General features: G+C 35.0%; 1 pseudogene; it reads right to left on the bottom strand.

The window, feature by feature from the left end:
• Positions 1 to 37,093: 37,093 nt before the first annotated feature.
• LOC132027473 (serine/threonine-protein kinase 35-like) lies at positions 37,094 to 38,688 on the bottom strand (annotated as a pseudogene).
• Positions 38,689 to 72,089: the final 33,401 nt, after the last annotated feature.

Here is a 72,089-nt window from a genome sequence, read left to right as displayed (position 1 = left end):
GCAGTAGAAAACATTATTTCTGAAGTCATCAGAAGACAAAATTGCTGAAGGACCAAGAGATTCAAAGCTCCTGGAGCTTTTGAATTTGGAAGCAACACCTAGGGTTGTTTGAACTCAGAAGTTAAGAGATTCTCCCACTGGAAAGAATTGTTCACAAATAGTCACAATAATGAAGTCCAAAGGGGGCCTTGTAATCCTGCAAAGGATGTAGAAAATTATGATAAATAGGCAAAAGAATGGTATTGTGGGTGATGCATACCATGAACTTGGCTTAGCGAGTGTATCATTACAAATACAGAACATGTAGTTTGCAAAGGTGAGAGGACAGGTTCCTAAGGCAGCCCAGTCTTAATTCAACCTTGGGCATCTAGAAAGGCAATGGTATAAATAGAACACTAAGTTTTACTTATATGTATTCAAGAGAGTGTTGTTGTTTTTGGTGTTTCTGGTGGTGGTGGTGTTGTTATAACTAAGCTGCAGGATTTTGACTTCCAGCTCTTTCATCTTTAGAAGGGTGCCTTGGGAAAGTTAATGTCTTAATGTCTCAGTGCATTCATACATATAATATGGGGTAAAATAGTATTGAACTCATAAGGTTATCTGGAAAATTAATTTAGTTAATATCTACAATATACTTAGAACACTGGTGAGTGTTCAGCAAATGCCACCACTTCTATAACCCAAGAAACATAAGGAGGCCAAAATGGGTGAATACTTGCTAGCCTGAGGGTTTCCACAATTAGGCACTGTCATTGAGAAAAATTTCCCCAGCTAGAGAGGAGAGGATATTTTCCCCAGTCTTTCATAGCATCTAGAAGGGGCTGTGTGAGTACAAATGAAGTATATCTCTTGATACCAAGACGGGTAAAAAATGAGTTCTCCCTCTACATCATTGTATTTCCTTTTTGCTTATGACCCTGTGGTCTCAAGCTATAAGAAATAAGGAAGGAATTTTGATCCCCAAATCACTTGTGCAGAAAAATCATCTGTGAATTGGAAGACATCGTGCTGGACTATCACCTAATGAGAAACAACCCCTATGACATTAAGTCACTAAAATTTTAGGTTGGTTACAACTAGAATCATCCTAATTAATTGAGGAAAAGCTTTCTTATTTATTTTATAAAGGACTCTTGTCTAAGGAATTTTAAAAACATAAATCAAGGCGGGGGTGGGAAGAAAAACAGATTGACCTTCCTCTTCACAAAGTTGGAACAAGTGCCTTACTCTTGCTCCTTTTGTTAAAGTTATTCTGTTTCTATTAGTCCATTTCCTTTCTTTGAATAATATTGTTTATAAGCTCTAGTAAAAGTCAAACAAAAGCAATGTGGGTTTATAACATGTGTAACATTTCAGGGTTACAACTTTTATCTTTAGAAATGATATTGATTAAGGGCATTTTTGCCTTGGTTTTAAGACATTATGGTGGTTCTGGAGTTTGTTTGTTCTTGCTAAATATTATGACTATAAGGCTTGTCTGTGGAATTTTTTTTATCCTTCCAACAGGCCAATAATTTGGGGAGAAAATATGACACATGAGAGATTCGAGTTGGATTATGTGAGACTTCAAAGGAATGAATGAAATTCATCAGGTCCAGGGCAGAATTAGAAATGGAAGAATAGATGTTTTTGTTTGTTGTATTCTTTTCTTTTTGTAACTGTAATATGTCTGAAACCAAGGGGAGTTTTCATTCTTTTTGTTTTGTTTTATTTTAGGAAAAAAAAATATTTTCATTATAAAAATTTTTAATTTCCTCCTGAGATGATATTTTCCCTCAAGGAATGAAATCTTGAAGAAAAGAGGGGTCCCGTATTGCTGATACCTCACAGTTTGGAGGATTTTCTATATCTAGAATTGCATTTTTCTCACTAAACTCTTCTCTATTTCTGACTACAGATATAGCTGGACATCAGAGGTAAGCCAAACTTTTGGATGCCATCCATTGGATGGCAGAATGGGATTGGGAAGGGGAGTTGTTTCATTGTCTATTGTTTTTAATAAATTACTCTGGAACATAGCAGCTTAAAAAACAAACATATATTATGTCACATAATCATTACGGGGTCAGGAATTCTGGAGTGACTCATTTGGAAGTTGTGGTTTTGGACTCTCCTCTGACCTGTCTCCAAAGTGACACAGAGCATCAGGCAAGGGTGTGAATCCCAGAAGTTGGGATGACTGGAGGCCCGCGTGAAGGCTGGCTGCTGTTATCCTCCACCTGACCCCAAATGCTTTATTTTCTTCCCACACACAAAGCACTCACCCATTTGTAAAATGCTCAGAAGTTTCATGTCTCATGATCACAGGAGCTCAAAATCTAGAATCTCAGCATCTAAATCAAATCTGAGTGTGAGGCAAGTTTCCTTTATAATCCTACCTGAAGTGTAACTTCTCAAATATAGCGTCTTTTGATCTGTGGGTAAATATAGAGAAAAGAAGGTAAATATGTAGAAAATAAAGTAAGCAGAGGGATACATGCGTATGTCGCAGTCGGTTAAGGCTGAGGTTATAATCTACTTAGGCTCAGACCATGATCCGAGGGTCCTGGGATCGAGCCCCATATCTGGCTCCCTGATCAGCGGGGACTTTGCTCCTCCCTTTCTGTCCCTCAACTCCTCAAGCTCCTCTTCTCTCACACTATCTCAAATAAATAAATAAATAAAATCTTTTACAAAGAAAAAGAAAGACAAGAAAAGAACAGAAAATAAAATAATAAAGAGAAAAATGAGCTCAGCTCCTGTGCCCTCAACCAATATATAATGCTGAGAAGGCAAAAGATAGCTGCTATAAACACTCTTATACAAAAAGGAAGAAAACAGGAGGCACGCAGGGACCACAGCTTATCTTAGAGGAATGATCTTCATTCTCCTAATGCATTTATTTCATCACTATTTACCAAACACACTTTCTGGCTCTAAAACAATAAACACATTAGAGGGGATTTTTGTAAAGTACTTAATGTTCTTTATGTGAAAAAGTCTTAAACTCCAGGAACAATGTCTTCTTTATTTAATTGCTAATCATTTAACTAGATATTTCTTCTAAAAGTTAGATAATAAGAGTGGTCACCAGAAAAATCAAACAGTATTCTTCTGTTGCTTCTCTCTTTTTAAGCTTATGTGCAGGTAAACAATTTTAACTGTAGTTTTATATTAATATTAGATTGGTGCACATTTTTATATGAAAAATAATAGTCAAAGAGACTTATTGCCTCTATCAAAACTGAGTTAACCTCTAAAAGAGTCTAAATTTGCCTAAAATTTAGATTGATTTTACTGTTTCTGGCTGATGGAGACTTGTATAACAATGGCATTGAATGATTAATTATAGATACCACGTATATTTTTTTTTAAAAAACCTGCATTGAGGTACAACCTTGAGTATTTTTCTGATGATTTCTTCTTTAAATTTCATACCTCTGAAAAGTTTGAAAAGATAAAGTCTTTCCCTCTTTCTTTTTTGTAATCTCCAAGAAATTTACTTTATATGGAACTTGCCCTTTAAAAATTAATTATATTAACATACATTTTTTCATGTTTTGTTCTTGTTCGACGTGTAGTTTTTTTGAAAAGTTATCCATATCCAACATTGTCAAATCACATTATTTTATCCCTTTGAATGTGCACAATGAATTATGAACACAAGAATATTTGTGCTGGTGAAGGGGAATAAATTAAGTACTCAATTGCATACCAGAGAGGTGCGTATTTCCTTTGAATTTAGCTAGACTTGGGCAGGTGGGTAAAGAGATTAATGTTTTTCTCTTAGTGTGCCATTTATCAACCACCACAGTGGCTCAAAGCAATTTTGTTCTCTCTTCATGTCCCGGGGGCCCCAATATAGATTTTCATTTTGCCAGCTAGAATGAGTCTGAAAACTCTCCCTGACGCCTGGTCTTGATCAGCTGCTGTTCTTCATTGACTGAGCAAGTAATCATTTTACTGCCACCAAGACGGAGAGGTGACCTATCCTAAGAGTGACCCTGTAATTCATTTGTTCTTTGTGTTTCACTCTGCTGTCCTGTTGAAGGAAAACAGAAGCTGCCTGGGTTAAATAATGAGACATTTAGGTCACTGGCCACAATTTCCAATAAAATCCACAGTTTGTGGGTGAGGATAAAATATATATGGGGTTTTTCTTAAGTAGGATTCTGCAGAAGACCACACACACACACACACACCCCTTCATCTCAGAATTCTTCTTAGAAGTCTTATGCATACTTTATCTTCACCCCCAGACCGTGGATTTCATTTGAATATATGGCCAGTGATCACACATATAATTACTTAACCCAGGTCATTTCTGCTTTCCTTCAATAGGACAGCTTGATGTAAAGCAAGGAGCAAATTATGACGGTATTATTCTTGGGCTAGGTTGCTTCTGCACTTTAGTAGAGAGAGAAAGAGAGAGAGAGTGTGTGTGTGTGTGTGTGTGTGTGTGTGTGTGTGTGTGTGTGTGTCTGGTCTTCAGATCCCTGCTTAGAAGTCTCATATATATTTAGTTGTTAGCATTAGGGTATAAAAATTGTGTGTATGTTTATTATTTTCTTGCTTGTTTCCTTTTTATGCCATTTATTACAGTTTCTTAAAAGTTAGGATGCATCCACTTAGTCATTGATTGGCCTAAGTCCGTACTGGCACACTATTACCACTACTTCACGTGCTCATACCTTCTACCAGCATTACCAAACACATCTTTAGGACCTGTTTTGTGTACGTTAACATGCTAGATAATGGGAATGCAAAGATGAATAAAACCCGTGTTTATTTGGGAAAAAAATCTGAATTACCCTATAAAAACATCAAAAGCACAGATGTGCTGAGCAATAGGAAGAAATCAAGGCAATTATATGTTTCGGTAATCACACTACATTTTTAAACTAAAATAATTTATTTCAGAAATTAAAAGGCCAGTATTTAAAACTTCAGTCCTCTAAAGACATCTCTAGTTAATATTTTCCCTGTCTTTCTGCATGCGTGCACTCTCTCTCTATATATATATAGACATATATAATATGCTTTAGTTATATATCTTAGTTATATATACATAGCAAACCAACATACAACTTGATGGCATACAACAGGAACCATTTTAACATACTCACACATTCTGAGAGGATTTCGAAAAGGAAGTAACAGGGATGGTTTGTCTGGATTCCACGATGTCTGGGACTTCCAACTAGGAAAATATGAACATGTAGTGCAGGAAAAGTTGAGGCTGGTGAATCCATTTCAGTCTTGGCTTCTCACATTCATGTGTCAGGCTCCTGGCTTCAGTTCATCTGTGTCTGTATGACACGGGGACACGAAAACGTAGCCTGGCTGGGAGCTTTGGGCTGTTATAACAGGACAACTGTATTCTGTGAAGGAGCCTATTGAGAATGACAGTCGTAAAGGGGAGTCTTTCATGAGACTGAGCCAGCAGTTTGCACTGGCTTTCATGACTTAGCTTCAGAAGACACACAGCATCCCCTACCCAGATATTTCATTAATGGAGCACTCAGAAGACTCACTCTTAGTGTGACAAATATTGAAGTATTCAGTATTGGGTTTAAAACCACACAATGCCTAAAATTATCAATCTCTTTGCACATAAAAGTCTGTCTTTCTTTCTTTCTTTCTTTCTTTCTTTCTTTCTTTCTCTCCTCTCTTCCTTTCTCTCTTTTTCTCTTTCTTTATGTGTGTTTCTAATTTAAAAGATATCTATTCATAGTAGGCTCCAAGTTAGGTAATATATTGTCAGTGAATACAACAAAGGAGAAAAATATATTAGCCAAACCAACAAAACATTTTTAAAAGTGTGTTGAAAATTGTAATCATTTAAAACATGTTTAACTTTGAGTGACATTGATCAGTTCTAGACAATTCTGTGGTGATATTTTAGCCCATTGAAGTTTTCACTTACAATTTAGAAAAATGAAGGCTACATTTTTAAATATGTCGTAAATGGTATAATGAGATAAATTCTCAGTCTCCTTGTCTGAATCTGATAAGGCATTTCCCAACATGTGTCTCTTTTCTATGGGGCTAAGTCACAATACATTTATTCCATTATCGACTGCATTTGGAATTAAATATTCTTACCTTCCTAGACTACTGTCCCTTTTCATTGTGAAAAATCATTGTGCATATTAGAACAGTAAAAATTGATTTGGAGAATACTGAGGCTGAAAGTGATAGAAGAAACAGACCACACTGGAGACAAAAATAAGTTTTTATCTGTCTACAATAACAGCAGGCAGACATAGGAGGTTGCCAGCATCAATTCGGACTCAAGATCAGGGCATTGTGGGTCTCTGGGTTTCTTAATTTTCTCTGAATTCAAAATATGCTTATGACCTTGCAAGTGTCCAGCCCTCATGGGAAAGTCAAGGGCTGGATGCAGGAGCCAACATAGGGTGGACCTTGGCTTTATATTCTTTTCTTATTAGAAGAATCTTATCTTTCTTAGATCCAGTTCCTGTGTGTTTTTATTGACTAGAAAGTGGGTCACACTATCACTTTAGGGGACAAAGTTCAGGCAAGGCAGTATTTGGCTCTTCTGGCTTCCATATTGGGAGGTATGTAAGGGACAACAGGTTTGGGGTAGAGGAAATTTAACAGTCTGTATCATACTGTGGTAGACAGGGCAATGCTTTTCCCCACAATCTGTCCACATCCTAGTACCAAAGTTATTTTATATGACAAACAACAACAACACACTTTGCAAGTGTGATTAAAGATTTTCAAACAGAAGATTGCCTGGATTATAAGGGTAAACCCAGTGTAATCATATGGCTCCTTGTAAGGGGAAAACTCAAGGAAAAAAAGTGGTGTCAGGGGGATGTGATGTGAAACAAACCGGCCTTGGTTGGTCTTTGAAGGTTGAGGAAGGGGCCAGACACCAAAGAATTTAGATGGCCTCGGGCAAATGGAAAAGACAATAGAACGGATGTATTTTTAGAGGCTCCCGAAGGAATGCAGACTACCTACACCTTGACTTTAGCCCAGCAAAACCCTTTTTGGACTTCTGACATTTATCACTATGAAATAATCCGTTTGTGTTGTTTTAAGCCACTGTATTTGTTATTTATTATTTGTTGCAGCAGCATTGGGAAACTAATGCAATAATCCTATAGTAAAAAGAAGAGATTGGTCTTCTGTTTCACAAACTTCTTTTTCTCTATAACACATTTTCTGCCTTAATTTATTAAAATCTCCTTCTGAAGATCTTTTTTTGTAGAATATATATTTTCATAAATTTGCTCTTGATAAATAGTTAGATTTGGAAATAAAGTACCATCAATGCATAAAATATCACTTTGGTTCAAGCTTCAAATTTCTCACAAAAGAATAATTTACCAAAACAGTAGTTCAACCTTTTCTAGAATGAGATAAATCATGAATAAATGTATGGGATATATAAATACATATAATTAACCTTAAAATTGCTAGTATAATCAATGCAACAATGTGCTACCCTTTTGATGTGATGTAATGACATCACATCAACACCACTTATTACATATATTAAATTACTTTTTTAATGATGACATGTAGTGGAGGATGCTACATCGTGAACTAGCTCAGAAATAAATAGGCAAAGAAATCAGTTCAAAATATTAGTTTTATTATGGCAAAACTGGATTGCAGGGAATGACCTACATATGAAACCAGGATGCTCTTCTTTGTCCTACCTCAATATTAAATCTGTTTACTTAGTCAGAGAAGGAAAGGTAGGAATCATCCTAAGGCCAAGAGTTACCAAATGGTGGTGAGCAAACCTTAAGCTTCCTCCTTGTGAACAGTCAAATCCCAGAGACAGAACAAGAGAATCTCAGCCAAATGTGCTTGGTTCCTTCTTCCCAATGCAGAAATAATTAATGCTTATGAAGAAGCTGGAGTCTCAAAGGCTCCTTATAAAAACAAGGAACAAGAGAAATGAAGCATACTTTATCAGTGTACAATATACTGAACAGTGCATGTACAACATGTAGGGGTACCTGTCAGTTAAGCATCTGCCTTTGGCTCAGGTCATGATGGCAGGGTCCTGAGATCAAGTACTGAGTCCCCAACCCCAAGCCCCGAGCCCTGCGTCTAGTTCCCCACTTCTCCCTCTGTCCCCCCATTCATGTTTGCTCTCTCTCTCATGCCCCCTCTCTCAAATAAATATATAAAATCTTTTTTTAAATCTGCAAAACCAAATGAGAGTATTAATTTACAACACATTATCTCTAGAAACTATGGATTTTCTTCTTTTGGTGGCTAATAAAAATAGAAATAATTATTATATCCTAGGATAGGTAGAATGATTCAAGCGCAGTATCGACCTAAAGTTTGGAAATACCATAATTTCTATAGTTGACTTGGAGTAAAAATGACTGTACATTGAAAGGTTAGCACTTAGTATCAAATCATATTGTAAAAGCTGTACTAGATGAAGGCAATTACAGAAAAAAAAGGAAGGAAAAAAATACATTAGGGACTAAGAAAGATCTTTACTGGAATAAAAGCCAAAAACAAATCTAAAAACAAATAACCACTTAGTATGGCATCGAATGTGGGTGCTCACCCTGGTTAACCAATAGAGGAACACTATTTAAAGAAACATATAAGTAGGTTCTATCTCTCACTACTTGACATTTCAAAAGTTTTATTTTTTGTTCTGTTTATTAGAAGCTGCCAGTTCTTCATCTACATGTTTGACTATGTCACAAATATCTGAGGGAAGAAGAGCACCAGTGAGCCTGAATTTCATCTTCTAAAGACCCCTTTGGGATATAATTTCTAAAAATGCATTGGATGTCTTTGTCATTGCCAAAATCTGTCAGTCTATGAATTGGGATATTCCTTACTCTCTTCATATATTGCTCCTATATATTGTGATTAAGTTGCCATGATTTTTTTAAAAGCACGCAAAAATCAATATGAAGAAACAATCAGTACTCCAGTAGGTAATGCTTATTACAGTTTTTCTTTGTTGGTTGCTTTACAATGTTCTCTACTCTGTTTTTCTTGCCTAGTTGATTGTTAACAAGACAAAACCAACCAAAACAAACAAACAAACAAACAAACAAAACAAAGCATATAACAGATATCGCTGTAGCTCATTAAGACTTAATAAAACTATTGATAGACTCCAGGCTGCAATAAATTTAAAGAAATACATTAAAAACTCTAGTATGTAAGAAAAACAAAATTACAGTCCTTCAAGATATTTTACCAAATTTAACTCCAAATCAGCCTGCACTAAGGGTCTGCACAGGCATTCAGGATCATTCTTGATTTTTTTCATATGGATCTACAATTTTATGGTAACTTCTAACTATCATATTTCATTTCACTTTTCTACTTAAAATTCTAAAATTAATAAAATAATGAGCAAAACGTATTTATGCAGTGTTAAATCCAAAGTTTGATTAGACTACCTAGGATAATTAAACTGTTCTGGTAAACATGAATTACAAATCATCCATTAATTTGAACCTGTTTAAGCACCTCAGATATTAAAATATATACATCTCAACTATTATAGGGGTATAGGTGAAGTGATAAAAGAAGAAAAATGGGTAAGTGTGTTTTCTCTCTTTACTGCCTCCAAATTCAATACGGGAAATTTCAAATAAGGTAGGTAAGCTACTTGTTTCTATACCGACATTGTATTTTATTTTTATATAAAGTGGTATTATTCATTTTACTTGAAAAAACTACAAAGACACACACACGTACACACACACACATTCACACACATATATTTATATAATGCGAACAATTAGAGAATATTATGGTATGGTGACATCTGGTTTCATCAGTCATTTTGTAAACATGATGCAAAATATGGTGAGATAAAATGAAGCTGTATTATTTATCTGTGTTTTTCCTTGCAGTTAAAAATACACAATAAAAACAGTGCTGCTTGATTGCTGATGTCTCTTCTCAATTAGCATAGAGGCAAATTGATTTTTTTTTTTTTTTGCTTGAGGGAGCAAAACAACAGAGTTGTTTTCTTCTTCCTGCTGTATTTCTATCAAACACATTTTTACTGCGAACTATGTTTGAATCTTAGGCAAGTTGTTTTCATTTTTGTAAGTCAGAAATAATTTTCAATTGCAGCTCTCTGTGCTCCCTTAAGGAAATATATTAGCCACCACATGGTGGTTTAAGTGCACAATTAGCCTTTTTCTCACTCTTTACATGGTGTACAGCCAGGTAGGTGGTCCTTAAACACTCAAATAGTCATTTCAAGGGCACTAAACACACACAAATTTGGCTCTTTTACTGAGGCTGAAGATGTATTATTTTCAGGCATGTTTGGCTTTAGATGAAATGGTTTGAAAACAGTTTGAAAGTTTTAGTTCTTCAAAGAGTCACTCTCCACCGAATGGCAAAGTCTGATAAATGATAACCCCCTTGGAAGAAAGTACGCTGCTAAATAAACATTCCCATGACCCAGGAGGAGCAGCAGGACAATAATGAAGATTTTCTTTTTCTTAATTCTGTTGGAAACTGAATGATGGAAAAGGATAAAAAGACATAAATTTACTTGGATATAAAAATAAAGCCTGGCTACCTTATTAATAGCAAGTGGTGCATTTTAATCTAATTAATTCTTACAATAGAACAAAGTAATTGGGGATATTATTGCATTTTTGTAATAAGCCACATTTCTGATTAATGATCGTGCAAAAGAGAAGAAGGGTTGTATCTATTATGTCCAGAGATTATATTAATGCTTAAATAACTTGTCCACAGTTATATGGACAGTAACGCTGTGTGAAAACCTTTCTTTCCATGTTTAGGTTACTCTGTCCTCAGTCCCTGGTGCCTTTGAACCTATGCAGCCTAGAGAAGTGCCGGTTCAAACTATGTATGTCATCTGCCTCTATTCAGCAAAAACCAGCTGCCTTTGGAAAAAACCGGCTATTAAGAAAAATAAAAATAGGCCTGTGTGTTCATGTGCCCAATTCTTCTCAAAGGTGATTTGCTCCTCTTTTATGTATATAATACCATTTGGTATTTATGCTATATATGAACAAGATATGATAGCAGTGAGTCTAATCTCATTTGCTCATCTCACAAAATTATGTAAGCAGTATCCAATCCGAAAGGAAACTGGTTTATTTAGATTAAGGATGTGCAACAGAATTAATTACAAGAACAATACTAGCAAAAGAGAAATAACGAAGCAACTCATCTCTTCAAAAGTAACTATGGCAATTACAAAATCATTTAGAAAATAAAAAGCAAAAAAGTATTAGCTTTTTTTTGCTAAGTTTATATCTGTCGACTATAATGGTGGTATTACTTTTGCTTCCAGGAATGTTCCAGTAATTACTTATTTTTTACAAAAAATAGTTGTTAATATTATGTGATTATCAATTTAACAGACTTTATGTCTGTATATTATTTAATATGCTGGTATTGATATATCATAAAACAAATTGAGAATATTATAACTTTAATTTTCAACCAGAATCATATAAATTTAAAACTAAAAACTATGAAATTAGTCAAAAGGTTGCCTTGTTGGTTAAATAAATTAGATAATTTTCCGTCATTTGGTATGGTGGGTTATACTGAGCTATAGTACAACACAATTTTTAGAAATATTTAAGTATTGCCAAAACTTCATGACATAATTAATATACCTTCTGATTCTCTTTCCCATTATTATTACCCAGTAATGTGTTTTTGACTCTCATTGTGACTTGATTTATCTACAAAATGAGAATATTAAATATAACTGCTTCATAAGATTGCCAATCATACTGAATTTGTAATTTATCCCCTATTAGTATGTTTTTCACGTAGCAAAGACTTAGTGTTAATATTAGTGTTAGTATCAATATAAACCTGGTATGCTTACTCAGAGCTTGACAAATAAGTCAAGTTTCATGTAGCCACCGAAGAAGGTTCCGGAGCTCAGCAGAGTCTTCTCATTTCTAATTGGTCATGCAGGATTTTATCTATTTTATGATCTTCCCTGTGATCCTTCTGAGCCATCAACCCAAGAGTATTCCATATGCATCCACATGGCAGCACAATTTTCCATACACTTTAACAAGATCTTCCATATTATTCTTACAAAGTGTGTTTTCTATGAGAGCTCAAATCTGAGAATGTCCATTAAGATTTCTGTTGTGAGCCTTACGCAGAATTCAGGGCTTAGCTACTTTCTGAAATTTCTGACAGTTTTTGCATCTAATATTCATTATCTAATTCCTGGATAACTTACAAGGAGTAAACGTAGAAACGTGAATGACAGCTCAAAAATCACAGAAAAAAACACCCCTTGTAACTACTGCCCACATCAAAACAGACTGTTATCTGGATCTCAGAAATCAACCTTTATTTTCCTTCCAAACCTCAACTTATCTTTCCATCCCAAAGACAATGGGACACCTGGGGGGCTCAGTCAGTAGAACGTCTGCCTTCAGCCTATGTCATGATGGGGTCCTGAAACCAAGTCCTGCTGGTTCCTTGCTGGGTGGAAGGAAGCCTGCTGCCCTCTGCCGGCCCCTCCTCCTGCATGTGTGTGCTCTCTCTCCCTCTTTCTCTCTAGTTCACCAGCCCTGAGGCCTGGTGGAGGGCATTGCCCCACTAGGTTAAGGTTTGAACTAATGCAGGCCTAACCCCTGCAGGTAGCTCCGCCGGTGACTGCCCAGTGGGGATAGCCCCACAGATAAGGATGGTCTGTTGGTCTCTTGCCTTTTCTTCCGAGCCCCTTACGTCTCTCAAATAAAGAGCCCCTTGCTAATCGGCCACAAACATCTCTCAGGCCTATGGGCCGGAGCAGCTTCAAGGAGGTAAATTATTCTATACCTGGGACAATGGAGAACTTTAAATGTGTACCACAATAGACGGTTTCCTACTTAAGTTGATGTTTGTCCAAAGCTTTCACAAGCAGAGCATTAAAATACACCCTGCCTCCTGCAAAAGTCACACCTTCTTGTTCCTGCTTCTCTCCTATATACTTAGTTTCTTCAGATAGATTCTCGTTTTCCATTAACCTATCTCTTATTTTCCTACAGTTCTTTATTATCTAGTTTATCCCTAAAGCTTCTTGTTTCCCATTAACCTATGTCTTGTTTACCTGCAGACCCCAGAATAAGTTACCAAAAAGCACATATTTGTGGTACCTCCCATGGTTTTCTGAGGGACAGGATGACGCAAGAAGCAAGACCCGGTCCCCCATCCTTGGCACCAGCCTGTACCATTATGGCTTAACTAAAATAACATGTGGTGAACAAAGAGAAATTATCTGATGAGTGCTTGTAACCCCTCATCCCAATCAAACTGCCTATATAAGCTCGATAATCAGAATAAAATGGAGATGTCTGACTACTGACCAGAACTGGCTGTGTGGCTCTCCCATTCACCTCGCCGAAATCACCCCTCCTTTGGGGACACCTGGACCTGCGGAGGCTGGACCCTCGCACTCTCTTTCCCTGGGAAATAAATAAATAAAATCTTAAAAACAAAAAAAGGCAAAAAGAAAAGAAAATATCTGTGGTGACCTTCAAAAATCCTACATTAGTTCTTCCATTTTTTAAAGCATACAGAAATGAACTCACACAGTAAGATTACTCAGTGTCTGCTTTCTTTCACCTTATGTGTGTGAAAGTGATTCAAGCTGTGGTGAGTAGCAATAGTGAGTCCATTTTTACTACTGCATGTAATTTTACTATATATATATATATATATATATATATATATATATATATCATATGCATTTCATTTGATGGAAATATAGTTTCAGTTTTGACCATTGTGAATAATTATGGTATGGGCATTATCATGTATATCCATTGGGAAATACATAGATGCACATATACACACACATAAACACATATACATATTCACACATACATATATATTGTAAAGTACACACACACACATAGGTTGCATATCTTTAGGGAATATATATAAGATGAAATTATTTATCACTGGATATGCATGTGTTGAACTTCAGTAGGCAATTTCAAATATTTTTCTAAAGCAGTTTTGAATTTGCACTTCTCACAACAGTTCATCCTTTGCAAACTGATATGGTCTTTCTCCCCTTCCCCACTCCTTCTTCCTCCTCCTCGCCCTCCTCCTCCTCTTCCTTCTTCTTCCCCTTCTTCTTCTTCATCTTCATCTTCATCTACTTCCTCTTCCCCTTCCCCACCTTCTCCTTCTTCTAGTTCTACTTTGTGGTAGTATTTAGATATTTTGTTTTAATTTGCTTTCCTCTTATCTGTTGATTAAGTACCTTTTCATAAATTCATTGGTTGTGTGGACGTCTTTTGAGAAATACAAAAATATCTTGCTATTTCTTCTATTATTTGTCCAGATTTTTCTTATTGATATGCAGGAGGTCTTTATATAGTCCAGGTAAGAGCTCTTCATCTATTTTGTCTATTTAAAGTACATTCTCCTCTAACAGCAAAAGTTGATTTTATTGGCTAATATTTTGCTGAAGCTATGACTTTATATTCAAAGCTACTTTAATACCAAGTGCAAATATGGAAATGATGTGAAATTGAACTTTGGAGCCAGTAAGGTTCATCTAGATCTACTGTACTCCTTCCCAAATGTGTAATCTTTTGGATGCCCGACAGAACATCAGGGGTCCTTATCAAAGTCCCTCCTGCCTGACAGATCCAGGAGTACAAACATGGGGTGAGAGTTAAGATAGGAGAATGAGGAGACGGTGGTAACACATTTATTATTAACTAAGAGTAGGCTATCCTTATCAGGGGGAGAGCGCATCCACTGACAAAAGAGCCTTCTTGAGATGTGGTGGAAACGAGGAGATGAGGGTGATAGAGTCAGAATTCGTTTCAAGTCAAATTTTGAGATCTTTCCAAACCTCAACAGTATCAGATGTTTGTATTTCTTAACTACCCTCCATGATCAACCCGTTCTTCAGGGGCGTTTACAATAAAAGACACACCCTAGGAAGGATGAAGGGGGTCCAGAGAGCCACACTCATAAGACAGATAACTTTAGAGAACCAGAGGATTGGCTGGAATCAACTGGTTGAATGAGGGGGAAAAATAGCACTGCAACCGGGAACAGTATTCCTATTGGAAAGTTACCACTGAGAGTCCCAAGAGGAGGTCAAAGACTGCCAAAGTAGGAGAGCATAATTCCTCATGTAATGTGTCACCTTTCCCTGCAAGGCAGCTGGTCTGCTTCTGGCAGGAGTCACCAGACTGGCATGCAGTCATGGCCTCTGCCTCAGAGTCCTAGAGCCTTTGCTATGATTGATGTGTTGCCATGTCCTTTATGATGATGGATCTAGTCAGCAACAGTAACAATCTGGGCGGTGCAGACTCCAAGAGCAACTTGATTCTCATCAGTTTCACTGGGAAATGACTCTTTTGTGGTCATCTACATAAGTGACATGGACAGTCCAATCAGTAGTAATGATCAGTTTCCAGTTTGCACCTCCGAAGAGGGGAAGGTTTAATTGGCCAGTCTGTAGTTTTTCAAACTGCAGAGTAGCAGGTAGCCATGGTGATACACAAAAATGAATCCAACCATAACAAGGTTTGCCAAATGGAGGGCTGACCCGGGCTAGGAGAACAACTTAAGTTCTGCTGACTGGGCGGCGTACCCAAATCAATTTTTGGGTCTGTATAGTTGGGGTTGAGGTTAAATTGCTGTAACAGTCTAATAGATAACCTAGGGTCTCAGCTAAGCTAAACCATCAGTGAATCAAGGGCTCTACTGAGCAGGTGGTTTTGATCCAGGTAGTGAAGTGGAGGTAAACATTTCTCCCAAGGGGATAGCTGTTTCTTTTTCATGTAAATTAAACAGCCTCTAAAGCCAGACCTAACTTCCCCTCCCCCCGCCCCCACTCAGTGGACAGTGGAATAAATGCTGGATGTGTCCAATAGGTGGCAATGTTGCATTGGGAAATGGCTCTCAGTTTCCCAACAGCCATTAAGAATTTGAATAAACCTAATTCCTACCTGTTTCTTGGATAAGACAAGTTTCTCTCTGATCACTGGAGAGGGAACAGGTAGAAGGTGGTGGTGAGGGGCAAGGGTGATATTGCTCTATGACATCTCATAAGTGGTGGTCCCTGGATGGGAGACTCTTCTCTAATACTCATGTCATGGGAGGTCCAAACACCTACCAAACACTAGTGGTATATTCAGCAGTGCACATTAATATAGCAATAGATAATCTGCTCTATGTTTCCACAAACAAAGTCACTTTAGTATTCCTCACTACTGAGCCTCTTCAACTAATTCCTCTTAGTTCAATTCAAGTGTCCCCCTGCCCTCATGCAAACTGCTTGGGTGCTGACTTTTTGTACCTGTACCCTACGGAGTTCTATCAATTCCATCCCGTCTCGAGTCCGCTAGCATTCTTGGGTGGGTATGCATGGCCTTCTCTCTCTTTGAGGAACGAGGAGAACTTGTCCACTCTCCAGTCAGCTTCCGCCATTAAGCAACTGGGATTGAGTTAGGGAGTCCAGTGGAGGAATTAGAGGATATAAAAGTAGATTGGGGCTTCGTGCAAATAAGAATGGCACTTTTTTACAGGTTTTTATTTGCCTCTACACTGCGTACATCTAAACTTCTGAAGTTTTTGTTCCACTCCAAGCTCTGTACTGAATAACAGCTTTCCATATTTATTCCCGTTTAGAGACTCCTTGGGTCAGAAGCCATGGTCATATCGCCTTTTGGTTTGGGCTCTTGAGCTGGCTAGCCTAGTTTGGTGATAAGGTGCTTTTTTCTGTTTACTCAGAGAAGAGTAAAAAAACCAAAGACACCATCTGGGCAGCACATTTCAACCACACTTCTCACTGCCCAGCCTCCCTACATGAATTTAATGTTTCTTCATCAAGAGATATGACAATGGAGCTCACATCCCCTGCACACAGCTTTCATTTAGGTGAACGTATTCACTAGAGGGTCCCAGAAGTTGTTGTCTTCCGGAAACTCATCCTTCTACCAGTATCTCATCCTCATTGACAAAGTCAATCCTGTGAAGGATCTGAGATCTTACCTATTTTCAAGTTAACAATTTAGCCTAAAAGAGCTTCATGGATGCTGTCATGAAAGACAAAATTTTTAGGTTAGAGGCAAAGGCGTTTATTACTCATGGCATAGCAAGCGTCATGAACATTGACATATTTGATTCCGTTTCCCTTGCCCCCAGAGTCCCATAATAGAGATGCAGATGGACCCATATAAATGCCCGCATATGCTCTGGGTTGCATTAAATGAGAGAAAGCCAGAGTTTAGACCATCTGAATACTTTCTAATGGGCAGTCAGCATGCCTGAGCTTTGCTGTGGGATCACTTGTAAAGTCTATGATACTGGACAGTAAGCACACCTGCCCTTGTTCTGAAGGGAGATGGTATCTGTCTGCCAAAGCTGATGCTCTATGAACGTTCTTGAAAAGGCAGCTTAGAACAAAGTTCGGACAGGGCCTAGACTCATAAGACATGTCGAAATATAAGACATTAATAGAGAATTCTTTCCTAAGACAGTTACATAGAAGTATAGAATAAAGGGGGAAAAATACTTTTGTCCAATGTTATTAAAAAGTGTTAGTTAAGAGGAGTACTACATATCTTAAAATACTATGTCATTTTTTTTTTTAACCTTTAAAAATTCTTGTATTGGTATTTCAATGTTATGGTGGATTTGATCCATATTTTTATAAATGCAAGAATTTGTTAATTCTAGGCATACTCATCTATTTTTACTTATGTCAAAAATATATAGTGTGGGGTGTATATATATTTTTTCTGAAGTATTGTATTTTAAATGTGAGTATATACATATGCAGACAGAAATATAAATACTTGTAGAAACATGTAATTCAGAATGTTTGAGTCACATGCTCATTTCCTATAGACTTGTGTGAAATTTCATTTTATAAAATACAGTTACTGATGACACAAAGAAATACAATTTATTTAAATTATAAAAACAATAAATATAGACTTAAAAATACATTGTATAACTATGTGTTTTCTCTATGAGAAATTCGACATACACGAACTTTAAAAGTTTTATGCCAGGTACGTGACAAAAACAGCAGTTTTAAGTGTGTGTTGATATCTCAGTTTGGAAAATTATGTCCTGAAACACATAAAAATAGGCTCCATATTAAGGAAAACAATTTGCCGATCACACAGAGTTTTTATGTATTGAAACACGATATGGGGCTACTAGCTGACTTTATTGTACTTTTCCCCTTTGGAAGTTGCCTCCCGAGTGTCGCTCAGAGAAGGTTCTTCTGGCTGCTTTAACCATCTGGTCCAGGATACTCTTATTTGCCATTTCAAAATTTCAATGTATAAAAAAAGCTTATTCACCAAACCCTTTTTCCCCTTAATTGTAAATATGCTGTACAGTTTATAGGGAAATGAAAAGGCAAGGTTTATAAACGAATGAGTCAGTTTGTGTAATAAAATAACAATTTCACAATAAAGTAAATATTATAGAGGTTGTCAACTGAATGAGGTAGAGAGGTAACTATGCTTGCTCCCTATTAATGTCACACCTGCTTAGAGATTAAATTGCACTATTTTATGCTACATTAAAATGGCATATTATGGAGTGATATTTTACATTTCTGATAGGCAGTTGTGAATGCTTTGGTGCATTCAGCAACATTCTGTTGTCTACAGTGAACATTTCTATTAGTAACAATTCACCCATAATTTTATTTCAGAAAAAAGGCAATGTCAGCCAGGACACGTGTACATAAACAGTCTTTTTTCTAAACCAGAGCAATAAGAAATTTTACCATTGTTAATAACTTCTAAACTCAGGCAGATGGAACTTTAATTTAATGCTTCATCTGAATGCCACCGCCTACAAACATTAATACTGAATGAAAACCTGTATTTTAAAGAAAGAACACAATTTACTATAATTTTAAATTAGATTATTTTTTAAAACACTGAGGTTATTGACATCATCAGTTATGTGTATGTTTTATTTCTGCTTGAAAGATTTTGATCCCGTGTGCCTATTACGTGGTAATTTTTCCTTCCCTATTTTATTTATAACTGAATATTTATTTGTATTTGATTTACATTCTTGGAATTACAACTACTCAACGTCTAATGACACCATATGTTTAAATCAGATTTCTAGCTTAAGTAATTTATTTAAACATCATATTTTTTAATGTAAAAATTATGCTTATTGTTACTGGGGGGAAAAGGTCCCAGTGTACTTATTAAAATGCTCATGAATATCATGGTTTTTACTCATCCACACAGTTCTTAGTTCGTGCTAAGAACTTCCATAGAGGGTTTCCTAATAAATATAGGAGTATATACATTTTCATTGGAATTCTAAATTTTGATAGAAACTGCCATTTTAAAGGACACATCTATTTTAAGCATTTTCATATAATTTGGAAAAACAAATCAAATTATGGGTTGTTATTTTTAGAATGACTTATCTACATAGAATAGAAGGAGGAAGAGGAATGAAACAAAGAGAACATGGATCCAGGTCAGTACGAAGAAACCCTGTAGAATTTTCAGGAAGATGTTCACTTTTTTCCCCCCTTGGTCAGTATATTTTCAGGAACCAATTAAAATACTTAGAAAAGCTATTCATTCATTTAGTAAAACCATTTTACTGGTTAGTGAAGATTCAATTTCTGCCCTAGTTAAGGAACATATTTGAAGTATAATTTTCAAGGCTTCCCATTCTTTTTTTTTTTTTTTTTTTTTTTTTTTTTTTTTTTTTTTTTTTTTTTTAATTTTTTATTTTTTATAAACATATATTTTTATCCCCAGGGGTACAGGTCTGTGAATCACCAGGTTTACACACTTCACAGCACTCACCAAATCACATACCCTCCCCAATGTCCATAATCCCACCCCCTTCTCCCAAACCCCCTCCCCCCGGCAACCCTCAGTTTGTTGTGAGATTAAGAGTCACTTATGGTTTGTCTCCCTCCCAATCCCATCTTGTTTCATTTATTCTTCTACCCACTTAAGCCTCCATGTTGCATCTCCACTTCCTCATATCAGGGAGATCATATGATAGTTGTCTTTCTCTGCTTGACTTATTTCGCTAAGCATGATACGCTCTAGTTCCATCCACGTTGTTGCAAATGGCAAGATTTCATTTCTTTTGATGGCTGCATAGTATTCCATTGTGTATATATACCACATCTTCTTGATCCATTCATCTGTTGATGGACATCTAGGTGCTTTCCATAGTTTGGCTATTGTGGACATTGCTGCTATAAACATTCGGGTGCATGTGCCCCTTTGGATCACTACATTTGTATCTTTAGGGTAAATACCCAATAGTGCAATTGCTGGGTCATAGGGCAGTTCTATTTTCAACATTTTGAGGAACCTCCATGTTGTTTTCCAGAGTGGCTGCACCAGCTTGCATTCCCACCAACAGTGTAGGAGGGTTCCCCTTTCTCCGCATCCTCGCCAGCATCTGTCATTTCCTGACTTGTTGATTTTAGCCATTCTGACTGGTGTGAGGTGATATCTCATTGTGGTTTTGATTTGTATTTCCCTGATGCCGAGTGATATGGAGCACTTTTTCATGTGTCTGTTGGCCATCTGGATGTCTTCTTTGCAGAAATGTCTGTTCATGTCTTCTGCCCATTTCTTGATTGGATTATTTGTTCTTTGGGTGTTGAGTTTGCTAAGTTCTTTATAGATTCTGGACTAAGCAAAGTAATTTTATTTAAGAAAATTTGTGACTAACAAAGGCAAACAAATTACATTAATATGTACCAAGACATGTAGAACACTGCTATTAGCAAATTAAATGAAGAAATCTAGTGTCTCAGTAAGACCAATTCCTTTTTGGAATCTTGAATACACACCACTCAGCTTTTCTTTTGCTATTTAAAAGACATATTTAGGAAGTTTATCTATTGAAATAAGCACTTAGCTTTGAAAAATACCCAATCAACTCTTTTATTTGATGTAAAAGTCTCCATTTAAGACTCAGTATATTAACTATTTTAATCTTCAGTAAGAAGTGAAACATGATATTCTAATAATTTCAAAGTTCTTGGTTCACATACAAAACTGCTAACAGTGTTAAGCATTCAAGCATCTGACAATCATTTCCTTTCTCTATTGTTGCTCTGTCTGCTCCCCATAATACTTCGATTTCACTAACTAAAGCAAAATAAAACTAAACTAAACTAAACCTGGCTAGGAAAGTCTTCACAGAATTTGAAAATATGGAATTGTGAAGACAGGTCTCAGAAATGCAAGTGAACTCAACTATCCATTGCTGTAAGTCATGTCTGGCAGTATTTATGCTAATGAAAGATTATACATTAAACATGCATCAAAGGCTAAAAGGCTAAGGGACCTATGGGAAGATTATAGTATTCTCTAGGACTCTATAAAAAGAAAAATAATCTTGGTTAATTAAGAAAAAAAAAAAAAGATCCAGGATGGCTGGATGTCTAGGTTCTCTTTTCAACTGTTACCTATTTAGAAATATGAAATCAAGCAAAAATATATTCACTCTCAGTACATGCAATCTTTAGATATCAGGACCCTGTTTTAGGGCTTATTGGCAGAGGAAATGTTGCATAATACAACAACAATCTTCGTCCATTCTATTTCTAAAATGTGTTTCTAATTTATGCATTTCTCTGATACACCCACTACAATTAACATGAACCAGGCTCCGATTATCGTTCATTGGGTTGATATTAACAAAGTCACTGCTTAGACTCTTGTACTCCTCCTCTCTCTTCCGACAGAGCAGTCAGAGGGATTGCTGGAAAATGTGAAAGTGACCTGTCATAGTCTCCAATTAAAATGCTCCTCTGAGATATGATTAGATATAAATTAATACTCAACATCTTTACCATTTTATCGGTATGCTTCAAGAATAAAAGTTAACCTACAGAAATGATCCTATAAATGGGTTAATTTTAGGAAGATTTAAAATCACTCTTATATCAACTCCATTTAGGGTAAGCCATGGTGAAGTAACAAGGGAGGCAAAATTCTCACTGATTTATAACCACACATTTTAATTTCTTGCTGACATCAGGTGTCATTTCTTGGGTATGCACTTACCTTTAGATTATACAGTTTGAAGTGTTCTCAACTAATTCTATTTATTTTATTCAGAAATCCATAAGCTAAAAATCTTTCTGAGTATTATTATTATGTCCCATGAGAGTAGGAGAAGGGACAGCCTTATCCACACATACATTCACACACGTACGTTCAGTGCATAACCTAGTGCTTTATTCATCATAGGTGCTCTATAAATATCTGTTGAATGAATAATCTTATTTAAATTAATCCAAATACAACCTTAAGATTTTGGTATAGGGAAGATCAGATAAACAGTGTATCTTACTTTAAGCAAGTTTAATTCACTCATAAATTATAATACTTCACTTTCTTGCATAGGTTGGGAAAATCTGCTGTGTCTCTTTATCATGTAGGAGAGTCAACCAATTACAAAATTCAGTTGGCTACTCCTAATGGAAGCTTCTTCAGCAAAGGTCTTCAAATATTTTGTGGACATGTACACTATTAGAAAAAGATGCACATTTACCTCTAATATGTGCACATATTTTTGTCTATAAGTTCTATGCATGAGATAATGATCCAATATATAATGTAAAATTTAAATTTCACAAAATATAACCTAAAATGATGAAATAATAAATATAGAAATTATTGTCCTGATAGCTTCTCCCAACTGGAACCACTGTCCTACAACATCAGTGGACACTGGGGGAAGTTGGGAACCCTATGTCCAAGAATACGAAAAAGAGTGAATGTTTTTGGTTGGAGTCACATCAAGAAACCCAAGTTAGAACATTTTATATTATTTTCTTCAAATGCACAGTATATTATCCAATGGGAACAAATGAGACCCAGATCTAAGATTAGATTTGTGAAGTATTTTAACAGTATCACTTTTATCTCCTTCAATCTTCTTCCTTAGTGTATGATTCATGTCATACAGAATCCATTCAAAAAGGTGAAAATGTTAGTATTTCCATAAGTATTTCAGTGAGCTACAAAGATGTCCTCTGATGATTGAATGAAATGACACAGAAAAAAGCCTGAGTCAGTGTTAATATGTGTTCTCATTAGAATGCATGGATCTCTTTCCCACTATAGATTTTGCTTCTAGCTATACACACAGGATATACTTTTCTTTCTTTTTTAATGCACTCTATAGGATATTTTTTTAGTGGAAAGTTTTTTGAGAGATCACACTCAGGTGAAACACTCTATGGAAAAGTGTTATTTGTTTTGTTCATCCTCAATTTTGTCTAGGAACTAATACTTCTCTTATTTTCCTACTGAAGATACATAAAATTGTTACATTGGATTTTCATCTACAAAGTGTTCTGGTGGCTATATTATCATTTATATAGAAAATATTATCTTTACAGATAAATACACATTATATTTATATTTTTATTCTATCTAACAAGCAGGATAAGTGCATGATGTTAACTCAGAGTCTAGAAGAATATCAAGTTGTGTATTCTGTAAAATGCTAACTGCCCATTGAAATACATATATATGGTGCCTACATAAATTCTCAGTCATTAAAGGAAAGCATTTTGGCAATAAATCTTAGCATTTGCTGAAAACTGCACATCTATAGGTGAGTTTTAAAGAGCAAATGGGAAAGGTGAACTGAGTCTGTTCTCAGGGAAGTCACTGTTGGAAATATAGTGGATTTTGCATTATACAAGCACAGTTTACTCCATGAAAGGGGATAGGACTGGTGGGGTTTTAGATAAAAAGAGCTAGACAGATAAAGATAAGACTAACAGCAACAGGAAGTTCATTGCATAAAATTAGCTAATTATCAAAGAATACTTTTCCATTGAACTGAGAAAATTTATTCAAAGCTTACTATGTCCCAAGCAATCTGGATACAGAATAAATACTGTCCTTTCTTCAAGGGATTTACATTATATTGCTAGGCACAGAAAACCTAAGTAGTAATTTTCCTAGAGTAGAATAAGTGCCATAGATCCATATTTAGAATATTATGGAATGACATAAGAGAGGCAGACCCTCAATAATTTTGGGAAAAGTGGCATAAAACTGAATCCTGAAAGCCAAGCCAAAGCTAGCTCCAAACAGAGTTGGGAGGAGCATTTTCAGGAAGTGGGAGTAAAGTGTGTAGAAAGGCTGAGATTCAGGAGAAATTGGACGTAAAGTATAAATGGGCGAGTGGTGAGCAAAGCAGGGCAAATCATAGGCATCAATATATGGATTCTCATTTGTTTGCAGGCGATAGACAACCATTGACAAGAAGTGTGTTCCATGAAGATTAATCTTGTAGCTCGTGAAGCATAGAGAATTCAGGACAAGATCCTGGCAGACAAAAACCTCTATCTACTACTGATATGTTTCATCAGATTTCTTTCTTCTCTGAAAATTTTGCAGAATTAGATTTAAATAGATTTTTTAGAAAAATAAAGCAAATACATATATTTCACATATACATTACAAAGGAAATAACAAAATAACATCTAGTTCTTAGTCTTTGTTTTTTTTGTCCTATTAATATTTAAATATCTTCCAGCTTCAGAGCTGCTATATATTTGGAAGGTTTGAAGTTGCTAATCCACTACTGTCTATATTTTGTAATCTGTTTGAAGAATCGACAATACAGGAGTCTGATCTAAATTGTTAGTTTCATTTACTGACAAATCTAGATTGCTAAACTCTGCAGGGCCAAAGCTAACCTAGCTTTCAGAAAATGTCCCCTCAAATCAAACTTTCGTATATATCCCCAGCAGAGCACTACAACACTTAGAGTAGAACAAAGGAATTTTCAGATAGGTGCTCCATGATTGGAAAAAAAAAAAAGAAATTCAAAGAGGCCTATTAGTAGTAAAGTTATCATCATTTACCTAAGGATATTTGCGTTAAATGTGGATAATGAAAATTACTAATAATGCATATTTTACTTTAACCATTAGTCTTTGACCACGAGGATTCTAGGTGTGGTAAGAGAAGAAATACAGATAGAATATGGAATTGGGTAATTGTTTTTCCAATCCTGAATTTTATGTGTAACTATCAGTATACATTTATGAATTTTTTGTGTAATACTTTCTTATCACTATCCATGGAAATGCTTAGAAAAGTGAAAAAGGACTCTTCCATGAAATACTCAGTGTCAAAGATCACTACGTGTGCAAATTGTGGTCTTGAAATGTACTGTAAATAAATAAGAAACACAGTAACAGGGCTCCCCATATAAACAATTTATTCTATGTTTGGGGTAGAATTTTAACAAATTGAGTCTGGATTATTTTCATTACCAATTAGCATAGAGTTATAATAGCTATTAGGGACTTATCAAAAAAAAAAAAATAAACTAAGGAGAAAATGAAACAGCATTCACTGGAAAAAGATGAAAAATCTGAGCATCAAAATCTTTTTTACCGTAGGGTAACCCCAGGTCTGTAAGGAAAAAATTCTCATGACATAAGCCTTATTTTATAACAAAAGGAGAAGAATGATGTAATTAGTATGGGATCATTTTTGTAATAGAAATAATTAATGTATTAATGGATCTAGCCTTGAGGATCAGCTAATATCACAAGAAGAGGTACAGTAGGTATCATGAGACTTCTGTTAAAAGAAAACAATATGAAGTAGTCTTGTCAAAAAAAAATCACATAGGAGCAAGATTGAGTCTCGAGTCAAAGCTATCAGTTTATAGATAAAAGGAGTGAACAGAGAAACATGTTAACATATATTCTGAGATGGAATTTGCAAGAAAGAATGAAGGAAATTCTATCTGGTTTTCTCAACAAACTTATTTCAAGGAAAATACAAGCAGAGAGCAACAGTCTTGCTGAGTTGAGAATATATGAATTTTAATGTTGAGGTAGCTAAATGTGAGGGGTACAATATTAGAGAAAAGCAGATTAAACAGAGAATGAGACCCAGATATTTGCTGAAGACTAGGCAAGACTGAAAAATACTTTAAAAAGGAGAAGATTTATTTATTTATTGGGGGTGGGAAGAGAGAAGGAGATAATCTCAAGCAGACCCCCTACTGAGCACAAGCTCCTTCCACAGGGCTTGAACTCAGGACCCTGAGATCATGACCTGAGCCAAAGTCAAGAATCAGATGCTTACCTGACTGTACTGCCCAGGCACCCCTGAAAAATATGTTGTGTAACCAGCATAATTCAGATAAGAACTCTGAAAAGTCCTATCTTACCAGTTGAGCTTAATTAGTTTTAAGGGGAAAAAGAGTTTAGACTTACCCCAATAAAACTTAAATACAATCCTTGAAAAAATTAGGCTCATTCACAATTATCTTAATTGCTTGACAAAAATTTTAATAATTTTTAAAAGAAAGAAGAAAAGTTCAGACTCTCAACAATATAGCATCTAGATTTTCAGCATCCAATAGAAAATTACATATGCAAAGAAAACATGTGATCCATAATTATGAGGAAACTTATGAATAGGAAAAAACAATAGCACACAGAATAAAAAGGAACAAGTGAAAGTATTCTTGAAAGTTTCTTACAATACATATGGAGTGTTAAAATATAATTTGTAGGAAGACTGTGATAAGTTAAAAATACATATCATAAACCCCAAGTTAAAGAGGACCCAAGGAGTATATAATATAAGCCAATATAAGAGATTCAAATGGCAGAATATTTAAAAAGACCAAAAAAGATAAAAGAGAACAAAGATAAACTTGAGGACATTTAAAATAACTACCAAGATGGTAGGCCTAAGCCGTGTGTATCAGTAATTGCATTAAATATAAATGATTTCATATCCAAAAGTTAGTAAAAGGCAAAAGTTGTCAGAATGCAGGAAACTCCTTCTGCAAAGTAAAAGGATGGAAAGAGATATACAATAAGATATCTCACTATAAGAAACCTTGGCTATCTAATTTAATATACGAAAAAGTAAACATCAGGGCACCTGGGTGGTGCAGTCAGTGAGCATATTATTCTTGGTTTCAGCTCAGGTCATGATCTCAGGGTCCCGAGATCAAGCCCACATCCAGTGCCAGCCCAGGCCCCTGTGCTCAGCATGAACTTGGTTTTGATTTCTCTAGCCCTCTTTCTCTGCCCCTTCCCACGCAAAATAAATACATATTTAAAAATATATATAGAGAAAGCAAACATCTGGAGAAGGAATAGTACCAGATATTAGTAAGAAGATTTTATTATTAAAACAGGATGAACTCAGCAAGAAGAAATAAAAAATCTAAAGCTCTGTGTACTTATTAATAGAGCTTCAAAACGCACAAAGCATTATCTGAACCTGTTGAAAACGAAATAGACAAAAGTAAAAAAAATCTACAATTTTGTTTAGAGATTTTCACAGTCCTCTCCTAGTTATGACTAGAACAAACAGAAAGAAAATAAATATGAATATAGAAAATATGTGCCACAGTATCATTCAACCTGACCTGATTGACATTCAGAGAGTGCTACACCAAATTATAGGGAAGTATATAGTGTTTTCAAGTATAGGTGTTATGCACATTTAATTGGTTATATTCTGGGTTATAAGTCTTAAAATGCTAAATGAATGAGAGAGTACAATGCTTTTTCACACAAAGGAAATTAAATTAGAAATTAATTAAAAAGTTATCTAGAATATAAGCAAATAGTTGGACATTAGACCAACATAATTATATACAAGTTATTGATCAAAGGAAAAAAATTACAACAACAGTTAGAAAATATTTTAATTGAGTAATAATAATAATAACACAAATAATCAAAATACTTTTAATGCAGCTAAAGAAGTCATTAGGTGAAATTATATAACATTAAAATGCTGAAACATTATATGCTCAGTATCAATTGTATAAACTCTTTCATGAGAAGTTAAATAAAAACAAATCAAATTAAATCTAGTGTAAGTAAAACAAAGGAAATAGTAAAGATGAATGATGGAACATATTAACTAGAGAACAAATAATAAATAAATAAAAAATAATAATAAAATAAATAAAAAATTAAAAAGCACTTTTGAAGGAAAAAGGTCTTGTTAAAATAATAAACAAAACCAGTAAACCTATGGTTAGACCAGTCCAAAAAAAAAAAATACAAATTGCAAGTATAAGAAAGTAGAAATTGCAAGTAATTCCCCATACAAAGTCATAACTAAAGTTCCTAAAGACCCTGAAAGAACAAAACCATTATGAACAAGTTTATGTCAACATAATGTACATATTTCTTGATGTCACAAGTCACTAAAACTGGCACAAAAAAATAGAAAGTCTGAGTATATCCAAATTCATTAATAATTGGAATTGCATTTAAAACTTTCTTATAAAGTCTGTGTCTGATGAATTCTATCAAACATGCTAAGAAGAATAAATATTAATTCTGTACAAATTCTTTCAGAAGAAAAGATTATATCATCTAGTCCAGGAATAGCAAGCATGCAACAAAAATGAAGCAGAAATTTCATATATATATATATATATATAATATTATTATAATAAAATAAAACTGTAATAAAATGAGACATGTTTCATACATACATACATACATGCATATATATGTAAGCATCATTATATTAATATAATAGTATTAAAATAATAAATATATTAAACATACAAGACATTTATTTAGGAATACAACCCACTAAGAATAAAAGTGAAGGAAAAAGGATAAAACAGGCAAATTATTAAGGCATTCTATCATCTGTTAAAGAGACGGAGGGAAAATTTGCACAGGAAGAACATCAGCCCACAGCACAGCTTTTCAAAATCTTGATGACTTGGGTAGGAATTTCCTGGGCAAGAGTTGTCCATAGAAAGATTTCCATAACAAGTGAGAAGATGCCTATGCTAGGACCCCTGCAATGCCTGTTGGTCAGCTTGGAGCAGCCCAGGGTGAGCATAGCCTTTCATTCCCCTGAGTTTCCTGAAGTAGGTCCTCTTAAAGAAAATTTGAGCAGCATATTTTCATGGCTGTCAAAATAAATACCTGTGGCCCATCCTAAGAAGATTAGAGTTGGTTTAACACTTAAAAATTATATAATAGATTTCATTGTGTTAACAGAAGAAAGAAAAAAATCCATTTAATTTCCCCAACATAACCTTTAAAATTTTTAATAAAATCAACCATTCATATTAAAAAAAAACTAATAAATCTAGGAATGGAAGACAAATTCTTTATGCTAGATAAATGATATCTATCAAAACCTTAGATCTAAAATTATGCTTAGTTAAAAAAAGAATTTTTTAAAAGATTTTATTTATTTATTTGTCAGAAAGAGAGGGGGCAGGGCACAAGCAGGAAGAGCAGCAGGCAAAGGGAGGAGCAGTCCCTCCACCTAGCAAGGAGCTCCAAATGGGATTTGATCCCAGGACCCTGGAATACTGACCTGAGCTGAAGACAGATGCTCAACCAACTAAGCCACCCAGGTGTCTCAAAAAATAACTTTTTTATATATAAGATCAGGAACAAGGCAAAGCTGTCTGCCTTCACTACTTTAAATTATGCTACTAACGTCCTAGAAAGTACAGGAAAGAAATATATATATTATATATTATATATATATATATATAATATATATATATATATATATATAATTTAGAAATAAAACATTTAATTTCCCTTGTTCATGAGGACATGATACAGGTATAAAATATCATAAAAGATCAAAGAAGGTATTAGACCATATCATTTTATTTCATGAGTCCATAAGAAAACAGGTCAATATACCAAATTCAATTATAGTCTGTAGAGAATAACCATAAATAGAATATACAAATCAATGCCATTGACAATATCATCCAAAAATGCTAACTATCTAGGGATAAAGTTAACAAAATTTATTTAAATACTATAAAAAGAAAACTAAGAAACATTGTTGAGAGAAATTAAAGATGACCTAAAAACTATAAATGGAGAGACGAACCATTTTCAAGAACTGCAAGCCTCAATATTGTTACATTAGTTCTTCCCAAATTAATTTACACGCATTCAAAACATTCTGAAGCAAAATCTCAGCAAGATTTTTTATTTCTGAAATTAGCACTAATTCTACAATTTATAATTAAATATAAATGATATAGAATACGTTTTTTTTTTTAAAGCAAATTTGGAGGATTTAAACTGCCTACTTTTAAGATTTCCTCTTAAACCACACTAAGTATATTCCCCATGTAAAAACAGAACATAAAGATACTGGTGTATAATACAGAAATCATAAACATGGGAAAGATAGGAAAAATATAAGAAAACATAAGAAAAGTTTTCATGAAGAAGAAAATTTAGAAAAAAAAAATGTTCTGACCTTAGGTTAGGCAAAGACTTTCTTGATAGGATGCAAAAGCATTAAGCATTCAAAAATATGATATGATTTATCTAACCTTATTACTCTTTCCTGTAAGACAACTTTTAAAAATGAAAGGGAAGCCTGAGATGGAAAGATTATTAAACAAAGTACTTGGGTACACACCTTAGAAGATCTCTACAACTTCAAGATCCACAGTCCAATGAAACATGGGCAAATATTTGAACATGCACTTCCCCAAAGAAGATATATGAATATCTCATAATCACATGAGGAGACTGAACATTAATAGTAGTCAGAAAGATGCAAATTAAACCACAATGGAACACCACTCTATGCCACTAGAATGGCTCATACCAAGACTTGTCAAGTGTTGATGAGGATGTGGAACAACTTAGTCTCTCATATATTGCAGGTTGCAGTGTGAAATGATTGGAGAGTTTCACATAAACTTTGTCCATATAATGAGGTATTTTCATTTCTAGGTATTGGGCCAAGAGAAAGTTAAACTAATATACAGAAAATAACTTGCACATGAATATTCACAGTGGTTTTACTTAAAAAACAAAACAAAAACAAAAAAAATGCAAACTGAAAAAAATACAAATATCAAACAAGTGAATGAATAAACCGAAGAGCTGTATACAAAATAACACTACTTGGTAATGAACGAATAAACTGCTAATAAACATGAAAGCAAAGACGAAACAAAAACAGCCTGTTCAGCGAAAGAAGCCAGATACAGAAGAACACAACTTCTAAGATTTCATATGAAATTTTGGAACAGAAAAAACTAACCTTTTAATTAGAGAAAGCAGAGTAGCGGTTGCCTCAGGCAGAAGAATGATATGTGAAGGATGTGGATAATTGGAAAGAAACTGTATGGGCTATAGAAATGTTTTATAATAATAAGTAAGATGATAGTTCCAAGGTTATATCTATTTTTACCCTTAATCAAAGCATACATCTGTGTACATTTTATGGAAAGTATACCTCAATAGTGTTAGCTATTTTTAATTTAAAAATACAAGGTAATGGGATGATATTTTTGGTGGCACAATCTTGCAAACATAAAATCAGTTTGTGGTGTCGTGTTTCAGACATTTGTGTACATTAATGCATTGATTTAAATATTAATAAAACTGAAAAAAATTAAAAATCTCTCAAATTCATTATGAAGCCTTGACTTCAATGTAAAATTAAGTAGTTAAACCATGTTCCTATCTCATTTCAGTAGTCAACATTCACGTAATAGTCACATTGTCATATAGAAAAAAAAAGAACTATTTTCAAAGCAATTTGAGGTTCCTGTGTAAAAATAAATTACACTGTAATACAACAATATTCATGATGTATTAACTGGTTAATAACATTTTTCTTTTAGTTTTCTGCTCTACTTCTTAGTTCAGCAAAATTGTTTATTCTTTAAACAAAATTATACATACTAAATGAGTGACTATATCCTTTATAGATAGTATCATCAGGATGAAACAATAAAAACACTCAAAAATCCCCAAACTTCTGTGGGTATTATGCTAGTTTATTTGGAAAGTAAAGTCTGTTTGACAAATAATTTTTATGCTTTTATTTTTAAAAAGAACAGTTTAAACAGGAAACAGGTCATCTACGAAAAAAGAGATAAAACATCTGTGTTGGCACAGCAAAAGTAACACAAGATTTCATCTCAAGTTCAGTGAAGCTATATGAAAAATCTCAATTGAATGTTAAAGCAAGTAATGAGAAATGCTTTTAGGCTCAAACAACAGTTAGCAGAAAAACCAACCAAAAATAAACCCCACAATTTTAGTGTAAGCAGGAATCGAGAAAGCCTGACAACAACTTAAAAACTATTTTGCAGTGAGAATAAAAATGTGAAGGTGATTCTGAGGCATCCAATTAAAGGAAAGGCACATGAACCAGGATTTAAAGGATTGGGGAAGTCATGACAGCGCTTCTGCTGAATACTTCTAGACTAACAACCCAGAGTTTCTTTTCAGATGATATCTTGATTCTGCCTAACTTTCTTTTTAAGCTTTCTTCCTTTTATTCCTTCCTTCCTCCCTCCCTTCTTTCTCTTCTCTTCTCTTCTCTTTTTTTTCTCTCTTTCTTTCTTTCTTTCTTTCTTTCTTTCTTTCTTTCTTTCTTTCTTTCCTTCTTTCTTCTTCTCATGGTTAAAAACACATAACATGAGATCTACCTTGTTCACAAATTCTGAGAGAAATACAAACTTCTTAATTATAAGCATGATGTTTTACAACCTATCTCCCGAGCTTCATCTTGTGTGGCTTAAACCTATACTCATTATACAACAGCTCCTCTTTCCCCGCTAGCCCCAAAAGCCCTTGGCCACAATCATTTATTCTCGAGTGTGACTTCTTTCGATAACGCATATCCATGGAATCATAGACTATCCTGTTTCAATACTTACCGTATATGTTTATTTAACTTTCTTATTTTACTTAGCAAAATGTCTTCAAATTATGTCAATATACATTTACGATTTTTCATCTCTTAGCTCTTATGAGTAATGCTCAATAAACATCGAGATTCTGATTCCAACTCTTCTGACTAAACACAGAGAAATGGGATGGCTGGATCACATGGTAGTTCTACTTTTAGTTTTTGAAGAACCTCCATACTGTTTTCCATTGTGGCTCCACCAATTTACATTTCCACAAATGGCAACAGAACATTTGAACAAATGTTCAGATTTCTCCACATTCTTGCCAACTCTTGCCTTTTAAAAAAATAAATAAATAAAATATCATCTTAACTTGTCTGAGGTGACACTGCATTTTCTATTGCACTTCCCCTATGATTAGTGATGTAGAGCATCATTTCATGTTTGTCTTTTTTTTATCTTCTTTGAGATGCCTGGATGACTCAGTCCATTAAGCATCTGCCTTTGGTTCAGGTCATGATCTCAGGGTCCTGAGATTGAGTTCTGCTTTGGGCTCCTTACTCGAGGGGAGCCAGCTTCTCCCTCTGTCTGCTGCTCCCCCTGCTTGTGCTCTCTCTCTCTCTCTCTCTCTCTCTCTGACAGAGAAAGTAATACAATCTTAAAAAAATAATTCAGTGAGAAATTGTCAAACACATTACAATAGCCTGCAATTTACTATCAACACTAATTTGATAATTTTTAAAATTTTACCTTTTTTGGCACTTTTAAACTTTTGATTTTGCATTAACATATGTCCAATTGCAACTTCTAGACAACTTGTAAATTAAGCATATTTAAGAAAATGCCTTCCCCTGATCAATTAATACAGTATAGCAACAGGAAAAGACTGTTTCTAGTAATGACAGCCAATGCCACAAACAGCGAAATATTTAATGATCAGAACAGATAATTTCTTTTTTCTGGCCCATACTGTTCAATAGTTTTGTTGGTTTATGTCTCACTGTCCTTCTAGAGGTGATTCAGAAATTAAGGATTTTTTTCAACTTGGGACTTTTCCTTAACAGGTGACTTGGGAATTCACTATTAAGCTGACAGAAGGGGAAATAATAAAATAATTAATATAAGAAGGTTTGATGACCAAGGCCTGAAAGTTATGCATGTTTTTCCACTTACTCATAATTCACTATCAGTCATAGGGCTGTATTTCACTTCAAAGAAGTATGAAAAACGTATTGCACAATGTGTTATTGAAGAAAATAAAACAGGCTTTGGTGAACATCTAGCAATCTCTCCCACCAGATTTTTAAATCCATCTGTTCTTTTCTTTTCTTTTTCTTTCTGTCTTTCCTTTTTTTTTTTTTTTTTTTTTTTTTGAGAGAAAGTGCTAGCAGGAGGAGGGGCTAGTAGGGGCAGAGGGAGAGAGAGAATTTCAAGCAGGCTCCATGCTCAGCACAGAGTCCAACGTGGGGCTGGATCCCATGACCTGGCAATTATGACCTGAGCTGAAATCAAGAGTAGAATGATTAACGGACTGAGCCACCCAGGTGCTCTTCCAACTATTCTTAAGTTAAAAATCATAGCTATAAATGAACAAACTTTAATGACTGAAAATAAGTTCTAGAATAAAACAGTTAAAAAAAAAAAGAAGAAGAAAATGTTAAACTACAAAACAGATATAAATATTATCTACAGAAATAATAATAAACAAATTTCTAATCCAGAACAACAAATGGCAGAGATCAACAAAATAATATGTTCAAATATAGTAAGGTAAAGACTTGTCTAACAGGAAATCTAAAGATGACCAGGCTAACATTCTGAAGGAAAGATGACCAACATCTGGGTGGCTCAGTCAGTTAAGCTTCTGATGCTTGGTTTTGGCTCATGTCATGGCCTCAGGGTCTTGAGATTGACCCCTGTGTCAGGCTCCAACCTCAGCATGGAGCCTTCTTATCCTGCTGTCTCACTTTCTCTCTCTCATATATAAATAAAAATCTTTTAAAAATATTTTTATTTATTTTAAGATATTTAATATACATTAACATATATTTATATGTTTAATGTATGTTAACATAAATATTTTTTTAAAAGATATATTAAAATACAAAAACAAAAGTACTTTATGGCTCCAGATCCCACCAGAAATATATAACTAAACATGTACTTCACCAAAAGGAAAAATGCAAGAAAGAAATTGAACAAATAGTTTAGTAGAGCTAAATGACATTTAAAAAAAATTATTTTTAAAGACTTTATTTATTTATTTGTGTGACAGAGAGATCACAAGTAAGCAGAGAGGCAGGCAGAGAGAGAGAAGGGAAGCAGGCTCCCTGCTGAGCAGAAAGCCCGATGTGGGGCTCGATCCCAGGACCCTGGGATCATGACCTGAGCCGAAGGCAGAGGCTTTAACCCACTGAGCCACCCAGGCGCCCCCTAAATGACATTTAACTGCCAAAATAGTTGAATAAGCAGTGCATATATTTTGAGATTATGTTACTGTTATGATTGTTCAATCTAAAGAAAAATTACAATAACTAGTCAATCCAAGCTTCATACGTAAAAGAATTTCCCCTTTAGTACCTGATTTTTTTTTTTAAAGATTTTATTTATTTATTTGACAGGGAGAGAGAGATCACAAGTAGGCAGAGAGGCAGGCAGAGGGAGAGAGAGGGGGAAGCAGGCTCTCCACTGAGCAGAGAGCCCAATGTGGGGCTCGATCCCAGGACCCTGGGACCGTGACCCGAGCCAAAGGCAGAGGCTTAACCCACTGAGATACCCAGGCACCCCTACTTGATTCTGACAAATACTGCCACTACTCTCTATTCTCTCTTACACACACAATTTCTTCCCAGTCAATAAATAATAAGTGAGGCAGTACAGAAATTGTAGAAGTATATTCCTTAGGGGATTCAGTATGCCATGTATTCTGTACATACAATTTGACTATGTTGACTGTGGACTGCATGTGCAAACATATTTGCCATAGTTAAGAGTGCAAGTCCCAGGACCCTGAGATCATGACCTGGGATGGAGCCCCGCATCGGGCTCTCTGCTCAGCAGCAAGCCTGCTTGCCTCTCTCTCTCTGCTGCCTCTCTGCCAACTTGTGATCTCTGTCTGTCAAATACATAAATAAAATCTTAAAAAAAAAAAAAAGAGTGCAAGAGTACTTCTACTCTGGCATTATTACAACAAAACAGGTGAGAAGTTTTCAAATGATCTTCCACTCACATGTTCCATATGGATAGCTATTCCTCAAATGATTTCTTCAGCCACTTAAATATAATATAAAAAATATAAAAATCTTGGCAGTTCATGCTGAATGTATGTCAATCATGTACAAAATTCAAGCTAACAAAATCCTCTTTTTGTGATAAAGTAAAATGAAATAATTCTCAGAAAAAAATTGTTAAATGATTTATCTGATGTAGCTTCATCTTTTATCAAAAAAGACCTAAAACTAAATACAATAACTTTGTTTCTCGTATCTTAAAATAACAGGTATCTTATGGTCTTTATTAGCCACCACAGACTTGGCTGTTACACATCATTTTGGGAATTTACACTAAAATTATTACAACCCTCACCTGGGGCTCCAAGACCATAAACATGACAGCAAAGAGAAATCAGGACTATCTCTAACACCGTGCTGGGAAATCTCTTTAGATAAATATCCTAGTTTATTGCTTACAAGTTCTGCTTTCCACCCAATAATAGAATCCAATACCGCCAAGTATTCTGCCACATTATAGTAAGGACCTACATTCCTCCAGTTTCCAATAGCATGTTTTTCATCTTCTTTTGAACTCACCTGAAGTACTTTTAATTTTTTACCAACATACCCCTCATGATGATACATATATTTTCTAAGGTAAAAGAAACATTGGGGAGGGCGGCACCTGGTGGCTAAATTGGTTAAGCATTTGACTCCTGATTTTGGCTCAGGTCATAATCTCAGGGTCCTGAGATCCAGCCCCACATCAGCTCTGTGCTCAGCATGGAGTCTGCTCGATTGTCTCTCTCCCTCTTTCTCTGTCCCTTCCACTATTTGCTCCCTCTCTCTCTTTCTCTCTCTCTAAAATGAATAAAATAAATAAATCTTAGAAAAAAAATTATCTACCAAGCTTTTTTTTAAAACATTTTTTTCAGTAAGCATTTATTAATTATTGAGAAAAAGTATTTCTAAAACACTTGAGATGTCCACTCAGAGAACTTCTCTAGACATTCCAACTCTTACTCTGCCCCAAAGCTCTCCTCTTCAAGAGTTGGGTGGGTCCTCTCACAACAAGCACTGGGTGTCTTCTACCCACCGTGTCCCCCCAGCTCCACAGGGCCCACTGTAGAGCCTGAAATGAAGAATCCAGTCCAGGAAGTTGGCATGCAGAAAAAAAAAAAAAATGTACATTCGCCTAGTTTAAAAACACTCATGATGCTTTGTCCTGAACTTTAAGCAGCACATGTGACCTGGTCCATTTGGGTTTCAAGTTCAAAGGCATCAAGCCGGTGCTGGGGGTTAGCAGCTAACATATCTTTCAAGAGCCGCTTGACCCCCTCAGACATGGAAGTCCTTAGTTTCTGGGGGATATGCAACTCCATCTTTGGGTTTTCCAGTAGGGCCTCTCCAACAGGGACATATTTGGTCCCCTGTTTGATAGAGGTCCCAGGAGCTCCTTCTTGGTCTCAGAGTCAATGAAAGTGATTCTATCATTGCCAGATGATAACACGCAGGGTAAAGATGTCAGCCTGGGCTGCGTAGTGTCCCTCCTAGACTTGGGGGGCCGTGAAGACGTCTGAGTGTCAGGCGGAGGACGGCCAGTACCTACTCACATTCACATTTCTGTTGTCTCGATGGCCCTCTTTTCCCCGGGGGGCTAACCCCGCACAGACCTTGCTTAGTCCAACATCTGCCACCTTGAGGATGGGGGTGCCAGACCTCTCGGTGATGAGGCTGTCGTCTGGCTTTAGGTCCCTGTGCACCAGGTGGTTTTTGCGCAGAAAGGCAAAGGCGCCCATGAGCTGTATAGCATGAAGCCTTTGTTGGTGGCTGGTGCGGCCTCCGGGATGGGACGTCCTGCTTCAGGTCTCCGCCTTCACAGAACTCATGACAAACCAGAGAGAGCAGAGCTCCTCAGACAGCCCAGGAGCCTCTCTCCTTTGAGCGCCGTCTCCCCCAGGCGCAGGTCAAGCTGGGAGCTCTTGCTATGGCTCCTGACACGGGCGAGCCCGTCGCGCTGCAGGTCGCGCTCCTCAAACCGCATGACGTTCCAGTGGCACCGCTGGAGGCTGGTCAGGACCTAGAACTCGGCCAGTGCCAGCTCCACGTTCCCAGGTTGTCGCAGCGGACCTCCTTGACTGCCCTGGGCCCTGCTGCGTCCGACCCCGGCCTGCTAAACCGCGCAGTAGTTGCGTGCGGGATCCACCCCCCCACCCCCACCCTCCTCCACCACCACCACCACCACCACCACCACCACCACCACCACCACCACCACCACCACCACCACCAGGCTGTACCGTGGCCCCACAGACCGGCCGCCCCACTCTGGCCGCCGCCGCACCCGGTCTCTCACTCCCAGGGCCTCCTCAGCCGCCACCGGATCCAGGGCCTGGCCTGCGGCCAGCCTCAGCTCTGCGGGGCGCCCTCTCCGGTGTTGCTTTATGCCTGCATATTTCTACTAACCGACTCTGCACGGCAGGCTAGGCCCTTTGCTCCCAGTGTCTCAAATTTCCTCCAGCTTCTAGCCATCTCTCCATTCCTAACTCACTGCAGTACATTTAGGTATCGGCTATCAGAGCCCCTGTCTCCGTAACCAAATCTGTATTCATTTCTTACGGCTGTTGTAACAAAATATCACCATCTGGGAGGTTTAAAACAAAAAGAATTTGTTCTCCCATAACACTGGAGACTTAAAATCCAAAATCAAGATGTCAGCAGCGTCATGCTTCCTCTGAAGCTTTTGGGAAGAGTCTTTGCCTCTGCTGGCTTGGGATGATCCCAGACATTCCTTGGCCTGTGGCAGCGAAACTTCAGTATTTGTCCCCATCTTCAAATTGTCCACTCTGATGTCCTTTTGTATATTTCCCTCTTTTTATGAGGACCCTGGTCATTGAATTTAGGGCACATCTTACATCCAAGATGATTTCATCTCAAGATCCTTAAGTAATTACATCTACAAAGAATCCTTTTCCAAATGAGGTAATATTTTGAGGCTGAAGATGGACATGGATTTCCAGGAGGACAATATTTAATGTGTTACAAAGTTATAGAAGAGTATCTTAAAGAAAAAACTATGAAATTACCTGTTTTAAAATATCATATTATGTTTAAAATAACACAGGTGATTTTCCATCCTCATTCATATGAATTTTCTTGAGTGTGACTGAGCTTATTCTAACCCATCTTAATTCTGGTCCACAAGCAATCTTCTTTTCAGTCTTTTTTTCTGTGACATTTTCTTTCTTACAAAATATGTTAACTTTATAACAGTAAGTATTAGGATCTTACCCTTCATAGTAGAAGTGCAGAATCAGGAGTATAACCAAACACCATCTCAAAGCAAGTATTTACCCATCTGAGTGTTAAACTCTGCAGTGGAACAAAATTTATCCAAATGTCCCTCATGTTTGTCTCATCTGTAGCTTTCAGCCATTGACCTCAAATGAAATGCCTGAAGTTACTTCTTTGGGTTTGAAAACAAAAATATAGATAATTTGTAGGAAACATGTGTTACTTGTGCAGTGCTTGTGATGGGTCCTCCTTCACTCTTCTAAGCTTGGTAAGTTCAGGAAGTAACCCCATCTAATTTCCTCAGATCTTGAGTAAAAGGGCAAAACATGCCATCAGATTTCCAAGGATCAAAAACAAGCCAAGGACACCTTCACCTTCTTAGTTGCTTTAAGTAGGATGGCACACGAATGAAAAAATTAATAGTAATTAAAATGATTGAATTGTATGCTGGCATGCCTTTTCACGACTATGAAAAATGCTAAAATTTGCAATTAGAGTTGCTCTCCATAAGGATATCATTATCACTAAGGGCATTCATGTATTGGATAATTTTCAGCTGTTCTGCTAAGTTTCAATTATATTGGCACCCATCTTTAATGTGTGATCATAGCCCTAAAACATAAATCTGGATCTTAAGATTTCAAATAAATTTAAAAACTCTCCTCTTTCCTCAAATTGCTGAGGTATATGCAAAACTTGCCATCTTATCATTTGCTAAATTTTTACATTTATTATTAGAAAAAAAAGTTTTTCTATGATAAAAAACTACTGAAGATCTTATTTCTCATAGACATTTCCAAGTCATTATTCTCTTTATAGGGTAATTCAGTTTTGTTAATGTTCCAGTGGGCAGCAGAAATAATATAGTAAGCTGTTAGTTTTTCTTTTATATAATATGGGTACCAATCTTCAATTTCCATTCTCATCAAGACTCCTTAATGTCCATTTTAAGTAGGTTCTCAAAATGTCCCTAGAAGGCATGCACTTTGCAACTATCCAAAATCAAAAACTTTATCCTTTGTCTCATTGATTTGTGACATATTGCTCTAGTTATTGAAGTTATTATTGCTTATTATAAAATATGGGTTAAACATTGCAACATATTCAAGAAAAAAAGTGGAAATGGTAGTTTGATTATCACAGGCAGTCCAATGGAGAAAGATAAATGACTATTTTTATTTTTTATTTAAAAGACAAAGAAAAACAACTTCAGATCAATGGTTGCCAGAATTAACACAAGTATGACAAAAAGCATTCTGTTTGTATACTTTCAAAGTTTCTTGGCATATAATACCTGCTAATTATAGGGGAAAACCATAACTGCAGTTGAAAAACCTGTCATACATCAACTTAATTAAGCATACAGAGTTAACATGACCAGCAATGATATCATTTACCTGCTGAAATGATGTGCCAAAAAAGGCACACTGTTACTTCTTTGTATTCTTATTAAAAATTCATAATATAACCGGGAGAAAACACAAGATAAACCCTCATTAAAGAACTGTTTACAAAATACACTTCAAAAATTTTAAGGTCATGAAAATCAAAGGAACAATGAGGAACTATGTTGGAAGATAGTAAGGAAACATGAAAACCAAATGCTTTATTTGATCCTGGATTAGATCCTGAACCAGAACAAGAAAGTTAGTTGGACAATTAAATTGAGTAATATCAGCAGATTAGTTATTAGTATTATATTAATTTAGTTTCTAAGTGTTGATAAGTGGTTACATGACTGGTACAATTTTGAAGAAACTGAGTGAGGAATATATGGAAATTCTTTGTAATCTCTGTGCTTCTTTCTGTACATCTGAATTTATTCCAAAATAAACTAAAAAAAATAAGGATTGATGACACAAAAACTAGTGACAGGAATTAGAATATTTAAGTACAACCAGAGATACTAGCAAAAACAAACTATAGCATTTTGCTTCGCTAAGCCAAAATTTATATAAATATAAACCATATTGATATCTAAACTAAACATGATACCAGTTACTCATCTTCCATAGAGGATTATGGCAGCCACAATAAGGTAATAATAAATATTAGCCCAACAATTCAAGAAAATTGAATTGTAATTTATGATTCATTTGCAGTTGTTAATACATATATTGTACATACATATGTGTATATGCATCTCTCTCTCTCTCTCTCTCTCTCTGTCCTTGTGTATGCTGCTTGGGTCCTATTGAATAATTCTGGAACAAGTAAAAGGAGGTATCTAATGAAAGATTTGGAGAAAATCAAGATTCAGTTAGAAAAAGGGAATAACGGAATAAACGATATGGTGACCAAGCTCTAGCAACAGGGTATGCCAAAAGATCACGACTATAACTCAAAATAAAAATGAAGAGGATAAACTAGTGTATATGACTCCTCTCAGAGACATAAAAAAAGTTAGCGTCAACATCTACCCCCAAAAAGACTAACAGAGGTCAGACAAAAATGGCAAGACAGTTTGGTCATGTGACCAGACATCAAACCAGGGCTGATTCTGAAAGTGATCTGAAAGTCCGAGCACCAGAATCAGCAAAGCAAGTAAGCTTACAAAGAGCAGTCAAAGCAGCAGCACTAGAAAAGGATAAACTGAACTTTGCACAATTTCTAAATAAAGATGTCCCAAAGGAGGAGAGATTATAGAAATGCTAAAATACTCGAATTTTATGTTCAGATGTTCAGGTCTTTGCTTTAACAAAGATATCCTTCCCTCTGTCTCACTGGCTCTCTCTGTCTCTCTCACTCTCTTTCACACACACACACAGCCATACCCCTTTTCAGTCAAGTAAGTTTATCAGTCTAATAACTTTTTTAAATTAAAGAAAATAAAGGGTAGTAAGTTTCAAAGAACCAGTTTTATTTCTGGAAGGCATTCACACAAATGGTAGGAATCAAGTTTTCCCTTCTAAAGCAGGGAAACTTTTTTTTTTTTTTTTCTTTGTGAAGTTGTGGTTGACTCTTACATTGTAGGACCAAGAGATACCCACATTTGTATGCTGGCTATATATTTTGCTTGACTTCAAATGAAGAAATCCCATAACAATTTGGCTTTTTATACATAAATATCTTATAAGAAATTATAGTTTAGTGACTTAGGAAGTTTAAACAAACTCAAAGTCAACCTTAAAATATTAGAAGGTCAGTCTTTCAAACAAGCTAATTTAATTATTTTATTTAAATTACAAAGTGCATAGATTCTTTGAACTAGCAAAAGCTAATCTGGCCAAATTTTGCCCTTTTATTTCCTTTCAATTTCTATTTTCTTTTCAAATGTTATTATATAAATTAACTGGAAATATGCTTGAAAAAATTATATATTCAAGCCTGTGGTTTTATCTAATAACTATATAGGCAACTCAAATGTTATCTTTAACTAACTGTAAACTTTGTTTTGATCTGGAAAGATTCACAGGCTACTACCTGACCTAACCACGGTTTATATATATATATATATTTTTTTTTTTTTTTTCTCTAAGATGATGGAGATTTAGCAGTCTAAATTTAAGTTCTATTGCCTGAAGTGCAGTTATAAATCCCTGAACTTAATTTTCTTGTAAAGAAAATATTTCCTTAGTAGTTTTGAATTTGTCAATCAAATCTACTTCTTTTTTTTTCTTTTTCCTTTGTCCTTGAAATAACTTTTCTTCCCTAAGCATCTACATAGTTATTGAATCAAAACAGAGCATCACTATGCAAAACTTTTTGGTGACATAAGTGGGAAAACCAAAAAGAAAAAAAAAAAATCCAATGTTTTAATTCATTTTATTATAAGCTGTATAATCTGCTAGTTATTTTTTTAATGAATTGGTTTATAATCTTTTTTCTTAAGATTTTATTTATTTAAGAAAGAGAGAGAGAGTGGGTAGGGGGAGGGGCAGAAGGAAAAGGAGAAGCAGACTCCCTCTGAGCAGGGAGCCTCACACAGGCATATGATCCCAGGACCCTGAGATCCTGACCTTGCCAAGCCAGACACTTAACCAATTGAGCCAGTCATACACCCCATACCATTTTTAAAAATTAATAAATCAATAAAATAATATAATGAAGTGCCTAAATGTTAGAACTATGACTTCTTAAAATTTTCAAAATAATTAAGTAAAAATATGTGCCTCAGTACTTTTTGCTCCTTAATTTTATGTCCAGGGACATCCACAGATAATAATTTGTTACATAAAATTCTGGATTTTTTCAAATATATATATATATAACTTTATCTATAGAAATGTATAACCACACACACACAGACATACAAATACCTGAAGAATTATAATAATGTAATCATGCTCTTCAAGTGGTCCTGAAGATTTTTTTCCACTGAGCAGAATAAATGGTTATATTTCAGATCAATAAACATATATGCACCTAATTCTTTAGTACGTTTCTTATTTTAGTGACTGATTATTCTACATTTTACTCAACCATTCTACTTTAAATGTTCATTTTAGTTTTTTACAAGTGTTTACAATTATTAACAAAATTTTATTTATCCTAGATTATTTAAATTTTTGGTTTTTATATAGAATATATATCTAAAATATGTTGGTTAGGTGAAAGAATAGTGTTTCCTTAATATTAACTGATAGGTCTGTTTCTATTCCAATATATTTGTATACTCTTCTCCAAGTCAGGTGTGTAAGAGTGGCTGATTATCATCAATGTCTTCAAAATATAGAAGCTATCTGACTTTATAATGTTTATTGATCCAAGAGAACAATGTTGTCTGTTTTTGTCTTCATTTATGCTTCTCTATGGAGAATTTGAGGATCTTTGTTATAAATCTATTTGCCACATGTCTTTCTTCTTTTATACATTGATTTCTTCATAAACAATCTTTGTACTTTTCTTAGTAATTTGTATTAGCTTTTTATGTATTCAGGTTCACAAATTTTGTTTTCAAAATTATTGTCAGTATTTTCTCTCAAATCCTACTATTTAATTTTGAAAAATGTTTTCCATTATATAATAGTTTATTTTTAAAAGCATTTATTTATTTATTTATAGTTTCAAGTTTTATTTACATTCCAGTTAGTTAACCCAAACATATAGTGTCATATTAGTTTCAGGAGTAGAATTTAGTGATTCATCCCTTACATATAAAATGCAGTGCTCATCACAAGCATCCTTCTTAACACCTGTCACTCATTTAAATCATCTATCCACCCACTGCCCCTCCAGCATAAATGCTTTATGTTACCCAAACTATCAATTTATTTCCCACTAACTTAATCAAACATACAAATGAGAATATCCTTTTGTTTTGGAAAACAACTTTGGAATATAGCCTTGCTCTTTATTTAAAATGAAATCTCTTTCTTACAAAAAGCTAATGGAGAGACATGGAGTGCACAAAATGGCCAAAATATGGTCATACGCACAGGAACGTTTGGTTAGAAGCAACCAGCTGCAACTTCAAAATTCCTCCACATACACAATCATGTAATATACAGCTATTCACTCACCTAGTGAACATATTTTAAAACATATATCCTATATAAATAACCTAAGCTAAAATAATTCTTGAATGCATCAAAATTTTATCACTATAAACACCTGCAGAAACTAAAATGGCTGTAAATCTTACAGATTTGCTTATAAAATAAGTATGAAAATTTATAAGTCAAATTAATCAATGTCTGCATCTCCCAACAGAGCTATTTAATAAACCAAGGAAGGCTTAGAAGAACCCTTTCTCTTAGACATGGAATTTTTGTGGGGTGTTATTTCCTGACAGTATTTTAACATTAATCATTCTAGCTCTCTTAGTCTTACTGGTTTGTTTGTTCAACACCATTTCTTTTCTCTCATGACTTATCTTGGATTCAATTTTCACATGTTTTGTTTTATTTGGCTGGAGTATGTCCTCTAATCATTTTTTCAGAGATCTGTATTTGGCAAATTTGAATTCTTATTTCTCTTTCTTTTCCTGTCATATTTTTATTCACATATTATAGTTATCCTTGTTACCTGAGATGTTCAGCTCATTACTATAAAAGTGGTAGGCAGAATATTATTATGTGTTATGAGCCTCCTTATCTTCAATTAACCCATAGCTAACGCGTTAACAAATGGATTAATAGATATATAACATAAACCTAGTGGCTGAGTTGAATGGAAATGAAGTTCATTTCATTACATCGTTGTTTAAGGTAGGAAAAAAATGCAAACTCATCCCCAAAAGCTTTCTACTAGATCTATACCTAAAAGAAATTTTAGAAAATATAGCTTCATATCAAAAACACACTGTATTCATCATGTAGAAGACATGAGTGGGACCCCTTGGCAGAAGTGTCCCAGCATGAAGACTTCTGTCAAAGATAAGGGGAAGCCACTAATGTATTTTAGCACATTGAATATCTATCATGGGAAGAGTAATGGGTGAATTACACAGAAGCAGAGGCATTTTTCTAGGATACTTGGGAAGTGACAATAATTTAGTGGAATCCTCTTCTTGACTGTGAAATTTCAAAGAAACTTCACCTTGGGACTTGTCCAGCTCTGGGGAAATAATGTGTATGGAGAGAATGGTACTGGCTGTCAGTTAACATCATCCATGCCAAGTGAGGCATTTTTCAGATATATACTGGGAGAAGACTCTGTAGGTGGCTGTTTACTATTCAATTATAAACATTCCATTACACATTCTCCAGGACTGCACCCACGAAGACTCTCACAAAAGAAATCACACCCTACTTCATCCCTTTCCTTTCTATCTCTCCTCCTGTGAATTCTCTCCATCTGCTGCTCTCATGTTTTTACTCTTGTACTTAGCATAATTTGGCTTTATGTAAAATTATTGGTTCTTACTCTTATTTCCGAAAACATTCTGTCAGTCAGCCTGTTTGCTGATGGGTTTTATGCGTTTGTTCGTTTTGTTTTAATTTTTGATCCTGGCAATCATTTCTACTGTGTTTAATTAGTTATCTTTCTTACAGCCTGTTACAATTCTATGTTCTTTAGTATGTTTGTAAAGATATTATTTATTAAAGACAATAACACAATTGAATTTTCCTTTAATCTTGGTTTTGTTTGATATTGAAGGGAAAATTACTGCTTCTCTTTGAAGGTGATAGCTTACTTCCAAATTCATGGTTTTGTATTTATCATTGAGTTCGAGTTTGCTTGACTTAGTCTCTGTTTCCAATTTATAGAAGAAGAGGTATGTTCTGGGGCTATGAGGAACATGATCATGATGGATTGTTCCTCTGGTACAGGTATATCATTTCTTGGGCTTGTTTCCAGTCATTCAGACCCCAGGCTCCCTCTTGATCTCAAGATTCATACTGTTTTCTCAAAAATAGGGCAAATATGATCTAGATTCTGGTGTTCTAGCAATGAGAATAGTACCTAAATTAAGGTCAAATAAACTAGATGCTCCATATTTAATGGCCCAGATAAATGTTGATAGTTGCCTCAGGGCAACTGTTGTGATCTTCTATCCACTATTAAACAAGCTGTGCACATTTGGACCCCAGCATTCCTTTCTCTCTTTCCTCAGTTGTGTATGATTTATAGAGCGGTTTCCTCCATAGATTGGACTGTATTGTTTTCTGTTGCTGTATAACAGACCTCATATACTTAGCCACTTAAAAACCATCAATTTATTATCTCACAATTTTATTGTTCAGAAGTCTGAGTAGATCTGTCTGGATACTTAGCTTTGGAGCTCACATTGAAATCCATGTGTTAGCTAAGTCATGTTCTTTTTGGGAGGTCTGGAGAAGAATCCCCTTCCAAACTCATTCAGGCAGTTGGCAGAATGTAATTCTGTGAGGTTTAGGACTGAACCCGCCTTTGTTCTTTGGAAACCACTTATGGTCATTGTCAGTTTCAAGAGATCACCTATATTCTTTGAATCATGACCCCTTCATCTTCAAAACCAATACTGGTACCTTTTTTGTGCTTCTAATCTCTTAGACTCTGTCTTCTGCCACCAGAAGGAGAAGGTTCATTGCTTTTAAGGCTTCAGGCTATTGGCAATGAACCCACCCAGGATAATCTTTTTATTTTATGGTCAGCTGCATCTTATAGCACAATAACACAATTATGGGGGTGATATTGCATCATTCACAGGTCCTGGAGATTAGGATGAAACATCTTTGAGTGGGAAATTTAGAAATTCAATCTATCATACTAACCTCCGATGCTTTCTCACTTCCAAAAATTCTTCCTAATAGTGGTTCACCAACAGAAGCTATTCCTGTTTTTTGGCATTGATACTGATACATTTAATTAGAAGTGGATGAGAAGGGCTGGTAATAGTTTGCAGTTAAATAAGAGAAGGGCTTGTTGCCAAGATCTAACAAGGGAACTCTAATTTTTAGCCAAGGAGATGCCAGCAAAGCAAAATGTGTTCAACTTGCCACAGGGACACAAAATTTAATTATTTCTTTGGGCATTCAAATGTGAAATATAATTTGGTATCATTTACTATCATATGCTTTGTAGTGAAGGGAAAAAGAAAATTATTCTACTGACTCAAGAAGAGACATCAATCACCAAAACTTTAAAATTCATAGAAATTTAATAGATATATTATCAGTATTAGAAAATTAAGTATTATTAATCCTTACATAACTTTCTAATGGGGATGACTGTTGCGTATTTTTCTATTGGTCATTGTCATGATGTTTGGTTATAACCCTCCCTAACTTCAAGAAAAATGCACAAATAATTAAAACACATGTGCATGCACACACACGAACAATATAGTTTACATTTCCTATCATTCTGTGATTTCCCCTTTTCTTTCTACACAAGCTATTTTAAGCAATAATTTTCTGAATATTGTACCTCTTTGCTATGATTCTGATAGGCTAATTTAGGAATTGCATCTAAAGTTGAATAATTCCTCTTTAAGCTGTCTTTATTTTCCAAAAAAAAAAAAAACAAAAAACAAAAAAAAACAAAAAAACAAAGTAAATATAATCAAGCTAGTTGGATGATAGATTTTTTTAAAATGTCAACAGTAAATCTACTTTATGAAAAGTTTACTCAAAGCCACATAGGTAACAGGCAATTGAAGCCATATTTGAAAAGCTATTTGGATTCTTGCCACCTTAATATAATAAGAATATTATGAAAATTGAGAAAGCCCAGGAAATAGCAATCTTCTTGGAAATATTATCTCTTCAAAATGTGGAGGAAATTGCATTTATAATTTTAGTGATAGCAAATTATATGGATGCTTCAGTGAATGTGGCAGGAGGAGAAGAAAGATAATCAAAAAGAGTTTGGGAACATAATTTTGAAAGAATAAACAGGATATTATAAAAATTTAAATTCAAGACTTAAGACAATTGTCTTATACTTTGATATACACAGGGATCTTTGTGGATGTTGCTTTAAAATGTAGCAAAAGGAAATGTACTCTTCAGAGATTCGGATTCATTTACCCTAGAACAGGAGTTGAGAAACTTGATTATAACATTATATATCTCAAAATACTCTAGAAAAAGAACATCAGGAACCATTTTGTTAAACACCAACCTAAGACAACTGAAGAAAACATATATATATTTAATATTGTTCAAATGAAGACAAAATTAATATGGCATTTCCAAATTCTCACTCATAAAAATGAAAATCTTCTAATTACCATATCATTGAGCCAAATAAGTATAATTTTAATACTTTTTCTACTAATATAAAAAGTATAGGAATTTATTATAAAATAATTTTTTATGAGCATAAATGAACTAGTTAAATTTTAAATTCTTAAAAATAGGAATTGGAGAAAATGGGTGGTAAGTTCTTTTTTCAAAAGATTTTATTTATTTATTTAGAGTAAGAGAGAGGGAGAGCAGAGGTAGGGGCAGAGAATCTCAAGTAGACTGAGGACTGAGTCCAACCAGGGCTTGATTTCCCAATCCAGAGATCATAACTTAACTCAAAATCGAAGAGTCCCACACTTCACTGAGACAGAGTCGTCCAGGCACCCCTGGATAGTAAACTTTTATACATAAATTATATAACACCTATTAGAGGAATAAGTTTCATTGATAGAGGATAGAAGATATAGAAAGCGTGGGTGGGGGGGGAGATAGAGACAGAGGGAGAGAGAATTGCAAAAATTACAAAGCACACAGAGAATAGGGAATTAGGAACTGCTAACTACTCAGTTGGTGGCAAGAATGAAACAAAGATAAAATCTTCAGACATTCCCCACAGCTGCAAATAGTAATTGGGGGATTTCTGCTCAATAATGCATTTTAAGACTACTTAGAGCTTTTATCATTAAATTATTGAAAAAGTGATAGTTGTTGCTAGTAGTGATGGTGACTTGGTATTATATTATCTTTCTGAACTAAGTGTCTGAAGGAAAATACATTAAGCTATATTTCACCCATTTCTCTCATTTCATGAATGTATTTAGAATTATACTTTTCTAAACAAGATCCTATCCTCGCTAGTCTCCTCTGCCACATATAATCTATATGTTCATTCATATATATATATATATATATACATACATATATAGTCATTATATATGTGCATTCATTTTATATATATATATATATAGAGAGAGAGAGAGAGAGAGAAAGAGAGAGAGAGAGAGAGAGAATGAATGAGGGGAAAGGGACAGAAGAAGAGGGCAAGAGAGAATTTCAAGCTCCTTGCCCAGCAAGAAGCCCTACACAGGGCCCAATCTCATAACCCTGAGATCATGACCTGAACAGCAGTTGGGTGCTTAACCGACTGAGCCACCAAGGTGTCCCATTTATCTTATGTTTTAAAAAATTATTCAAACTATGGGAAGGAAGAGTACAGTATTGATGCACATGACACAACCTAACTGGGTTGCAGCCCTCACCATTCTTGCTACTGATTGTGGAAACATGAATGTAGAGAGTTTAGGCTCTTATTTCCATCCCAATGCCTTTTGCCCCTTCCAAGACTCAGGACTGAACTACTCTGTTTCATCTCTATGGTTCTCATGAGTGTTTTAATAAGGCCAATTCATACCAATTCATCCACAAACAGTGTTTTAAATTTCACATAAATAGTACTTGCATGGGTCAGTTTGGTATATCATTACTGTGTTTTATGTATCTTTGTTCATTCAAAGAGCTTTTGTTTACTCCTTTTAATGGTTTAATACTACCTTTGTATAAAAAAAAAATCACAACATACCGTTCAATTCTTTAAAAGATTTTATTTATTTATTTGACAGACAAAGATCACAAGTAGGCGGGGGGGGGGGGGGGGAGAAAGAGGGGCACACGGGCTCTCCGCCGAGCAGAGAGCCCGATGCGGGACTCGATCCCAGGACCCTGAGATCATGACCTGAGCCGAAGGCAGCGGCTTAACCCACTGAGCCACCCAGGCGCCCCTTTATGGGGTAAACTTTAACTTGCTTCCACATTCAGTTATTGTAGACATTGATAGAGTGGACATTTTGTTTATCAGAAATTTCTGGTTATATACATAGCTATGGATTTGCCATATCAAAAATGTGCACAATTCAACTTTACTAAATGTTGATGATAGACCTCCAAAATTATCCATATTTATGCTTCCATCAGCAGCTTATGACAGTTCACATTGCTACAGTCTCATGAAAATTTTATTTTGGATGACTTTTAAGTTTTTCCTGTATCTGATATGGGGCAATATCTCATTTTTAAAGCTGACATTTTGCTGATTACTGATCTAATTAGGTGTTTATTAGAAATTCAGGTTTCTATGTATATAAAATTTTAAAAATTTCTTTCCCATTTTTTGTTAGATTATTTTTATTTTTCTAATTAATTAGAGGAGTTATTTATAAATTGTGAAAGCTCAGCTTTTGCTGGCTGTATATTTTAAAAATATCTTTCTGCTTTTGTGCTGATCTGTTTTCTGTGATTATGGTGTCAAGTCCAGGTCTATCCTGATTGGTCAGTCAGGTGTCTCCCCCCACTGCTGTCCTGAAAAATGAGGTACCACCACATTGACAGGGGCAAAAAAAAAAAAATGCATGCAGTAAAAACTTTAAAATATATAAAGTGATTTTTATAAAATGAGAATATTTAAGGAAGATATAAATGTAAGATTTTCTTAGCATGCTAGTTTCCTGAATTTTTAAAAACTTATTTTACACATATTGAATATGCAGTGTCAGGATTTTTAGATTCATGCTGAAATAAATTCCCAAATTTAATCATGTGATTAATATTTACTGAGCCCCTCTCAGTTTCCTGTTTCAGTGCTCCTCAATAAGGAAGCAGTCATATACTAATCATATACTAATACAGTCATATACTAATCATATACTAATACAGTCCTTGCCTCATGAAGCTATTAGTCTAAGAGATGGCTTAATTAAGTAGCGTGAGCGATATTAATAACATCTCAGAAGTATGTAAATATAAACTGAAGGGTCTATACATACCTAGCAGGTAATATGAGATCTGGTTTATTTGTATCCATCATGTTTTCAAGGCAACCTTTAGATTCAAAAACAAAAAATAAATCATAGAAAAGTAAAACAATCTTCACTGTTTAAAGTGTATAGATCTTTGTAGGAATACTTAATTGCTTATAATCTTCTAGGTACTGCTGCATCAAATCATAAGGACAGAAAAAGAGCAAAAACTAAAAGATAAACAAGATATTTTAAATAAAAAAATATAATGTAGAACATCAAAATACTGTAATAAAGTTTTCTGTTCTAAAAATTGTATCCTTTCTTTTAATCAATTAGAAAGAGAAACAAACCCCAAGTGCATAGATACACTATAGCATTCCATTAAATTAAAAATATTTTTAAAATTTTTAATAGAGGACATGTCAATTTTATTTTTTTATATTGTTAATCTTATGAGGATTTTTAGAATTTTTTTTAATTCAGGGAAATTCTATCTCAATCATAGTACACTATAATTTTCTCCAGATGAAAAGTATAATGACATAGTTCACTTTAAGAAAGTCTCTATCTCTCTAATTTTGGATATCATATTTATTAATTTCTGTGTTTGGATCACCTGGTCAGACCTTCAGTGTTTTATTTGACATCCAGGAAATCAAACGTAGCTGAAATTTCTGAATAAATTTTCTGTAAGTTAAGAAAAGTAAAATGATATAGAAGAGTGTGGGTTTCTATAGATATCCATCCAGCTGAAAAGCATATTGAGATAGAAGCCCAAGATTCTTCTATTCACTGCTTCAACAAATACTTAATAAGCACTTATTATGAATCATATATTCAACTAAAACTTAAAAATATGTAATTTATACAAATTTATACATACACTACATACTCACATATACATTTCTTCAGAGCTCGTCATGAATAAGCATATATTGATGGGCAAGGAAGAAATAAAACAGCTGTGATAAAGGGGTGCATGGTTTAGATAGGGGATAAAATGTAACGCTGCTTGAATATTTTGCAATGTAGTATCTAGACAGGGGAATAATAGGTATAATTCTTTAAGAAAGTGACAATGAATCAGTGATACTGTGAGTTTGCCTGGTATGGTAGATTAGATTATTACCCCAAGTCTTTACTCCCTTCTTTCTTTTAAAATTTTTTTTAAGATTTTATTTATTCATTTGGCAGAGAGAGAGAGGAAGAGAAAGAGCACAAGCAGGGGGAGAGGCAGGCAAAGGGAGAAGAAGGCTCCCCACTGAGCAAGGAGCCTGATGCAGGACTGGATCTCAGGACCCTTGGGATCATGACCTGAGTCTAAAGGCAGACACTTAACCAACTGAGCCATCCAGGAATCCCTTCACTCCTTTCTTGGTAATAAAATCCAACATCATTTGCCATATGATTTTAAAGTGTCTCCAGGAGAGAATGCAAACCTTAAAGCCACACAACATTGATGAGGGTCCGGCCAGATGATCACTATAGCCAATAATAGGATGTTCAGAGACATGGCATGAATTTCTGCTTAAAATTTGCTTTTGTAGCTTTAATTTGGAACTTCAGTTTAGTTCTTATCTTTCTACCATCTGCCTTGGAAAGAACGTGACCCAAAGTGCTGCAAATCCCAGAGTTAGTGTCCTGTGGAACACACCTAAACCAAATATGTACCCATTAGTGAGAAAGAGAAATGCTTGCAGTCCTATGCCACAGAGATTTGAATTTATTGTGAGGCATTATCATTGCAGAAATATAAAAAATATATGTCAACTATAACATCAGTGTTAGAGAAAATTCTGTAGTAAACATTGTGAGGAAAAAAATCGAACATTGTAAAGGGTAGAGGAAGAAAAAAAAAATCCAGTTAATAAAGTCTCAATGTCTATCATGAGATATAATAAACATAATTGTTAGTATTTACTGAATGCTTTTGCCATTTGCCAACATGGTTTCAAGTGCTTTAATATATAGCTAAGCATGATCTATTTTGATTAGTGTTTTCATTATATATCATTTTCCACCCTATTTAACATATCTTAGATTTATATGGAAGTCATAATAGTTAAAGGCAACATAAAATTGCTTTCTCTTTAAATCCACTATGACAACCTTTTTCTTTTAGTTAGTGGTGTAATTCATTTATAACTACTCTAATTACTGATACATTTGTGTTTAAAAATACTGTTTTATTATATGTATTATGATTTTTCCTCTCCTATTTTTTGGATGTATTTTTTTATATTTTTCTTTTGGTTTACTTGTTAGTTATTAATTGTTTTACTTTTGGTTATTTTACATTGCTTTATTTATCTGAAGTGTATAAGATATAACCGTGACTCATGAAGGTAAAATAAAATTAGCATGTTTCCACATTGCAGAAATTGCAAATATATTAGAATTCTTAGAACACTTTGTTTCAAATGTTTCTCCATACCTTTGCTTTCTTGTGTGTATGTACTTTAATTAACATGTACTTTAGTTAATTTAATATATATGACTATAATATATAAATACATATACACACACATAGTGTGGGGATTAAGGGCACCAACCCAGTGCAATCAAACACCTGCATATAACTTTTAACATCTCAAAAATTTTATTGAAAGCCGCTGATCAGAAGCCTTGCCAATAACATAAACAGTCATGTGACACATATTTTGTACATTATGCTTATTATATACTGTATTCTTACAATAAAGTAACCTACATAAAAGAAAATATTAAGAAAAGCAAAAGGAGGAGAAAATACATTTACAATATTGTACTGTATTTAATGAAAGAAAATCTGCATACAAGTGGACTCACAGAGTTCAAATCTGCATTTTATTTGTATGTACGTACATGTATTTAATACAGTGTATACATAAATATGTATAAAGCTCTGTAAGACATGAATAGTGCTTGTTGAGTTTTCTGATCTACCCAGCACATCACTCCTCAAGCCTTCCTCTATCCCCATGGTTCTGTCATTGTTTTCCAGTGCCAGAAAATCTTCCTGCAACATTTCCTTTAATCAGAGCCTTACACAGCTGACTTCTCCCAGTTTTTCTTTCTGAGATTTTACTTTGTCTTCATTTGTGAATGATATTTTCACAGGGTATTGAATTCTAGGTCAGCGTTTCAAAGATGTCACTCCATTGTCTGTTGCTTCTTTTGTTTCTTTGGGGGAGTCTTTGAAGGCAATTGCCTTTTGACTGGCTTCTTTAATTTTATTTTCTGGCTGCCTTTATAATCTGTCTTTGTCTTTGTTTCTGGCAGTTTTACCATGATATTTTGGTTTCTGGTTTGTTTTTGTTTTGTTTTGCTTTTATCTCCCTTTTGGCTTGCTTTTAATTATTTTCTTGTTGTGTGCTTGAGTATTTTTGCCTAAGACCCAGAAATTAGGTCTAGAACACGGCATGACAATTTAAAACTCTAACTGTGCTTTCCTCCAAAAACATTTGCTGAAAGAATCAATTAAACAGATGTAGATACCTGAACGGAGACGGACATGATCCAAGCCTGACTTCAATTACTCTGAGCCCTGGTCTACGTGCTGTTCCTCCAGTCTAACATGAATCACTTTTTAGGGTCCCAGTGGAAATTTTGGTGTGTGATCCAGGACCCTTCTCTCAAGTTGCCCTCAAATTCCAGTTTATGTTCTATCATCAGTCCTGTGCAAATATCTAAAATCTGGTAAATTCCTCAGTCTGTCCACATCAGATGACTTTAGCTTCTCAGAACCCCAACCCCTTAGAGTGAATCCTTGAATGGCAAAGGAGAGTCAGAAGGCAGCCTCACCACCTTGGGCCCCCCTTCCCTCCAGGAGAGTGGACCTGTAGGCCTTCAGGGACATGAACTTCAAAATGAGCCATATTGTCTTCAGTATGCTATTTTTCAGTATAGAGGTCTGTCCCATGGCTCATTTCCTTTTAGCTTTGGCCATGCAAATCAACAAATGCAAAATGTATAAAATCAACATAGAGCTGAGATAATGATAGACACACACTTCTATCTTTTAGTGAGCTATTTATTACGTAGGGCCATGGAAGAGATATTCTTTCCATTATAAAACTAAATTCAGGGATTGCCTGGGTGGCTCAGTGAGTTAAAGCCTCTGCCTTTGGCTCAGGTCATAATCCCAGGGTCCTGGGATGGAGCCCTGCATCAGACTCTCTGCTCAGCAGGGAGCCTGCTTCCCCTTCTCTCTCTGCCTGTCTCTCTGCCTACTTGTGATCTCTGTCTGTCAAATAAATAAATAAAACTTAAAAAAAAAAAAAACTAAATTCAGAATAAAGTATAGGACTTACACAGAGTATTTTTAACATAAGCTACATTTAAAATCCTGGAATATAAAATAGAAATTAAATGAATGGTGGTGGGAATAATGCAATTTTAACTGAAACCATGCTAGATCCAGACCTGGACAAACTAATTTCACAATCGTTTATTTCCAGGCTATCTCTAACACCAAACACCTGTTTCACAAATTGCTTTGTGACAAATGTATAGGTTAAGTGTATACCTGGCACAGAGTAAAGGCTTAGTAGCTATTAATGTAATTAATTCATGTTTGTTGGCTAAATGCAACCTCTTCTATTGCAAGCATCTTGTGTCTTAGTCTCATGCCTTGTTCTCAATTTATAGATTTAAGCTTAATTTCCACTTTATAGTTTTGCCTATAAAAAGTGCTTATTTAGTAAGTGTTAATAAAGGGAATTTGAGGATAATTTAAGTGAAAATAATAAGATTGTGTTGTATGGTATGTTGTATTAGAATGCTTTGGATTTAAGTAATAGAAAACATGGTTTCCTAAAAATAAAATATTAGAATGATAGAAAATAAGAACCTTAAATATATAAATTTTATTATACCTCCTTTCAGGAAGGACATATAAACTACATGAGCAAGGGATTGGTTTCTTTTAGGTCCTGTGGTCAGAATGACTCATCTTCTACTGTCTCTCACTCATGTTGAGCTTCACGCAGGATTCCCAGGAGAGAGGGACAAAATCTGACTGAACCTAGTTGAGCCATGTGACCTGTCAATAATATCTGCCGTCATATGTATTGTACCACAACTCAGCAATAGGTAATTGCGTAGGTAGTACATCTGAATATGTATAACCACTGCCTTGGTCAATTCTGGCTGTTATAGCAAAGCGTCATAGACTAGGTGACTTACAAAGAACAAATTTACTTCTCACAATTCTAGAGGCTGGGAGTCCAGAATCAGGGTGCCAGCATGGTCACTTCCTGATGAGAGTGCTCTCTTGGGTTGCTGGCTGTCATTGTGTCTTCACACAAGGGAAAGGGCGAAGGAAGCTTTCTAGGGTCTCTTTTAAAAGGCACTGATTCCCTTCATGAGGACTCCATCATCATGATCTAATTACCTCCCAAGGGGCGTATTACCAAGGAATTCCCAAGGAATACCCCCCTTGGCAATTACCTTGGGAATATTCCTTGGGAATATTCCTTGGGAATTACCACCCAAGGGAGGTATGCTTATTCCATTAGGCATGTTCAGGGATACTATCTCCATAACTTTATTCTGTTTAAATTCAAACTATTGTTCTATAAGATAATGTGTTTTATTCCAAGATAAGAGTAGCATGAAACCCTATATGAGGAAGTCACATGGAGTGTCTCTTTTAATATATGTGGCATGGAAACCTGTCTGGTAGTTAATAGAATTAATAAATAAAATCCAATCTTAATATTCTGGGGATATCGAAAACATGGTGAATCTTCTAGAGGCAACAGAGTATCACTGGAATCCTGAAATCATAATTGGTCAGATACGTAACCACTGGAGTAGTGCTTAATTTCCTTAGGAATTATTTTCCTCATTTATAAAATGCTAACAGTAATAAAACCTACACCAGAGAACTATACAAAGAATTGAGGGAGATAATATTTTTAAGCTGAATGTTTGGTATATAGTAAGGATATATGAAGTTACTACATCTAAGTTACATACTTAACTAATATTTAATTATCATATAATTCAAATTAATTGTTTAATTTTTGATATACTTAAATTAGCATTTATTACTAGTATAATTGACCTACTAGTACTGACAGTTGCTCTGGTCACTGAGTGAGGCCATTGAACTCTTTTCTACTGGGAGTTATAGAATAATACACTTTACATTATAAATATCCTGTTCACACATTAGCACTATGTAGTTTCAAGCAGAGATGAAATTCTGCAGCTTAGGTCCATCAAGCTGAAATGTTTGGTTGTCTAATAGAAGTGCACAGAGCTCACATGTGAGATCACATTTTCTAATTCTCTTACTCGACAAGGCTATCAGATGCATGTCATCATGGGACACCAATTGATATTTGTGCTCCATGGGGTTTTTAATGGATGTACAGCCCTAATAAAGCAGTGTGGCCCATATTACAGGTGAAATAGGTAGAAACAAATTAACTATTAAGTATCAAGAGCAGTTGCTTCTGTAAGGCAATGAAAATGTAAAAAGATACCAGTTTTAGGTACAAGACTAGTATTTGAACCCACAATGAAGGTTCTAAACGCCAGTAACTCATTGAATCCGGTGAACTGTTTGATATCTGACAACTTTAAGGTAGTGTTAAACCACAGGAAATTGAAACATTAAACTTTCTGGTAGTTACAAGCCATGATGGCCCTAACAAATCACCATGGGATATTTCAAATGACATATAATAGCTCATAATTCGTATACCTGAAAGTCGAAGGAGCAGAGGCTTTTGTTGCTGCTTGTGTTTTAAGGGTCTCCATGTTCTCTTATCCGTTCGCACTCGTGCATTGAAATGTGTGTAGCTACTGCATACTTACCGCATGAGGAGGGAGATTTTGAGAAATTAATACATTAGAAGCCAAATTGTTTTATAATGTAGGTGATCTCAGGTGAAAATTATGCTTAAAAAGATTTCTGTTTTTATTCTATTTTATTCTAAGATAAACTCGGTGTCTTCTGAAATCCACACAATAAAAAACAGATTGCATTTCCTAAAACTAGGTGCACAGATCTATAAATAAATGTCTCGGGAGACAATTTTTGTATAATAGAGTCATTTAAAAAAAGAAAATGATGTTCTATGCATCATCTCTCTCTACCACAGAAATGTTCCTCCATCTGAATACTTTATTATTATTGTTTTAACATTAATAATAACATTATTATTATCAGCATCTTATATAGTAAAGTTTTATAACTGATGGAGCCTGAAGTATTTTGATAGAAATTATCCAGTTTTGTTTTATGTTAATTACAGAAAAGCATGACTTATGTACTATATCTCATAATCTAATGTTATAAAATTTCAGTAACTATGATTAGATTCCTATGCGAACCATGCCTAAAACTTAAAGACACTTTTCAGCTCAAATTATATGTCACACCCTTGAAAACTCATACAAAGTATTTTTCTTCTTCTGTTCTGTTGTTTCTTTCATGCAAGGCCTTGGGAATAATAACTGAAGAGTGAGTTCTTTATTCATTTATTTATTTATTGCTACACTTTACATAAGAAGTTTAGGGTTTTAGAGCCTAATAGTTTGGGGTTTTCTGGCACCCATTCTATTTTTTCTGACACTTAATCTGCTATTTAGCAAGAAAGAGATATAGAAACAAGCTTCCAGAAAATGCTATAGGCAAGTAAAAAGGAAATAGCAGGGAATTTTTTTTTCTATGATTGAAATTGGTAGAAGAATTCTCAAACAAAAGTGTATACAGGGTAGTGAGAAAATATGTATTTAATTTTAAGACTATTATTTGCAACATATTCATTTCTTATAAATGAATATTTTAGAATATTTTTATTATTGACACATTTAAAACCAAGTGTAGTATACATTTTTGTATGACAGAATGAAAAATATTGCCTCATGGTCTTCAATATGTCTTTGAATATTAATTTTAAGGAGGGATATTTTCAATAAATAAGACAAAAAGGAAAACATTCAGAAGTAATGAGTTATAATTTTTGTGTCAGAAAATACCACATTATTTTTAACTATACAGAGCCAAGTACCATTACTAAAAAAAATTAAAATTTAGAAAGCAGATTGCCCTTATGAATATTTATCAGCACATTTAATGAAATGTTTGTTTAATAAAAAATAAAATAGTTTATGTCAATGAATATTGAATCTTTCAACTTTGCAAATAATTACCTTTCAAAATTATTTGAAATAATTTCAAATTTTAAGATATTTTGAACTACTTTTCAAAATATCTTAAAGCCAATCAAGGGACTTTCTGCAAAATTCCGTTGTCTATTTGCAGTCAGTAACAAATATTTTTTTCAACCACTTTAAACATTAGCAATGCTTCTTGGATATAAATACTCACATTAAAATAAATAGAGTGATTGATTTTAGTGAAGGGGCCACATTTGAATAGCACAAAATTCAGCTCACAAGTAAAAGATCTCTTTGGTCATAAAAAATCCACGTGAAGCACATAGCCCTGGGACAAGCAGCTTTTTAGTGGCCCTGTTGAGAAAACAGAATTTAATCAGTTAGGATAGCTGTGTGCACCTGGGCATTTTGGAAGACCTGTGGAAGAAGTCCCATCAGTGGGGAAGAGCGTGTTAGGTAGAGACGTGTGGCAGAGAATGGTTGAGAAAGGAAGAAAGATGGCCCCAATCAAATAAAACAAATACAGTTTTTACCTAACGTAACAATCACAAGATTGCCAAAGCTAGCAGGTTTACAAGAATTGTTTATCATGAAAATAAGAACTTCTAACATTATTAACGTATCTGTATCAGGGATCACCTATTTTTAGACATCGGTATTAAAAAAGTCAGCATAGAGTTGGTTTATAAAGTCTAACTTAGATTGAAGGGGTCAAGCTGTACTGATTGAAAGACCTATGTAATTAGACAGGGTGACCTTGTGTTCTCTGGTTTCAGGGTGCTCATTTGGGTTTGCTGACTGAGAAACATGTGCACTTAACTCTCCACACAGGCAGCAAAGGAGTTTTCTGTTTTGTTTCTCCTCAGTCTCCTTGGCCTCGGGCTCTCTGGAGCCTTCACTTCACACGACCATTAGCTCCTTGAGCCACAGTGTTTCTTCAGTTTCTGTGACAACATGCCCTTCAATTTGCCTCTTACCTTTCTAGTCACTTCTCTCCTATCTTTCTTATTTTCTTGTCTCTCCTTGACCCCTGAGTCCTTTTAGCTTCTATTTTGTTCTGTTCCTATTTTTGTTTTGCAGTTTATAAATTTTTGTTTGTTTTCAGGCCTCAGTTATCATATTATGGGCAAACATTGCACCAGTCATGGACAATGTTCTTTACGTAAATGAAATCATACTTATTTTCTCTTTTGTGTCTGGTTCATTTTGTTCAATATCATATTTGGGATATCTGCTTCTATTGCTAATGTGTAGTTGCAGATCATTTGTTTTGATTAATATATGGAATTCCGTTCTGGGAAAAATAGTACATATTATTGTTGGGCATTTGGAGAATTTGCAATTTTATGGCTACTCTGAATATTACTGCTATGGACAGTCATACATATGCCTTATGGTAAACACATGTTTTTACATGTAGTAGTTCTATATCTCCTTTTGGGATTTCTGATTCACATATTCTGCTTTAGTAGAGACAGCCAGAGAGCCTTCCAATGTGGTTACACATCTGCCCACCACCAAAAGAAGAGAATTTCGGCTTTTCCACCTCCTCCCCAAACTTGGCATTGACTTTCTTTTTCATTTTACCACTCTGATGAATGGTTGGTGGTAACTAATTGTATTTTCAATTTCCCTTTACTTCATAACTATATTAACCCTCTTGTCTTTTGTCTGTGTCCATATTTGGGTTTTTTATCTTTTTCTCATTCATTTGTTGAAACTCTTTGTATAGTCTGGATATACTCAGCTCAAAACAAAGCAGTGTCATTGTCTTTAAGTTATACCTTACTTTTTACTCTTCCAGTTGAGTCTTTTGATAAGAGAAGTTGTTAACCTTAATGCAGTGCAATTTATCAATTGTTTTTCTTTTCAGGTTAGCACTTTATTTTCTGCTTAAGAACACTTTGCCTATTCCAAGACCACAAAAATATTGTATTTTCCTCTAAGTCATAATTATTTACTTATTACAACCAGGTCTAATTCCATCTGAAATTAATTTTTTGTGTATGATAGGAAATAGTGGCCAAGATTTTTTTTTTTTTTTTTTTTTGGCCAGTATGGATATCTGATTGATTATTTTGCCCTATTTATTGGGAAAACCATCATTCCCTTATAGCACTGAATTGTCAACTTTATCATTAATCAGGACTGATATATAAAGTCCTCTTCCTTAGAACTGGAGAGTGTTAGTCTAAGAACTCACACTTAATTATGTCACAAAGTATAGTCTGAGAGGTAGATCTAATTGAGAAAACACACAAGTAAGGGACATAACCCACCGAACACATAGCATAATGGTAATTGGAGTGGGGCAGAGAGGAAAGATGGATGTTATGTATTTAAACCTCAGTTCCAACCTCATTTAAGAACTAAGCAAATACAGGACATGAGCAAGGAGTGCAATAAAAAAGTTCAGCAGTAAGTTATTTCAAGATTTGCATAGCAAATGAGAAAAGTTGATTTTAAAATATTAAATGAGCATGAAAAGTTTTATATATATTGTGTGTAAGTTTCTGGTAAATAGTATAAGTGGGATTGTCCAGGCACAATTTGAAAATTCAATGCCCTGAACTCAAATTAGAAATCATTTGCATAGAGGTGATTATTGAAGTCTTGAGAGTGGAGGAAATTCTGAAATTAGGGAATAAATACAGTAAAAAAAGAATATCAGTATAACCATTCATGTATTCATTCATTCTTCACCAAGAATAATTAATACAGTCAAGTTTTACTGCCATGAGGATGGTTATATGTTACCTATTAATCAAAAATCAATTAAGGATTATTTTATTTTTCATTTCATATTTGCCATATAAACCATTATGCATATATCAGTATGCATGATTATAAAAAAGAGAAGGAGTCTAGAAAACTAGCATATCATTTACATTTCAAATCTAATTCTATTTATTACAACCTTGCCAGTGAAAAACAACACCACCAATAATGATAAAAAGTATTTTGCTTGCTATCCTTCTTAGAAGAAATTGAACTGAAAATATTTCCATTCCTTGAGTAACTTGTAGCTTATGGGATTGATGTTCACATTATTAGGGCAGGCAGCTGCTCGATTAATGTGATTTAAGGAAATCTAAGGAAGTCTCCCTTGAATAAATTAACTCCCTGTTGGATCTTTTTAAATTTCCAGCATTAGTGGTTTTCCCTGTGGTCTTTTTATAGGAGATGTACACAGAGAGTTAGGCATTACATTTCCTTGGAGACGTAACACATTATCTAGCTAATGAATTAATAGAGAACAATTGGTTGCATTTACTACCACTATCCACATTTGTACATTAGATAGCTGGATTCTGCAGGGAGCACTAAAGTAGAAAACTGGGAAACATAAGCAACAAGAAAAAGTAGGAAAGTCAGAGAATTAAAAGGCAATAATTTTCATCTGGATTTTGAACTTGTGGCATGAAAGGTCATGTAAAGAGAAATGAAACTGTGCATTCATGTATGTGTATGTACAAACACATGTACGCATATATAAATTTATGATCCTTTCTTTGTACTAGGTGTACTGAAATAAAATGTTTTTCATTTTCTCAACATATGATAAAATTTATGATATTTTAATTCACCCAAAACTTTGCAGTTTCTAGGTATATATAAATTAGGTACAATTTGCATGGATTTATAAGTTGTACACTAAGTTGTAATCTAAAACATAAATTCACCAGCAAGCAATTACATAAATCTTTCCTTATACAATTTTTCTTGATTAACTCTATTGTTTTGTTTTGTTTTTTAAAGATTTTATTTATTTATTTGACAGAGAGAGATCACAAGTAGACAGAGAGGCAAGCAGAGAGAGAGGAGGAAGCAGGCTCCCCGCTGAGCAGAGAGTCCGACGCAGGACTCGATCCCAGGACCCTGAGACCATGACCTGAGCCGAAGGCAGCGGCTTAACCCACTGAGCCACCCAGGCGCCCCTATTGTTTTTTTTAATCTTTTTTTTTCCCCCTTTAGATTTAGTGAAGATTTTCAGCTCTGGTTGAATGTACCTCCTTATATTAATTTCATAGTTCTTCTTAAAATAATACTCTCTGTTCAAAGAAAATGGATAACAGGGGTGCCTGGGTGGCTCAGTGGGTTAAAGCCTCTGCCTTCAGCTCTGGTCATGATCCCAGGGTCCTGAGAACGAGTCCCACATCATCTCTTCTGCTCAGCAGGGTGCCTGCTCCCCCCGCCCTTTCTCTCTGCCTAGGTCACTGCCTAGTTGTTGTCTCTGTCTGTCAAATAAATAAAATCTTAAAAAAAAAAAAAAAAGGAAATGGATAACAATTAATCATTTAAAGGTTTGGCACTTTTACTTAAAGGAATATTATGACAAACTTTAATTTTTTTTAAAAGATGTTATTTACTTATTTGCCACAGAAAGAAGGAGAGAGAAAGAGAGAAAGAACACATCATGGGGAGCAGCAAAGGCAGACTCCCTGCTGAGCAGGGAGCATGATGTGGGGCTCGGACCCAGGACCCTGGGATCAGGACTTGAGCCAGTTAGACTCTTAACTGACTCAGCCATCCAGACACACTGAGAAATTCTAAAATTTTGCACCTAACATGAAATGACTCATTTTGCTGAATGTAAAAGAGATTTTTCTCCTCTTCATACATTTCTATACAGTATTCTGAGAAAACAAAACAAAACAAAACAAAACAAAACACTTGCCTACACCATATTTTCCTATTGTTTCAGTGTTCATTTATTATAATGTCGTTTGGGGTTTTTTTTTGTTTGTTTGTTTGTTGTGTTTTTTCTTATTTTTCTTTCTCTGCTAGAACTTACAATTTTGAAGGACCAGATTGTGGGTTTGGTTTACTACCTTTCTTCATCTATACTTTCTTCCTATAAGGACCCATAAAGGCAAATGGTCTTAAAAGATCTCTGTTGATCACAACCCCCAAATGTAGATGCAGACTTTTGAACTCCCTCTTGATCTATAAATATTTATCTCTGCCTGTTTGTAATATCTACTCAGATGTCAAAATTGAAGACTCCTTAGAGCTCTCTACATTTTCCACACCTTCAACTGCCACATTCCTCTCAATCTTCCTTCACCATTATAGTACTCCAAACCATCACCCTGCAAGACACCAACCCCCCATACCCTGCCAAATTTCCCTTTTAATGTGCCTTATCCCTTTTTCCTACAATCCAATTAGCAGTTCCTGTTGGAAACCTCTCACATGACAATGTCTCATCATTCCCTCTGCTTTTTCTTTTACCCAAAACTTCCTTGCCTCCAATGTACACTGTTGTGGTGTCCTGTTACCTGTTGTGTTTGTTTCACCCTTTTTTATGTAGCAGCATGATGCCAGCAAAGCCAATAACTAACTAACTAACTAAATAAATAAATAAATAAATAAATGTTAGGTAATGATGTTTGATGGTAGAAGAACTAATTTTGTGCCATGATGAAATATTTGGATATATTCCCGCCTGTGTTAAATTGACAAGCAAATAATAAATCTTAAATTAAGAAGAACTTGCAACTTTGAGGTAATATGTGGAAGACAGAATTTTAGCACCATTGGAAACGTCAGTCAATTTATACTACAAGGTACAATGAGAAAGGGGGACTCTGAGAAAGAAGGAAGGAAGGAAAGAATGGAGGAAAGAAAGAAAGAAAGAGAGAGAGAGAGAGAGAGAGAGAAAGAAAGAAAGAAAGAAAGAAAGGAAGAAAGGAAGGAAAGAAGGAAGGGATGTCTGGTTTGGAAATAGATATGATGGAAAGGAAGTAGAGTCAGTCTAAATATGCAGGATTGTAAAAAGATAAATTCTTATTTTCATTCAGTAAATTCTGAGAATGTGTTTGAGCCTTGTGACTAAGTCTTATGACAGGATCCAAAAATCATACAGCCATGATACCCACTGATAAAACTTCTGAAGGGATTGATTGTTTTCAGTAATTTCTTTCCCTCTTTCTCTCTCTCTTTAATATAGCTGATTAAAGATAGCATCCTATATCTTTGTGTCAGGTATAATATGAAAGAAATAATCTGAAACAATGGACATTTGGGACTATGGAACAGACTCTGTCAATATTCTACCCATATTCCACTTGTCATTAGTATTTTACACCCTGGCTCATCTCTCAATTGTCAGCTCCTCACTGGAGGCCCTGAAATCCCCTCATATCCCTGGGTGAGTCAGGCCAGACGTGGGAGAATTAACATTTTCTGAGAGCAGCCTATATACAACAACATATAATGACTTGTGCACTACTGTTCCGACTTGTTGCTTCTCAGCATGAATGACTCTTGAAGAGCAAGTTGGACACCATTTCTCAGGTTTCTTCAAGAGGATGAAGCTCCAGTTGTAAATTTCCCCATTAGATAAACTCGTACTTGCTTCTGTCCTTATATATCTCACTTACTGTCCTGTTGTTATTTCTGGGGACACCACCCTAATAAACTACTTCAATCTTTTCATTAAGGTCTGCTTCCTGGAAATTCCAGACTATGGCAATTGGTAGAGGAAATACTCTAAGAGATCTGAATGTCATGATAAAATTATGGAATTTTGTCTCTTGACAGCCAGATAACAACAAAAGACATATTACTGGTAGTAAGTGAGATGGCAAATTCTATAACATTACAATTATTAAAACTCTTCCATGTGGCGAGTTGAGGACGAACTTGTGATGAGTTGGGTTCTGATACACCCAGGTGGGTATGTACTGGATTGTGTGACATGTCCAACCTTTGAGAAAAAAGGGAGCAATGTGAATAATATGAACCTATTGAATTTTTTCCCAAAGATCAATTTATTTATTTATTTATTTATTTATTTATTTATTTATTTATTTAAGAGACAGATAAAGTGTGCAAGCAGGGGAAGGAGCAGAGGGAGAGGGACAAGCAGACTCTGTGCTGAGCTCAGAGACAGATGCAGGCAGGATCCCACAACCTGAGATCATGACCTGAACCAAAATCAAGAGTCTGGTACTTACCCAACTGAGCAGCCAGGAGCCCTGAACCTATTGATTTTAAGTCAAATCCTGAAATAAAGTATGAAAAAAGAGCAATATTGAGGGTCTGATGTGTTGGTGATCTCCTCCACAAAATTTTTATGTTTGTCCTTGATTCTACTAGGTGGTTTGGGAGTAAAGCCAGGAAGTTAGGCTACAAGTAGACCAGAATCATGCAATCAATAAGAGATACAGTTTAGGATTTGGATTTCAGTCTTCATGAGAGTTTGTCTATTTCTAATTTACTTAGCTTGTAGACTTTTAATTTGCAGTGTTCACCCAGGTATATTATTCTTGGGGAATTATAAACTTTAATTTCTGATTTACTAGCCCTATGTGCCTCCTAAAGGCCATGTGCAACTTCTCAACCACACAGTACATCTTGTAAATCAGCAAAGTTCTCCAGAGGATACAGTGATTAAACTTACCTTTAACATTCCTTCTTTTCAGACTCTTCCTTTTGGAACTCTTCATTTTCTTGGAAGCACCCTGATGAATTCAAAGATATATTCTGTATATTCTATATAATATATAATTATTAGTGTATAAATAAACTATAAATATAACACTTTTCATAGTTACACCATTTTTAAATATAACTTTTATTTGATGGATATGAATATTTCATCTATTCCTTTTTTGCAAGATCAAGCAATTAATACCCAATATTAATAAATATTTCTTTCTTAGCTAAGACATTTCAGGTATTTTAAAAACAAAATTATGAGTTATATTTTGACTAATGCATATAAATTTTAAAAAAACTTTATTGAACCATAAGATTAATGAATGGGTATAATATTTGCCAAACACGACCTTTTCCTTAAAAGTGTCCCACCTGGTGATAGTACCAATCAAGCTACTGTAACAAAGGTAAATCTGAAAAACAAGGTATGTCTGGTATTATTTGTCCTGCAGTTTATACTTATGTGCCGCTTTGGTTTTGAGTGTATCACTCCCCCATACAGCTGAAGTATTTTCCTTATAAGAATTAAACTATTTTAAAAGAGCACATATTTCTTGGAAATTACCACAGACTATACTGATAATTTTTTTTATTTGAAAAATGCATGTTTATATTTTTTGGCATGGCTCACAATGTAATTAAAAAAGTGACTTGGGCTTCATAAATGACAGACCATCCCAAATGATCTAATTCTGCAATTGGTTATGGTGAATTTTCCTCTTCCCTTAGAAAAGTAAAGAAAAAGAAGTCGGATAATTCTGAGGTTGTTCTGACGGTTTGTGCTGTCATACGGACAAAATCCCAATTCTTCTGAATTTGGGCTCCAATCTTTCACCCCAAACTCTTTCACATTCTTAAAAGAGTTTGAGACTAGATATTTTAGGTGAATTGGTTAGGTGTCATTAAAAATTAAATTGTTATAAAAAAACAAAATATTTCTATGCTATTCCCTGTTGTGTGAATGCAACTGTATTGATTACCTCTTAAATTAGAATATTAGGGGTGCCTGGGTGACTCAGTCTGTTAAGCATCTGCCTTCAGCTCAGGTCATAATCCCAGAGTCCTGGGATCAAGCCCCATATCAGGCTCCCTGCTTCTTGGGAAGCTTCCTTCTCTCTCTCACTCTCCCATCACTTGTGTTCCCTCTCTCACTGTGTCTCTCTGTGTCAAATTAACAAAATCTTAAAAAAAAAATTAGAACATTCGGGACGCCTGGGTGGCTCAGTGGGTTAAAGCCTCTGCCTTCGGCTCAGGTCATGATCTCAGGGTCCTGGGATCGAGTCCCACATCGGGCTCTCTGCTCAGCGGGGAGCCTGCTTCCCCCTCTCTCTCTGCCTACTTGTGATCTCTGTCTGTCAAATAAATAAATACAATCTTTAAAAAAAAAAAAAATTAGAACATTAAAAAATTTTATCTTTTAGCTACTTACATTTATTATTTTATTTTGCCTTGAAGAACTAGTATGAAAAGATGGAGATAGTATTTGTTAGAAATAAGATTTTTGGGGACACCTGGGTGGCTCAGTTGGTTATGCTGCTGGCCTTCTGCTCAGGTCATGATTCCACTGTCGTGGGATCGAGTCCCATATCGGGCTCCTTGCTCAGCAGGGAGCCTGCTTCTCTCTCTGCCTCTGCCTGCCTCTCTGTCTGCCTGTGGTCGCGCACACTCTCTCTCTCACAAATAAATAAATAAAATCTTAAAAAAAAAAAAAAAGAAAAAAGAAAGAAGATTTTGGGGGCACCACAACTCTTGGTTTCAGTTCAAATCATGATCTTGGGGACCTGAGATGGAGTCCCGCCATCAGGCTCTGCACTTAGTGCAGAGCCTGCTTGATATTCTCTCCTTAACCCCCCCTTTCTCTCAAATCAGTAAATAAATCTTTAAAAAAAAGAAGTAAGATTTTCATAAATTGCTTTTTTTTACTATTATTGATTGATATTTAGAATAAATATTTGAATTTTAAGTTGGAAATCTTATTGTAAATTATTCAAATGGATTTGATCAAAATACAATTATATTGTATCTAGTCATACAATCCTTTTTCTTATTGAAATCTCAGAGGTCAATATTAAAGGGAAGTTTTGAGGAACACATTTAAATTTCATTGTCTCTACATACTTATGAAATTTATCAAAGATACATATATTTTACTGTTACTCTCTATTTACACTAATGAAGATAAACATTAGTGGGAATCATATGTACTGAGGGGTGAGCTTTCACTGATTCTTAGCTGACATTCTAAGATATAGGAATAGGGAAATTTTCTTAAATAGAAGATCCTGATAGAAGTATGAAAAATAAATTATATAATGATAACTTTCATTTATAAAATCACGCCTTTCATATTTCTAATTTGGAGTACCACCACTTCGTCCTTTACAAAGATTTGTCATAAATAACTACTACTTGGAGTATCAATTTTCTAATTTCCTGAGGAGCATTTTGGGAATCTCTATTATTATTCAAAAGTATTCAAATTCAACATTTAGATATTTAATTTATAGGCATCATCAAAAATACTCATAAAGTTTTTTGTGTAACAGCATTGTAGGGTTCATAGATAACATCTTGAAAATAAAACAGGGTATAGCAAATATTGATATATCCATACAATATGTATTAGTTTTCTGGGGCTGCTGTAACAAACTCACAAACCACATGGCTTAAAACAGCAGAACTTTATTCTTTCGTATTTCTGGAGCCCAGAATTCCAAAATCAATACATTGGCACAAAGTGGTCCTCCCAGTGGCTCTGAGAGAGAACCTATTCCAGGCTCCTCTCCTACCTCTGGGGGAAGCTGCAATCCTCAAGCCTCCTTGATTTGTGCATGGAGGACTCCACCAATCTCAGCTGCAGTCTTCACAACGCATCCTCTTTTGTGAGTCTCCTTGTCTTCTTCTTTCTCCTAGGACATGTATCTCTGGATTTAGATCCCACTCAGTAAATCTCTCCTCTCAAGATCCTTAACTCAATGATGTCTACAAAACTCCTTTTCCAAATAATGTCACATTCACCAGACATATATGAGGGGAGGTGCTATTATTCAATCTTTACAGATAAGACATAATACAGCTTTTAAAGTTTTTGAGTAATACTAACAATTTGGGAAAGTGGGTACTGTAGAATATTCCACTAAAAATGGATATACATTGTGGAGGTATTTCAAATACCAGTGTGTGTGTACAATATATTATGAAGTATTTTACATATAAATTACTGAAAAGCAATAAAAGAAATAATAGTAATGATAACTGATCTCAGGACAGTGGGGATTATAGTTGTATTTTTATTTTCCTATGTGTTTTCCTGTTTTCCAAGTGTCCACAGATGATCATGACTTACTTTTATAATGGTATATTATAAATCAATGAACTGCTATATATTTTCACCATTATTTGCTATACTTACTTTATTAATTTTCTTAATTTGAAAAATAAAGCAAACATTTATATAGCATAATATGCTTAATTGTGATCACAACCAGAATTGTGACAAGAAAAGACTAGAAACAGAAATTTTCATGTGTCTTGGGACCACTTTGAGCTATATTAGTCCCTACAACTTAATTCTCTTTAAATGACCCTATTTTTTTTTAGGTCCTGTTTGAAAATTAGAAGCCTTGTTAGGGCTATTTGCAATTCATTTTTTGGTTCAACAAAAATACTGTATTTTTGGTTGTAAATGTATGGTGTATGGTGTACATACCATACACTCATTACACTGTACAGTGAAAGTTGAATATTTCTTTCCACTTTGACCAAACATAAAACTACTTTTTGGATTTTGGATGATTCTAGTAAATCTGGCTTTTTTTCTGAAAGAAGCATTTATGTAATATGAAGTTCATCTTCACTTTGGTAATTTGTATGGAGTTATTTCTTTACAAACCTTCTTGAATACCAACCAAAAGTTGAAAAACTAAGGTCAAGTCCAGTTTTTGTAGATTATAGGATACTTGACCTTGGGTCACTCATCTCTTGATTAATAAAACAGCAATAATGTTTGCTACAATTTTCAGGGCTCGATATGTAACATTATCCTCCAGTTTGAATTCAATACAGAAATATGAGATGGGGACAAAGGTTGATGAAAATGTAATTTATGATAATGATAAAACTAATTGGATAAAAGAGGTTTAGAAATTCTGTCAAATGAATGTGCTAACAATTTCTCCTGAGTTAAAGTCAACTGTATCACATCTTTCAGGTCTCCCTGAAAGGCAAAGCCTGATCCAGCATGTTAGAAGAAGAGTAGAACACACTCTGTTAGAAAGTTGGCAGAGAACAAAGAGAGAAGTTGGAAACAAACTGCTAGAGAATGGAGTTTCCTCCCAGTCAGGCTCCCATACCAGAGAAGCCATCTCTTGCTCCGGGAGGTCAATGGTGGAGTACAGAAGAGCAGAAGTACAACTCCCACACTTGCCTCTCTTTCTCTTTCCTTTTATTTCCTTTCCATGGAAATATAAAATGTGAGCCATAAACATTCTTCTTCCTATAGGATTGGCTACTCATGCCCCTGAGGTGAATGTGAGGATCTGGTAAAAGCTTAGTTTGGCTTCCGGCCATTCATTACCAACCACATAAAACTGATGACCATAATCCACCAATACACATTTCTAAAATATACATTGCCTGTCAATAATTTTATGTTTTCTCCATATTATTCTCTCCTTATTCCCATTTAATATTTTCCTTTTCTGTTACAGCTTTGTCCATTTTCTGCACATTATACAAGCAAATTTAATTCTTGTCTTTTATTTCCAGATTATTCTCTTTCCATCTTTGCAGTAAAATGCAACCGACTAATATTTGAATTCTGAGTGGTGATGGCCAGTACCCACTGGTTGTTAAATACTTTAACTATCTCCCCTACTTATTTATTATGTTAAATACTTTAACTATCTCCCCTACGTATTTCATTACACATTGTGATATTTTAATAATTAAGTTAGTTAAAAGTACCTTAAGCGCCTGGGCTTTGACTTATATCTATGATGTATCTGTGTGTGTGTGTGTGTGTGTAT

This window comes from Mustela nigripes, chromosome 12 (assembly GCF_022355385.1).
Source record: "Mustela nigripes isolate SB6536 chromosome 12, MUSNIG.SB6536, whole genome shotgun sequence".
Classification (NCBI taxonomy): domain Eukaryota; kingdom Metazoa; phylum Chordata; class Mammalia; order Carnivora; family Mustelidae; genus Mustela; species Mustela nigripes.
The sequence above is the reverse complement of the archived record's forward strand: the minus strand, read 5'-3'. Positions and strand labels throughout refer to the sequence as shown.